The 60948-nt window shown below is 43.1% G+C and overlaps 1 protein-coding gene across 1 annotated transcript; it reads right to left on the reverse strand.

Annotated features, from left to right (window-relative positions):
* Positions 1 to 8120: 8120 nt before the first annotated feature.
* TNFAIP8L3 (TNF alpha induced protein 8 like 3) lies at positions 8121 to 59331 on the reverse strand. The gene is made up of 2 exons (XM_027466912.3): positions 58986 to 59331; positions 8121 to 11165 (listed from the first exon to the last, which is right to left on the reverse strand). Exons 1-2 carry the CDS (start codon positions 59035 to 59037, stop codon positions 10603 to 10605), a joined length of 615 nt encoding a protein of 204 aa, XP_027322713.1. The 5' UTR covers positions 59038 to 59331; the 3' UTR covers positions 8121 to 10602.
* Positions 59332 to 60948: the final 1617 nt, after the last annotated feature.

Below are 60948 nucleotides of genomic sequence, written 5' to 3' on the forward strand. Positions count from 1 at the left end.
CAACCCAGGCTCCAACAGTGTACAAGCAGCTCCCAACTCCCCCCTCCCCCCCCCCAATTCAAAGATCAAAGCCGAAATTCCTTTAAGTGGTATATTCTTTATTGCAGCCCTGAATGCACGGGGGATCTCTCCACCTATTGTGCATACCCAAAGCAGAAAGCAGACTTGAATTTATACAATCAATCTATCAATATTCTACAAGCACCTATACATATGCATTACCTATCCCCGCCTTCCCTCGCTTCTCATGCTAATTAGCCTTTTGGCACCTTGCGCCTGCGTAGAGCCTCCCAAGAATTGTGGGCAGTGGTCTCTGGGACGTGGGCAGGGGTCTTTGGGAGGAAGACCCCGAGTCTTCCTCACAGTGTACTTTTCACCTTTGGTCAGGAATCTGCTGAATTGGTATGTTTCTTAATTGCAAGAGCTGGTTGTTGCTAATTCTTCCGTTTGTTGTATCTTTATAATGAATTCCAATGTCCAGTTTTGAGATTTATAGTCCTTACATTTGTTTCTCTGTCCGTCTGCCGCTTCCTTATCATGAGTTCCAGTGTCTTGTTTCGAGATATACAGTCCTTGTCTGGGGATTGTCCTTGCCTCCCCAATGCCTCCCCAATACCTCCTTAATCAATCCCCCCTTTTCTTTTCCCAGGCTCCAAAGGAATACAAAGAGCTCTCACCCCTCCTCCAGATGCAGGTCCCAGCCCCCCCCACCCCAGAAGCAGGCCCCGAAGGTGTACAGTCAGCTCCCAACCCCCTCAGTGCTGGCCCCAATGGTCTACAAGTAGCTCCTCCCTCGCCCCCAGACACTGGCCCCAACACCCCCCCCCCCAAGATGCAGACCCCAAAAGCCTAATCACAGGCCCTGAACTCTACAGGCAGGCTCCAAAACCCATGACAAAGCCCCAGTGTTTCGAGACAGGTCCCAAACGTTAAACATATGCCAAAAAAAGTATTAGTGCTGGTGCCAAATGTTACAGACAGGCCCAAAAGCCCAGGCAAAAGCCCGAGATGCTCAAGGCTGAGACGTAACTTGGCTTTCTGAATTACTGGAAAGCAGCTTTCATTCTCATACCCTTTTCATACACTTACCCTAACCATTATGCTTAACCTTACCCAAAACCTAACCCTTACGCTAACGGCGCAGGAACCGTCTGTCCCCACGCGCCCAAAGACAAGCTGGCGGAGAAGAAGATCAGCCTGGCTGAACAGAGAATTGTGTCTTGAGCTTAGGAGAAAAAAGAGGGTTTATAATCTTTGGAAAAGTGGACAGGCCACTAGGGAGAACTATAAGGATGTTGCGAGGCTGTGCAGGGACAAAATTAGCCAAAAGCTCATCTGGAGCTCAATCTGGCTACTGCCGTTAAAGATAACAAAAAATGTTTTTATAAATACATCAACACAAAAAGGAGGACTAAGGAGAATCTCCATCCTTTACTGAATGAGGGGGGAAACTTAGTTACAAGAGATGAGGAAAAGGCGGAGGTGCTCAATGCCTTCTTCGCCTCAGTCTTTAGCAGCAATACCGGTTGTTCTCTGGATACCCAGTACCCTGAGCTGGTGGAAGGAGATGGGGAGCAGGATGTGGCCCTCACTGTCCATGAAGAACTGGTTGGTGACCTGGTACAGCACTTGGATGTGCACAAGTCGATGGGGCCGGATGGGATCCACCCAAGGGTACTAAGAGAACTGGCAGAGGAGCTGGCCAAGCCGCTTACCATCATTTATCAACAGTCCTGGCTATCGGGGGAGGTCCCAGTTGACTGGCAGCTAGCAAACGTAACGCCTATCTACAAGAAGGGCCAGGGGGCAGACCCGGGAAACTACAGGCCTGTCAGTTTGACCTCAGTGCCAGGGAAGCTCATGGAGCAGATCCTCTCGAGAGTCATCACGCGGCACTTGCAGGGCAAGCAGGCGATCAGGCCCAGTCAGCATGGGTTTGAAAGGCAGGTCCTGCTTGACAAACCTGACCTCCTTCTATGACAAAGTGACGTGCTGGGTGGATGAGGGAAAGGATGTGGATGTAGTCTACCTTGACTTCAGCAAGGCTTTTGACACTGTCTCCCACAGCATTCTCAAGAAACTGGCTGCTCTTGGCTTGGACTGGTGCACGCTTCGTTGGGTTAGAAACTGGCTGGATAGCCGGGCCCAAAGAATCGTGGTGAATGGAGTCAAGTCCAGTTGGAGGCCAGTCACTAGTGGCGTTCCCCAGGGCTCGGTGCTGGGGCCGGTCCTCTTTAATATCTTCATCAATGATCTGGACGAGGGCATTGAGTGCACCCTCAGTAAGTTTGCAGATGACACCAAGCTAGGTGCATGTGTCGATCTGCTTGAGGGTAGGAGGATCTGGATAGGCTGCACCGATGGGCTGAGGTCAACTGCATGAAGTTCAACAAGGCCAAGTGCCGGGTCCTGCACCTGGGATGCAATAACCCCAAGCAGAGCTACAGGCTGGGAGATGAGTGGTTGGAGAGCTGCCAGGCAGAGAAGGACCTGGGAGTGATGGTGGACAGTCAGCTGAATATGAGCCAGCAGTGTGCTCAGGTGGCCAAGAAGGCCAACGGCATCCTGGCTTGTATCAGAAACAGTGTGACCAGCAGGGCTAGGGAGGTGATCGTACCCCGGTACTCGGCTCTGGTGAGGCCGCACCTCGAGTACTGTGTTCAGTTTTGGGCCCCTCGCTATAAGACGGACATGGAGGTGCTTGAGCGAGTCCAGAGAAAGGCGACGAAGCTGGTGAGGGGCCTGGAGAACAAGTCCTACGAGGAGCGGCTGAAGGAGCTGGGCTTGTTCAGCCTGGAGAAGAGGAGGCTCAGGGGCGACCTTATTGCTCTCTACAGGTACCTTAAAGGAGGCTGTAGTGAGGTGGGGGTTGGCCTGTTCTCCCACGTGACTGGTGACAGGACGAGGGGGAATGGACTTAAGTTGCACCAGGGGAGTTTTAGATTGGATCTTAGGATGAACTTCTTTACCGAAAGGGTTGTTAGACATTGGAACAGGCTGCCCAGGGAAGTGGTGGAGTCACCATCCCTGGAAGTCTTTAAAAGACATTTAGATGTAGAGCTTAGGGATATGGTTTAGTGGGGACTGTTAGCGTTAGGTCAGAGGTTGGACTCGATGATCTTGAGGTCTCTTCCAACCTAGAAATTCTGTGATTCTGTGTGATTCTGTGATGCTGTGATTCTGTGATTTTTAAGTAACAGCCTTCCCCACAGGGGCCAAACATTACGTTAACCAGCCCAGGACAATATTCATGCAATTTCATGCATGACGATAACAGGGAAGATGCTATATTTAATTTCTAAAGTGAGCAAAAGAAAACACTATTTTATTTTTTATTTTTTTTAAACAGTGCCGGGGTTGCTGCTTTCAAAGGCCTCTCTATCTTCTCTGATGAAGACATCTCTTATGTAATTATGGAATTATGGAATCTTATGTAATTATGTAATTATGGCTGTTTACACTGACAAGCTCTCCAAACCCTGGGTTGCCTAATCTGTGACGGCCATAATATCCAATTGTAGGTGACAGAATATTCTAGTTCTGCTCATTTCCTTTGAGGCCCAGAAAAGTTCATGACTAAAAGGACAAACAGGTGTTTGTGGTGGTTTTACCGTGCTGGGCAGCTAAACACCACAACCGCTCTCTCACTCCCCCTCCTTAGATGAGGAGAGGAAGAAGTAAAGCAAAGAACAACTCACGGGTTGACATAAGGATAATTTAATTAAAGGGAAATAATAATAATAATTAAAGAAATATTATTATGAACTAAACAATTTAACTAAAGGGAAAAAAAGGGAAAGGGAAGAAGGGAGGGGGAAAGGAAAAAAAAAGGAGGAAACAAATAAAACAAATGAAGGCTATGTGGAAGTGCAGAGGAAATAAATTACTTTCTACTTCCCACAAATGAGCCATGCTTGACCATGTCCTTGAATCAGGGCCTCAATGCACGTAGCTGGTGTTCAGGAGGAGGACCGACGTTTTCACAACGCGAGCCCAGCCCTCCCCTTTTCTTCCTATTTCCACCTCTTATTGCAGAGTGTGACATCACATGGTATGGAATATCCCTTTGGGTGGTTTAGGTCAGCTGCCCTGGTGATGTTTCTCTTCTCACTTTTTGCCCACCCCCTAGGAGGGTTAGAGAGAGTCCCGATCCTGTGCCAGCATTGCTCAGCAGTAGACACAACACTGGTGTGATAACACTGCTGTTCCAGCTACAAGTGCAGAGTACAGCACTGTATGGGCTGCTGCCGGGAAAGTTAACATCCCAGCCAGACCCAGTACAGCCCCCCGGGCCCTGGGGTGGCCGGCCTCCCCGATGCCACAGGCCAGACCGCTGGGCCCCAGGATGGCTGGCCCCATAGCCGCCCTAGGCTGGCCACCCGGAGCTCAGGAGGGCCAGCCCCCACTCCACCTGTGAGATATGTTCATCTGATTCGTGTCAGTATGGAACAATGCTAGGGCTGCATGGTATGATGAACGTGACCTTCTGTCTTACATACCCATGTATAATCACAAGTCTAAGAAAAACAGAGTGGTTAATGTATATAATTCTTGTATCTTGCAAAGGAATCTTTTAGCAATTTGTGTCAATAGAGAGCTTGAAGGGAAATGTATTTGTAGACTTTTCCTTGGAGTCTCTGATATCTGGGGGGGGTTCAGAATAACTGCTAACTATTATGACTATTGCATGGGACACTATGCAAGTCTCTGCTATCTGGCCAGGAGATTAAGGAGACGGGGAGAGCTGAAAAACAACGGAAAGACAAAGCTTGCAGGGGATGTTGCACAAGTCTCTGACATACAGCCAAGTTGGACAAAGGAGAAGGACAAGAGGGAGGAAGACTATGAGCCTTCAGCACGAGAGACCCCCAGAGGGACCACCGGAGACTGATACGCATGCTCCAGTAGGAGGGTTTGGATTCCGGAAACTAATTATAATAACCTTGTTTTTTTTTAGAAGTGATGAATATGTATCAGCCTAGGAGCATAAAAATCAGCTGCTTGATGTAACTTGTGTGCGTCTTGGTGGAGCAGAGACTCCCAGCGCTGTTTGATTACCTTTATTCCTTTAAGAAATTGTAAACTTTGATTATAGTCCTATTTTGAAGACTGAGCCATTTATTACACTCCCGAGGCCGGATGCCCGCACTCCGGGACCGCCGGTCCCCGAACTGCCCGACGCCAGCCCCCCGGTTCACGGCACGGCCGGCTTCGCACCACCCGAGGCCGGACCCCAGGGGCTCGGGCCGTCCGGCCGCCGCACCTCCTGAGGCCGACCCTCCTAGCTCAGGGATGGCCGGCCGGCCGCCGCGCCGCCCGAGGCTGGACCCCTGGACTCCGGGACTTCCGGCCCGCGTGCCTCCGGACGCCGGCCCCCCGGTACGGCCGGCCCCCATGCCGCTCGAGGCCGGCCCCTTGGTCCCCGAGTCATTACACACGAGCGCTGTCCAAGACCGGTCCCCCGGGCCCTGGGACCGCCGGCCTCCGCTCTGCCCGTGGCCGGCCCCCGGGATGCCTGGCTCCCGCGCCGCTTTAGTCCGGCCCCCGGGACAGCCGGCCCCTGCACCGCCCGAGTCCGGCCCCCGCGACGGCCGGCGTCCGCAACGCCCCAGGCCCGACCGCCGGGTTGCGGGACGGCCAGCCCCATAGCTGCCCAAGCCCGGCCCACCGGGCCCCGGGACGGCAGTGCCTGCGCCTACCGAGACCGGGCCCCGCGCCGCGGGACGGCCGGCATCCGCGGCGCCCGAGGGCGTCCCCACGGACCCGGGATGGCTGGCATCCGCGCCGCCCGAGGCCAGCATCTTGGGGTTCGGGACGGCCGGCACCCGCGCCGCCCTAGGCCGGACCCCTGGGGCTCCGGGACGGCCGACCCCCACGCCGGCCGAGGCCCGCTCCACGGACCCGGGCCGCCCGGCCACACGGGCCCCGGGACGACCGGCACCCGCGCCGCAAGCACCTAAATTAACAGCTGTATTAACACCTAAATGTATAGGTTTAGACAACGTCTGAGAGCAGTTCTTGGAAAAAATGCAGCCATGTGGAATCTTGTTTGCAGTTTTACTAAGTAGTGGGCTTTGGCCTTCACCTTCACCCCCTGTGCATGTCTTGGTAAAGCAGTGCTTCAGTCTACTTGTCTAGAATTTCTTGGATTGGGAGATGTGAAATAGGCAGGGAGTTTGTTTAAACTTTAAAAGGGAATATGTGTTTTAGATTCTTTTCTTTGTGACTTATTAGGTCTTGAAGGATTAACACATTTTCAGGGAAAATGAAATAAAATGTGTGGAAGTAGGCTAGAGAGAACAGAGCACATAATCCTGTTGGCATGAAGGATTTCTCTTTCAAGAAGGATCTAGAAGCTGTTCAGAGCCTACTGACCTTTCTGAAACGGCAGTTGAACAGTGTTTTGCATAAAAACCTAGGCAGCAGGAGACTCCACTGTTTTACTGCTGTGTGCCATGGGCAGCTTGGAGTTCAGACTGTTCTGGAGTCAACAGATAAATTATCATACTGGATCAGCATTTTACCTGTTTTATTGATTTCCTCATTTTCCCAAAGTATTTTCAAATATTTTTAATGAAACATTTTGGTCTGAAAATTGGTGAAGGTGCAGCAGGACAGTATGATGCAGTGCTTTTTCCTAAACGTATATCAACTCTCCCACTTCCACAGTACTTTCTGTTGGGTATTCCAAACCCCTTCTCATCACGTAAGGAGCTAAGAGCACAAACTTATGTAACATATAGCATTGTCTGGAGGTTCTATACTTGTGAGTAGCTGAGAAATGACACTGACTGATGATTCTAAATATTGGGAAGACGGTTATCTCATACTAATACTGTTTTTGTTTGTTTGTTTGTTTGTTTGTTTTTCTCCAGCATAAAACAGTATAAAAAGCTGTATTATCTTTTCTATGTGGTAAGAATCTGTATTGTCTTTTTCTGGTGTTGCTTGTATTGTAGCAGGTAAAAATGGATCTGCTGAAGTCATCCAGTTAAGACTTGCTTTTGCAATCCTGTTGCTGTGATAAGAGGTAATGGTGTTTTACCTTTTGGTTCTTTTCAGGGTCAGTACTTTATATGCCTTCCTATGAGAATGTTTTTCTAACTCAAGTGAGATTAGTTCAGTGCAATGTACTGCTCTGTGGTATGTGTAGAATTTCATTAGGATGCCAGAAGTGGTTACTCTTGAGAGTTTCTTGAATTCTCATGTTTTTATCTGTAATAAAGTTGACAGTGATGAAGCAGAGAGTATTGTGTCCTGCCATGGTATGATTAATAAAATTAACCTGAGAACAGTGTTTTAGCAGCAGTGGTACTTGAAGTACCACTTATTAAGGTCGCCTTAAACTTGCCTTTTAAGGTAGTTTGCATTTCTATTTGTTCTACTCTTTAATTGCTTCTGGTCTAATTGCCACGTGAGTTGTTTGCAAATCAGCTCGTTCAGCCAAAACTGTTTGCCTTTTCTGGGAATAAGGGCAGAGGAATATATGCTCGCTGCTGTTAAAACATTCTGGTAAATTCCAGTATCTACCTTGTTTAGGGTAGGGATTTGAAAGGTGCCAGGGATGTGTCTTCTAACTGAAGTCACAGCTGAACAGGACTAAATAAATAATGGAAAACTTGCAAGAAGGTGCTTGGTACAGAGCTAGATCAGGGTGTGTTACAACTGCTCTGGCCTTGACACAGACTGTGAGAGTATCTTGGCAATGCTCAGGCTGTGCCTGGGGACAGTCAGGGCCCTGGAGGCAGAAGCTTTCCTCCTGGGATTTGTGTGTGGGGGGGTCTGAACCCAAAACCCTTGACCATAGTGCAGAATACATGGAGGCAGCATCAGCCCTCAGGTCAACTGCTCAAGAACTTGGTGGAAAACAGCTTTCCTTTGTTGCTGATGCATGTTTGTGTTATGTGCATGTAATGCAACAGAAATGGGGGTTTCCAGTTTTCTTTTAAACATGTAAATTGTCTGCATACCTACCGCCTACTTTCACAAGACCTGCCCTTCAAAGACCTTTTAGGTTGAACAGTTGAAGGTAGCAAAAGTTAGATTACATCCATTCCTTCACCTTATTGTTTAATTTGAGTTCACATTGGATGGTAGAAAAATAAATCGAAAGCAAAAAGGACAGTAATCACACATCTTTAATCCACAAATATGATAATACATCATATACTTAAAGTGACCTGGACATTGCCCATTAGCAATGTCGTTACATACCAAACTACTAGTACAAAAGTAAACAATGAATATACCAGATAGGCAAATATGAGAAATGCTCAAAAACATTTTATTTCATTAAGGCTACTCAGATTTGTAAATGACAGATGTTCAGCTGGCCTAAAATATCAGATTTTGGATATTGATACTTGCACAAAAAGGAAGTCATATATAGGATATCTCTTTCCTTGTGGATATCTTCAATATTGAATAATCTCTTTGTCTGGCTTTAAAAACATCTTATATTTGTTTGCCACAAGAGAAACAAACACACAGAATCTGACATGTGCACTGGGGCAGGAATGTTGGATACAATAACTACTATTCAAAAGCATCAGTTGACAAGTACATGCTCTGAGAAAGAATGCAGCTAATGGTGCATGTAAATATGGCTCTGCAAATGTCTCAACTTGCAACCTTGGAAGGCAAATCTTAATAGACTTTCCATCCCAAAAGTTCATACACTATTACTGTGCTGTGCTGCAAAGGAACAGTTTACCTTCATTGCTACTAAATGTACTTTTATGGTTGAAGGAAACATGAGGGAAAATTACATCATTACAAACTGCCCTGGTAATGTCTTGTGCTGCCATTTTTAGTGTTCCTCCTGTGCTCCAAAATGCATTCTCCTGGGAACAGATAAAAAACGCTTCTTGTCCAAACCGTAGTGAATATGTGATCTGGGTATGTGTATTCTTACCTGTATGAAAGTCAGTAGAATGGTTAAAGTTGTTTTTGCAAGAGATGAGCTACAGTTTTTCTGGGATGAGGAAAGACAGAAGAATGAAAATAAAAATTTGGAAAGTTTTCTCCACCACCACATTATTTAAGAGTTTAAATGGGAAAATATAAATTTTTGTTATCTTGAAGTAATGGGTGATAACCCTTGGATGTTTTCTTTAGAGAGGAATGGCTTCTTGCATTTTGTCAATTTTAAAGTACGTTAAGCCTCTGCATTATAATATATGCAATATGAAAGGTGATATCTCCAGGTAATGGGATTGTCCGCTCTCTGTGTCATAGAAAAGGAGACGCTGTGTGACATTGAAGCCTTAGCAGACTGAGGCGAGTCTGTGGGATAAGACGCAGAAAGCAAGGAGAGAGGAGAGATTTCTGCCCATGCTCCCCCTACTTAGGGACAGGCAGCACCATCAGCTGAGCTGCGAGATCCAGCAAGCTGGAGTATCTGCTCTGCTCTGGTTCTCCCTTTATCCCAACAAAACTTCCAAGAAACTAGTATCTCTTTGAAATGTTTTTGGTTTAAAGACATAAGTATATTTCATTTAAAAACAAAACAAAAGCTTGTTTATGAAGCTTTCCAGAGTCATTGGAGTTAAGAGGGCTGTGGATATTCTGCATTAAGATGGCACTGCAAGCATAGCAGATGGAGCTCCTTTTTTTTGTCACAACTCTATTTTACTGTAGGCACAAATTCACATCATGGATATGGTAAACCATTTTACCTAGGCTGAATGTTATCTTTTGAGGATATGAGATATTAATGTTGCTTTATCCACTGATTTCTTCACAAGTGCAATTTCAAAATCTTTGCAGAGTGTTTTGGTCTGCTGGGCAAAACAGTAAGAGCACAAAGAGCAGCATAACCTTCAGCCTTAGCCTCAGCTATGTTACCAAATACCCAAAATCTGAGAGAGGGAGAACCAATGTTGTACTACTTTGTCTAATTTTCTAATTACCTTTAAGCTTGAAACACTGAGCTGCTTTTCAAAATTAAAGTGAAATCTTCTCTTATTAGAAGGTATAAACCAAAAATCTCTAATGAGAACATTGTTTCATGGAAAAGCTCTTTAAATTTTGTACCACTTCTACTCAATTTGTATTACTTGTTATCCCCTAGTAGACTTAAATACCATGTGAAATCAGAGATGCATTCTCACATTGATTCCTGATCCTTTTTAATCCATGAGAGCCTTACCTTCTGTCTAAGACTTTTCAATTAGTGTGGGAATAATAAAAACATACACACCAAGGGCAGCCTAGGGGTAAATTCCATGCATTGCTCTTTTTCCATCACCTATTTTTACATAGCCATGCATTGGAGCTTACTTTCTTTCATATGCTCAGCCTTGACCACAAAGCTAATAAGATCGTGATGTATAGCAATCTATTTCTGAACAATATACGTCAGCAGCCTTATTCACGCCACTCCTTGGAAAAGACTCAATTATCTGGAACAAAATATTAACACTGATAGCTTTCTGATGTAGGTGTTCCACTTCATCATGAGCCAAGTGAGCACCTTCAGGCTCCTGCTGGAGACTGTATCAAGAACGGTGCAAAGGAAGCTCGCATGCTCACCACGGCTCATGAAGGGTGGCCAGTTCTAGACAGAAGTTTTTGGTTGGTTTCTTGTTTCTGAGCGTACTTTCAGAGGATCTTCTCATCAAGTAGTTTGTTGATGCCATCGCAGATCTTTTTGAGGTATGGCCGACAATCCCCATCAAGACTGTACAGGGCAGTTAGAAATTCCACATCTGCAAAATGATTGAAAACGTGGTTGATACGCCCATGGGATCTCGGTGTCAGGTGTCGATCTACTAGTTCGTGCACAAGGTCTTTACACTCATTCAGAAGTTCTGCAAGAACATTCCTATCAAAAGTGTATTCTACCTCATAGAAACTGACAATTGTCATGGCAGTTTGGTTCAGCTTCTTCCTGAACTTGTCTATGATTTCCATTTCCTCTTGGTTGAACTGATTATTTCGATAGAGGATCCCGATTTTTATTGCCACTTTAATCAGGTCTTTCATAATTTTATGGGCTTCCTTTTTGTTTCTTGTGTGTTCCTTTGTTACCTTGTACAGCTCATCAAAGATTTCACTGCTTGTGTCATCAATTAGCATGTTAGCCATGGTTTTAGTGGCCATTTTGCTCAGGATCTTTTTCTGGGCTTGCAGTGCAAGATTCTTGGAACTGAAACAATCAGGACCTGTTTCAGAATAGCAGAGAAAAGAGAAAATGTTAATTTTATTTGGTGAATCATTTTCACAAACAGGTAGGAAAAGTAGTACCCATGTGTTTAACTGAGGTATTGCTTATTTAATTGATCGTTACATATGGTCATGATTTGCAGTAACAGGAACATTTGCAACACTGAATTCCCAAGTATATCCATGGGCTTTCAGACATCCATGTTTCAGGTCTCGTCACTGAGGATTTTTGTTTACAAGTGAAGAATAGGACGTTGTGGTGGGGGATACCTATGCCACCTCTTTTCTAGTCACTGGTTCAATAACAAAGTTTTTTCTATTCCGTAGTTCAATGTTAAATCTTTCTTGGCAGAAAAATCCGTTGAGATGTGTTTATGAAGGTAACTGAGCTATCACGGAGAAGCAAAAAGCACAATACTGGCAAACACGTACGTGAACCTGAAATAATTATTCTTTTGGCCACTAGGAGACACTGTTGCTCCGTGGTCAGGCAGCAGCGGCATAGACAGGCTAGTAAATCGGAGTAGGGCATTTCTTTTGCTTTCATCGCCACAGTTCCAGTTTGTTACCAATTTACAAAACCCTAGGCTATGATTTTTGCAAAACGTTGGTGCTTCAGTACATGCAGTTCCTGCCAGTTGAAAATACCTCAGCTACTTGCTGGACAGTTGTCAAATAAACGTAAATATCTTGGATTTTTCCCTCTCTTACCTATCTTTGCAGGTTCCACTCAGGATAGCATAGTTCTAGGATAGGATAGTTCCTTTGGAGCATGTGGCTACCGTTAATGAACTGGTAGAGCTTAATTTGACCTTCCTCTGCTTTTCATCTTAACGTTTTTTAACTGACCCTATGTGACCAAACTAAAGGAAACAGAAACATTTCATATGAAATAACCACCCAGTTTAGTACTGCAGCAGTGGAGTCCCTGTAGGAGCTAAGGGCATTTTGTCGTTGTACCAAAACAGTGATGAGTGTGTGTGTAGCTGGGGGAGCTCGGTCTGATGTGAGGAGAATGGAGAAATTGTGCCCTTTGCCAGCTGCTGGGGAAGTGGTCCACTAAGAGATTAAAAAAATATAAATAAAATCAAACCTTCCTGTGCTGATTTGATTTCGGAGCCTGAGTGGGTTTTTGGCTGAGGCTCCTTCCAGCCATCAGGGCATGAACGTGTGGCTGCAGCAGCCACGCTGCAGTTCAGTTGTGCAGCAGGGATTCATCACTGTTGTGGTAGGGCCTGGGGTATTGCACTCTACATGTGTGCTTGTATCACAGTACTCTATATGGCCTTTTCTCATGCTGCTGTGCTCTCACCCCAGCCTTCTTTCCCTCTTGGTGCTTCCTACGTTGTCGCATGAGGCAGCAGTAAGTAGCACCAAGAATTTAAAGTCCTCTGTTTAAAAACTGTTATCCGCATTTGCTAGTTAAAAGTTGTCATCATGTTAAAGTTGTCATCTTTCCATGTGTGCTACATCTGTATCTCTGAGCAACAGAAAAGAGTAGCATTTAATTTCAGCTGAACCACCACCTGGAAAAAATAATTCAACACATTTAAAAGAATTGCCAGTCCTTTGGAGAAAAAACTGTGGGCCTGATCTGCTGACTGGAGGAAATAGAAAAACTTGGATTTAATCTAAAAATGATAAAAACCAAGACAAAAGCTTTCTCTCACTTTGCAGTACAGGGGTATATAAATAGTATCTGTGATGAATAATTATGTGCATTAAACACAGTAAAATGGAAGGTTAGCATTAGTGTCTGTTTCTGTAGCAAGTGTTTGCTATTAATCAAGTGGATGTGGTTGTTCAGTATCTGTTTTGATCAGAACCTGCAAATAACTGCAGTAAGCTTTTAGAATATTAATTTGACTAGTATTCATGCCAATTCAGCCGCTGTGTCATATTCCCCAGTCGCCAACCTGGCTGGGTCCCTCTATGCTCGGACCTTGCAGCAGGAGTTGTGCATATGTGCTGCTGGGCCATGGCGTGAGGTGAAGCAAAGCCTGGGGGCCTGGCCAGGCCCCACACATGCACCCAGCCCCACTCACGGACACCAGGGTGTCCATGGGGGGAAAGGGAGCAGCAGTGGCCTGGCCACCAGTGGGCTCCCAAAGCCCACAGGCGGTTAGCCACACCATTAAGGTCTAGCTTCTGTGTGGACTGCACGTTTACAGTGGAAGACGTTTCTTCCTGCAGCACATTTCCCTTTAAACGTCATCACCTCCCACAGGCAGCACTTGTTTTCTGCTTTGTAGCAAAACAGATCACCAACAGCATTATAGATGCCATTAACTTTCAGGAACAGTACACCAAATCTGAAGAAGAAAATGCAGCCTCTGAGCATGCCACTTCACTGGGTAGTGGTTAGCCTCCGTTACAGAAATCCTGGCACCTGAGTTTTCACTAAAGCAGTGATGGGTTTTGCCTCCAGATCTGTACTCCTCTCTAAACCATCTGAAGTGTCGTCTATGATAAAATCTATTCCAAAAGCCCATGTGAAGGGATCAAGGGATCAATCCCACAGCAATCTCCCACCCTTCAGAAAACGCAGCTCCCCAGACCCGTATTTCCACAGCGGTGACAACAAACCCTGGCTGGCGCCAGGCTGAGGCAGCTGGGGTGCCAGAGGGCCTGGCGCACACAGTCAGCACTGTGCTCAACTCGACTGGCCGCAACCAGCTCCTGCACGCAATGCCGAGCGGGACAAGGACGCCTCCCATCCACTAACCTTAATGACAGGCTTGCCTAATAACAGGCTTGCCTAATAGCAAAAGTGTGGAAAGAGTTCAGTGACTCTACAGAGGGGATATCTGAGTTTTATAAGTATTTTCAGAGTTTTTGAAATTAAAAGGCAAGAGCATCTGTAATATTCTCAAAATGATGGCTGTGCCAAGTACAAATGGTTAGTACTAAATGCTCAGCGACTGTATTTTCATGTAAATAGCCATTCACCCAGTATATACATGACAGCAGAAACGGTACAAGCATGGGAGAGAGTGTGGCTGACTTTCTGGAAGCAATGATGTGGATGTGGAAACAACTACCCTGAACAGATGAATCCATTTCACTCTCACTTAGCTCCTTTAGCCAAAGCCTTAAAAAAGTCTTGCAGCCAGGCTATTTTCTCCCTGGCAAAAGGCTGAAAAATGCATTGCTGTGAGCTCTGGAGGGAGCGCTTGTTCACAGGTAAAAATCCACAGGGAAGGAGTTGATCTTCAGATTTGGTAGAGTTTGCCAACCACAGATTTTCTGCTAAGTGTATTAACAGGCTTGCTTTGAAGATAAGGAGATACGAAGCAATTTATCTGGTTTTGTCCCACCTGTGGAGTTAAGTTTGCTTGTCTGACACTGGGAGTTGTTACTACGGTGCCTGCTGCAGCTTGTGCCAGTTCATCAATCAGCTCAGCCACTGACTGCCTCAGCTAAAGCCAAATGACACTTGCAGCTGTGTGTTATTGCCCATTGAAACTGGGAGTATAATGCTGTGATGAGTTACACTGCCAGCCTGTGGCAGCTGATGGGGTGCTGTGCTTTTGGATCCATATTGAAGTGTGTGTTTGTGGAGCACCTGGTGAGCCTGCGTGTGTCCCACAGAGGTGAGGGGTGCTGAGGGCATTGAGGGGCTGGGGGAAGAAGAGGGTCAGGAAAGGTCCCTGCCTCTGTGCTGCAGCTGTCCTCTAAGTTAGCAAAGAGCTGCCCCTTGAACTGAACAGGAGGCATACTGTACATAAGAAAACAAAGATGATGAAGAGGCTGAATTATTTTTAATGTTCCTGAATCCTCAGTTTTCAAATGCAATGCAAAATCTGCAGCAAGAAGCAGGCTTCAAGGAGTCAGCAAAGCTACTGGAAATGTGGGCATCCATCCAGCTGCTAGCAGTGCTTGGGCCTGGGGGAGATGGACTAAGCCAAAGGACGGATATACCCTTTAAGTCTGCTCCTGTAAGAGAGATTGTGTTATGGAAACTGCTGTGGGAATGGGCACAACTGTGCACAAAAGGAATGTGCTGTGTTCATGACCTCAGTGATTCATGTGACACAGTTTGAATGCATCTGTGTGTCTTAAGATAGTGCTACACCTGCCCCAGAGCCTGGGGAGTGCAGGTGCTTATGAGAATGAAGGAGGCAGTGGTATTATTGTAGGCCATGGCACTGTATGGGCTGTATCATGAATTGTGGCACTGAGGGATGTGGCTTAATGATGGGACTTGTAGGTCAGGGTGGTGGCTGGACATTACGATCTTAAAGGCTTTCCCAACCTAGGTGATTCTATACCACTCCTACAGGGAGTTAAATGAGCAGTGGATAACTACATGGCTGATCAAATGTTGCTGTTGTTGCTGAGAGCTTGCTTAAGTATAGCCTGGTTGCCTGTAATGTCACTTTCTTGACACAAATAGTTTATAGAGCATAAATAACACTTGTGGAAAATAAATGAAGTTTTATTAGCTTGTTAAGTAAAATTATAAGCATAGGAACAAGTGAGTGCTATTTTAGAAAGAAGAATATGTAAAATAAATAACAGAAACCTCTTATTGCTCAGTGTGCAACCATCAGATAAAACATTTAGAAGTAGGAAGCAGAAAACTTGTGCATTGTACTTACCCTTCACGTATCACTTGTGCCATAAGATAGGTTAGAAAAAGCAAATGGTGGAACTTGGGATTTCAAAATAGCTCTAAGACCAGGCAGGGAAAGAAGTGTAGAAGTACTTCTCCCACAGTGTTTTAGTACAGCTTGCTGGCTGTAAGTGTGCGTATTGCTCTTGGACAGCTATGGGATCACTGCAGAAGAAACATTCAGTGTTTCCAGTAACTTTAAGCCAAGAAATCCAATAGACCAGATGGAATATATCGGCCTTTAGGGAGGGCCAATTTAAACATGTGTAAGCACAGGGAGCCTGGCATGCTCAAACTGTTAGCTCTTCTAAATGGTTACCATGAGTGTAAGAGGGCTGCTCCGTTCTGCAGGGGAATGGGAGGTTCAGGAGTGATAATTTCACAGCCCTGGGGCCAAATACCAGTATCCAAAATTCTGAAGTCAGGCTGAAATGGCAGCAACAGCCCCAAACAGAGGGAACGTGACTGAATGGAAGGTGGAGTGGGGGAAAGAACACTGCTCTCAGTGCTTCATGCAAGCAGCAATCACTCCCCCCAAAAAAAAACACTTTTTAGGGACCTCGGAACTGGAGATGCCTAGTGATAATCTTATTTTCAAAACACAAGCCAGCTGCTGAAATACTTTACTAATACAATGTTGGTGCATAATGGAGTGAGCCTTCCAGTGCCTGGCAGAGGAGCTGAGGAGCACTTTCAGCAATGAAAAGTCATGCAGATAGAGCAGCTGAGCTGCTGCCAGTGCCTCTGCCTGGCCTCCAGGCTGCAGCCAGGGAGGAGCAGCTTAGTTGTTGCTTCCACCTGATCCGCTGGGGCTGGCCAAGTGCTTTTCCTGCTGCCCCCCAGAAGCTGGATGCGAATCAGTCTGTGCTGCTGTGTCTAAAGGCAGGAGCTGGCAAAGGGAGTCTGGATAACAGTGTTGTCCCATGGCTGGAACTGGGCCTTGGTGTGGCAGCCTTCAGGAGCTGCCTGGGCTATGTGACAGCTGGTGTGGTGCTGTGACTGCTTCATCTCCAGACAAATCAGGTGTTTCGACCCAGTCATGTCCTGATAGCTTGTGAGGCAGGAGCCAATCCCTGACTAAAAGGGCTCAGTGAGGACCATTCTCATGTGCCATGTCCCAAGTGGAGGGATGCTGCAGTGACCATGCTGCTGCAGGGGTGTCTCTGGGGGCAGGCTGCAGAGGACAAGCAAGGCATGTGGGCAGCCAAGTCACAGCTCTGAGAATGGCTGCCAAACCCTTAATTTTACTAATCTGATAGCATATCAGAACCAAGATCTAAAGCAGGCTGCTAATGTCTAATTGCAGTGTTGGTATCTTTGAGGACTGATTTTCAAACACTTGGTTTAAGCTTTGCACTTCCTGTTTGGTGACACACAGGGATGCTATACCAAGGCAGCAAATATCTGGCTGACTTTTGGGAAGTGTAAACAATGCAGAGGTCTTGCGTGAGCCTCAGGGTGCTGCACAAAGACTATGAACAAGCTTTTTCTTATCTGGAAATGCATAGGTATTGCAGAGATGAGTAAGTCTTACTGCCACAAGTGCTAATAAAACACTGGTGTTTAAGCTTTGCTATACAACTGCAAGTTTTTGATGAATTAATCATTGTATCTTATAAACAGGTTTAAAGTCTTTCGATGTTACTCACGTTGATAGCAAGTGTAAAATACATCAAAGAGACTGAACATCCATACTCGACAAAGTTTAACTCTGGCTGATACTGCAAGACAAAACACTTGCACACTGACAGCAAGCTTCGATAAGGGGGATATTTGCAGCAGATGGAGCCATAACAAACCAAGACTTTGCTGGGGCTGAGCTTTAGGGAATGAGACTGCAGGGGGAAACTGCTCTTACTGGGAAACCCCAGCCCTGCATGTGAGTAGCTCAGGTCTGGCTGTGCAGGAGGACTGGCAATCATCAATTGCCATTGATCCTATTCTTATATTTTGAGATGGAAATAATTTATGGTTATAATGGCAATGTTTTTCTTTAAATGGTAACTTCAGCCGAAAACCTTTTAGAGAAGAGAAACATGCTGATGTATCCACAATGCAAGAACAGGTTCCTCAGTAGATATGGATAGCTTGGAAAGCAGCAGAGAGCTCTGTGCAGGCAGTAGAGGGCATCTAGAATTACTGGGGATTTTTTTCACCTTCAAATTGTGATTTTTTTAATATCCAGCAAATCCTGTACATCAACTCAGCATTTTTACTACAGTCTCTGAAATATTTTGTGCTTAATTGCATTTTCCCCACAATTAATCACATTTCCTGTGATTCCTACACTCTCTTCTTTTTAAAGATGATGTACTTTTTGTTAACCACAAAATTACCTTATTTTTTTAAAAGTCTAATTACACAAGTAATTATTGCTATAGAAAATTAAGTTTGTTTTAATTTTAGGACGTGACTTTCATAATAGGACAGTAGTAAGTTCCTTCTTACGTGCTAAGAAACTGTTTCCTGCTTAGACAGGACATGTTCTTTAGGAAAACATCTTATTTATAAGGAACAGTAAGACAACTCTCTTGTTAAGGGGAAAAAAACATGTCAGACTTGTGTGGAAAAATATGTTGGTCATATCCTTCTAAACATGTAATGATTAGCTAGAAAAGATCTTCTTGTGAAGGTACTATTTGCCACCGAGACTCTTATAATCCATGATAAAGCTTTCAAGATCTGTAACTACTCTGTTTTTACATAGATGCAACTATTGTGGCAACTACTTGTATATGACTGGCAGAACATGCTTGCAGTGCTACTTCATGATCAGTTTCCAGGCTGGCAGATTCCATTTTGTGCAAAAACTTGGGGAAAATTAAAATTGCAAGCACTGAAAAATAGAAAACCTCCCTGCATCATCCAAGCATGGGAGATGCAGGAACCAGAATCACCTCACCTAAAGCTGTTGAGGCTTTCTGTGTTCAATACGCAGTCATTCTTGCTGCTGGAGTGCAGGTACAACTCACCTCTTCAAAACAAACAGCCTGCACCTCCAAGAGGAGGAAAGAAGAAATGGCCCCAGGACTGACAGTGTTGAGCAGTGTGGCAGGTGCTTTATGCCTTTTGGGTCTGTGCTTTGAGCAGTTGCTTGCAGAGGCCCAGAAGCAAACCTCCTGAATCAATCTCTGGCTGCTTTCCTAATGTAGGTGAGGATTTGGAGCCTGGGAGCAGCTACACCCTGCTCTGATGTCTGAATGCTGTGGTGCTTGTAATGGGTCTTAAGGGAGCTCAGCCCAATTTCATGAATGACTTTAGGTTCTTTCCTGCATGTTCATTAATATCCTCCACTGGAGAGAAGATTAGGGCTATGGAGTTATTTGGGATCCTGTGGTGTTTGCATTCAGTCATTACCATGCTCATAACTCCTCGCTAACAGGACACGTAGGCTTTGCAGAGCATCTGTAGCTCAGATGATTTTTATTTCTTCCCCAGCAGTCTCTTTATCACATAGGAGCCCCTGATTCTCAGTAGGAATATAGTAATATGTTAGGAGAGCAAGGCTTGGCTATATCATCTCTAAATATTAAACGAGGCCTCCATGCAGTATATGTGATTCAACAGGCTATTGGTTTCTGTTTCACTGATTTTTTTTCTTTCCCCCATTTCTCATGTGCTCAGGAAGAAAACTGGGTTTATTTTTCAGCTTGAAGCTGTTTCTTGTTGCAGTAACTGCTCCTTCTTCAGAGATACAACCCCCTTGCCTTTTACATGGAATAATTCTATTTTTGACTCTGATATATTAAGAATGGCATGAAAAATAACTACATCTATGCTCTAGGGATGCACAGAATTCTGTGAGAAAGCAAGCAATCAGGACCCAAAGGACGGCTGGTCCAAGGATGCTGTGAAACTCAAAGATGGCATTGCTCTATAGTGTGGTATGAGGCTGCATGAAAATGGGGGAAAAAGTATGTCTGAACAAGGTCAAAGTGAATAACTGATTAAAACCCAATAGTCTGTGACTGCAGAAGGTGCCGAGCAGCTGCTGACCAAGCAGGCTCCCCAGGTAGAGGCGAGGGTGCGTTGATGGCACCATGTCCCTGTGGAACTGAAGCAGCTGCTCTGCACAGCATATGGTTCTCATCACCGTCCTCCATCATGCTGCTCAGAGACATCCAAAATAGCCCACCTTGTCCCACATAAGGGCAGCGATTGAAGGCAAAATGTATTTTCCTATTTTTAAACTGAAGATATGCATGCAGTCCTGTTTGCTTGAAATGTTTTGAGGACTTTGACACAGTGCAAACCCCAGATGGGCAGGAGGAACACTGAACATTGGTGCGTGCATAAATGGGAAGAGGCCAAGGGAAGCAGCAGGGGAAAGGCTGCTTCAGCTTGGGGTTGATTTTTGTGAATGGCATCAGCGTATCTGGAGAATGAGGAAGACATATTTGTGAACACCATATGCTGTTGTTTTACTTCCTTCATAACTGTTTGCTTGATAACTAGGTTTTGAATTAGGAAGGTGATGGACAAGAGGGAAAGTGAAGACCGCCGGTGAAGACCTAAGGGATGGTACGCTAGAATCAGAGGGGCTGTGTGCCAGTGAGGTCCTTCGGTTCGATCCACGAGGTGCTGAGTGTAAGGAGACGCACCTGAAATGCTTCTACACAAACGCACGCAGTATGAGGAATAAAATGGATGAGCTAGAAGTCCTGGCCCAGTCCCGCAACTACGACATCATCGGCATAAGCGAAACCTGGTGGGATGAGTCCTGTGACTGGGGTGTTGCGATAGACGGTTACAGGCTCTTCAGGAGGGACAGGCAGGGTAGGCGAGGTGGTGGGGTGGCGATGTATGTGAAGCAGGAGCTGGACTGTGTGGAACTTCAGGTCGGCGATGGCAAAGTTGAGAGCCTCTGGGTAAGGATCAAGGGACGAACGAATAAAGGGGATGTCGTTGTGGGAGTCTATTACAGACCGCCTGGCCAGGACGATAGCGCCGATAACTTATTCTTTACAGAACTAAGAGAGGCCTCGAGATTAACTCCCCTTGTCCTTATGGGGGACTTCAACTTGCCAGACGTTAACTGGGAGTGCCACACGGCTGACACGAGCAAGTCCAGGAGGTTCATGAAGCACCTAGATGATAACTTTTTGGTGCAGGTGCTAACGGAGCCAACTAGGAAAGGTGCCCTCCTAGACCTGTTGCTAGAAAACAGAGAGGGTCTGGTGGGAGATGTGGTGATTGGTGGCCGCCTCGGTCATAGCGACCATGAAGTGGTTGAGTTCAAAATTTACGGTGACAGAAGGAAAAGTGCCACCAAAACCTCATCCCTAGATATGGGGAAGGCGGACTTCAGGCTGCTCGGGGAACTAGTCAGCAAGGTCCCCTGGGAAGCTGCTCTTGAAGGCCTTGATGTCCACCAGTGCTGGTCACTCTTTAAGCGATGCCTCCTAGAAGCACAAGATCAGGCGATTCCTAAATATCGCAAGTCAGGCAGGCGGGGCAGGAGGCCGGCGTGGCTGACCAGGAACATTCTAATGGAGATTAGGCGGAAACAGAGAGTGTTTCGCTACTGGAAGGAGGGCCGGGTGACATGGAAAGAATACAGGGATGCTGCTCGTGTCTGTAGGAAGAAAATTCGTGTGGCTAAAGCACACCTAGAGTTGAAGCTGGCTGTGTCTGTGAGAGAAAATAAAAAGGGTTTTTTTAGATATGTGAATGGAAAAAGGAGAACTAAAGAATACATAGGGCCGCTCCTTGACAGGGAAGGTCTTCTCACAGACGATGACATAGGCAAAGCAGAGACGCTTAACGCCTTCTTTGCCTCTGTCTTCAATGCCGATGATGGGCTTCGGGACCCAGGGTGCCCCGAGCTGGAGGACCGGGACGGTGGGGATGACAAACTCCCGACCGACCCTGAACGTGTGCGGGATCTGCTACTCCACCTGGATCCCTACAAGTCCATGGGTCCGGATGGGATTCATCCCCGGGTGCTGAAGGAGCTGGCGGACGTCATCGCGGAACCTCTCTCAATTATTTTTCAACGATCCTGGGAGTCTGGAGAGGTCCCGGTAGACTGGAAGCTGGCAAATGTTGTGCCGATTTTCAAGAAGGGTCAGAAAGAAGACCCTAGCAATTACAGGCCTGTCAGTCTCACGTCAGTGCCTGGTAAAATCATGGAGAAGATGGTTCTCGAACGTATTGAGGCGCACCTGGGGGACAAAGCAGTCATTGGTCCCAGCCAGCATGGGTTTGTGAAGGGTAGGTCCTGCCTAACTAACCTGATTTCCTTTTATGATAAGATCACCCGTATGGTGGACCAAGGGAAACCAGCTGATGTGATTTTTTTGGACTTCAGCAAGGCTTTTGACACGGTTTCCCATAGGATCCTACTGGACAAAATGTCCAGCATACAGCTAAATAAAAACATCATACGATGGGTGAGCAATTGGCTAACGGGCAGGGCCCAAAGGGTTATGGTAAATGGGGCTGCGTCAGGCTGGCGGGCGGTCACCAGTGGGGTCCCTCAAGGCTCCATTTTAGGGCCGGTACTTTTCAATATTTTTATAAACGATCTGGATGTAGGAATAGAAGGCATTTTGAGCAAGTTTGCTGATGACACCAAACTTGGAGGAGTTGTGGACTCAAATGAGGGTGGAAAGGCCTTGCAGAGGGATCTGGATAGGTTGGAGAGCTGGGCGATCGCCAACCGCATGAAGTTCAATAAGAGCAAGTGCCGGGTCCTGCACCTGGGACGGGGAAACCCTGGCTGCACGTACAGACTGGGCGATGAGACGCTGGAGAGCAGCCTAGAAGAGAGGGATCTGGGGGTCGTGGTAGACAGCAAGTTGAATATGAGCCAGCAGTGTGCCCTGGCAGCCAGGAGGGCCAACCGTGTCCTGGGGTGCATCAAGCACGGCATCGCTAGTAGGTCGAGGGAGGTGATTGTCCCGCTCTACTCTGCGCTGGTGCGGCCTCACCTCGAGTACTGTGTGCAGTTCTGGGCACCACAGTATAAAAAGGACATGAAACTGTTGGAGAGTGTCCAGAGGAGGGCTACGAAGATGGTGAAAGGCCTGGAGGGGAAGATGTACGAGGAACGGCTGAGGGCACTGGGCCTGTTCAGCCTGGAGAAGAGGAGGCTGAGGGGAGACCTCATCGCAGTCTACAACTTCCTCGTAAGGGGGTGTCGAGAGGCAGGAGACCTTTTCTCCATTAACACCAGCGACAGGACCCGCGGGAATGGGGTTAAGCTGAGGCAGGGGAAGTTTAGGCTGGACATCAGGAAGGGGTTCTTCACAGAGAGAGTGGTTGCACACTGGAACAGGCTCCCCAGGGAAGTGGTCACTGCACCGAGCCTGACTGAATTTAAGAAGAGATTGGACTGTGCACTTAGTCACATGGTCTGAACTTGGGTAGACCTGTGCGGTGTCAAGAGTTGGACTTGATGATCCTTAAGGGTCCCTTCCAACTCAGGATATTCTATGATTCTATGATTCTATGAAATTAGATAATGGCATAGATGTAGTATATCTGGGGAGAAAATACTGTGGCTCTCTAAATAAAACAATTAAACTGTTGATTTTTTTTTTTCCACAATTAACTCCAGATGTGCTTCCAAACTCAGCTTAAACTAAAAGTCAAATGAGGGGAAGATATCAGGCAACTTTCCTAAGATAGGAACGGACACTCCAGGCTGATCATAATGTATTTAGAATTGTTGAGTCATACAGCTGGAACAGACATCTCATGATGAGACCTATCATTAAAGAAAACAAAGGATACTAAATCTGCTGCAAGTGTTAAGGCTTGCTAGGGGTATGAAGGAGCTTGAAGTCAAGTTTTTCTTGTGGCTTTTTATTTAAGAAAATAAATAGCTTTGTTAGAAGAGACTCAGCAGGTGTGTAAGTCAATTAAGAAAGAAATATTCTTTTGAACCTATATCTTGAGTCATGCTTAGTGATAGTATTTTGTATGTCTCATAAGGTATGTGGGTGCTGCCTATGTCTGTGTATTTATAAAATCTTTTCCTTCCAAGAATGTGAAGGCCTAGCTTTGCAAAGACACTTAATGTATTAATAAGTGTAGTCAAAAATCTTAATTCCTAGTCTGGGAATATTCAGGGAGAGAAAAGGACTTCTTAAAAAAAAAAAAAAAAAAGCTGGAGAAGTTATTGTAACTACATGATTTTTTTTTCAGGGTGAACAAGTGCTCCAAGATAATCAGCTGCCTGCTGTTGTAGTGACCCTCCTGGCTGCAGAACCTCTCTTGGTTTTTGCCCAGTTTCCCTCTCAGTGCCTGCAGGATGGGGTGCTTTGCCTTGATTACTCTAACCTATGCTTTAAACCCTTGTACTACCTTTACCATAATAGGCTACAAGACATCAGCCCATGCTCTGCCCTTGTAAACTGCAGGGAGAAATTTCATTGCTATTTGAACCAGAAAGTTTTATTTTGCTCAGCAGCAATTAGCTGATGTTCTGTGCTGGAGCTTCATAACGAAGGTGCAATACCAGATGGGAATGTTGCTATTGCAAGTCCGTGAGACCTGAGGGCATCCTCCCTCTCTGAGTAAGAACTGATAATATCAGTGCTTGACTGGTGCCCAGTCTGCTTTCTTTTAACTCATTTTAAGTGTTTTTTTCCCTGTACTGAAAGTTTGAAGATTCACTTAGAAGTCTACCCTGTGCTGAAACAAAACCTGCTTGCTATGTCATTACATTACTCAGGATTGATAGCATAAAGTTCATCTTTAATGAGACAGTTCAGTGGTATAGTGACAAATGAGCCAATAGTATTGCAATTTAAAAAAAAATAAAATCCTTCTTATCCTGGCTGAGAAGCCTATGAGTAAATTCCTTTTCCTTTTAGTTCATTTTTTTCCTTCAGTTGAGACCAGATTAAGCACATTATACTGAAATAGCTGCCCACACACAAACATGGGCACTATGCATACCTTTAAAAGTAAGATCTAAACTAAATCTTTCAATACTGTCAGCTCAGGGATAAATCAATGTCTTGTTTTTAGACTGAAACTTTTAGAAAATTATTTCTTAACAACAGCAGGGCTGAAATTGAAAAGTCAAAAGACATGAATGCTTAAAGAGAAGCTGCTATGACTCTTTACTCTCTTTCCCAAAAGGACAACAGAACTAGAAGTTTCTCCATTCACTTAGTGCTTAAAACAATACTCTACTGTTTGCCTGGTCATTTTTCTTTTTATTTAAAAGTATTTTTACTGTTACAGAATATTAGGCTTTGTGGAATCATTTACTTTTTTCTTTTTAAACTGTCTCTAGAGAAGACTAGCTGCTGGGGAGATGGCCAACCCAGATTCTGGATGGAAAACTTCTGCCTGAAGGAAAAATTAATACTGGTAAATGCAATGCAGCTGGGATTCATCACACTGCACTGGGTCTGGCTGGAATGTTAACTTTCCCGGCAGCAGCCCATACAGTGCCGTACTCTGTACTTGTAGCTGGAACAGCAGTGTTATCACACCAGTGTTGTGTCTACTGCCGAGCAGCAGTGGCACAGTATTGGGCCTTTCTCTAACCCTCCTAGGGGGTGGGCAAAAAGTGAGAAGAGAAACATCACTAGGGCAGCTGACCTAAACCAATCAAAGGGATATTCCATACCATGTGATGTCACACTCAGCAATAAAAGGTGGAAACAGGAAGAAGAGGGGAGGGGTGGGCTCTCGTTTGGAAGACATCGGTCCTCCTCTCGAACACCGGCTGCGTGCGTTGAGGCCTTGCTTCAAGGACGTGGTCAATCATCGCTCATTTGTGGGAAGTAGAGAGTAATTTCTTTCCTCTGCACTTCCATATAGCCTTCATTTATTTTGTTTGTTTGTTTTCCTCCCTTCTTTTTATTTTCCTTTTTTCCCCTCCCTTTCCCCTTTCCCTTTTTATTTCCCCTTAGTTAAATTGTTTAGTTCATGGTAGTCTTTATTTAATTATTATAATTATTTCCCTTTAATTAAATTATCCTTATCTCAACCTGTGAGTTGTTCTTTGCTTTACTTCTCCCCCTCCTCATCTAAAGGAGGGGGAGTGAGAGAGCGGTTGTGGGGTTTAGCTGCCCAGCACGGTAAAACCACCACACACACTCTCCATCTCTTACAAGTCTTTGTGCAAATGACTGGGGACTTACTGGTAGGAAGAAAGCCCACAGTGCTGTGTGCCTCAGATGTGATCTATAATCCTGTTCTCCTTTTAGATGAAGTCTGATCTGGACTTAAATGTGTCCTCTAGGTGATCTGCTCTGTGCTGCTCACCCACAGCATGGGTCAGGTGCCCAGTCAAGATGCACAAAGCACTGAAATGGAATAGGAGATGGCTTGTGGGGTGTGTGTAGAAATGTATGCTGTTACATATCTATCCGCATGAACTACACCACCTGCTAAATTCTCCTAATTGTTCTCTGAAATCCTGTTATAAAGAAGGACCAATTTTATCCAGCCTTTTCTTTAATGTAAAGGATGTGAATTGTTACACCATGAAAACCTTAGTACACCCAAATGAAAATAAAGCCAAATCTAACAATAAGAAGAGCAAAAGATTATTTTCTGTGGAAGGATACAAAGCTCAGAAAGGCGGATTTATGTTGTTTCTGTTCCTCCTTGGTTCAAAATCTGCATGAACAATATCTACCAAAAGCTAGTGTCTTTTCTTATTCTAATGAAGGAAAAATCCTGAGTCTGTACTGGAAAAAGTGAGAGGAGAAACTAGACTACAAATGATGGTTTTCTTGTTATGGCTTTAAACTGAAGTGATAAGTATGGTATTGATACTGTCACAGCTATGTAACTGGCCCAAGTAACATAAATAGTATCTTACAGTCAGAACTCCTTTAGAGGATAAATGCAATCTGTTTTCATGCTTTTAATTAGTTCATTGTCTATATGTTGTAAAACATCATGCCAAGAGGAACATCCCGGTAACAGGGACGCTTCTTCTCTCATCAAGGAGACTCTAATAACAGTTTAACAGCAGTAGCTGGTTGGAAAGCTGCCAGGTGGAGAAGGACCTGGGAGTATTGGTTGATAGTTGGCTAAATATGAGCCAGCAGTGTGCTCAGGTGGCCAAGAAGGCCAACAGCATCTTGGCTTGTATAAGAAGCAGTGTGGCCAGCAGGGCTAGAAAAGTGATTGTCCCTCTGTAATTGGCTCTGGTGAGGCTGCACCTCGAGTACTGTGTTCAGTTTTGGGCCCCTCGCTACAAGAAGGACATGGAGGTGCTTGAGCGAGTCCAGAGAAAGGCGATGAAGCTGGTGAGGGGCCTGGAGAACAAGTCCTACGAGGAGCGGCTGAGGGAGCTGGGCTTGTTCAGCCTGGAGAAAAGGAGGCTCAGGGGAGACCTTATCGCTCTTTACCTCAAAGGAGGCTATAGTGAGGTGGGGGTTGGTTCTCCCATGTGCCTGGTGACAGGATGAGGGGGAATGGGCTTAAGTTGTGCCGGGGTGTTTTAGGTTAGATGTTAGGAAGAACTTCTTTACTGAGAGGGTTGTGAGGCATTGGAATGTGCTGCCCAGGGAAGTGGTGGAGTCACCATCCCTGGAGGTCTGTAAAAGACATTTAGATGTTGAACTTAGCGATATGGTTTAGTGGAGGATTTGTTAGTGTTAGGTCAAAGCTGCTGCCTCTGTATCTGGTCAGGAAGTAGAATAACATTTTATCAGTTCTGTTAAAGTGTTGGTGCTTACTCAATTCCAGCAAAACAACTGCTACCTCTGAAGGTGTTTGTTCTATTTTGCTGTTTCTAAACTCCAAAATTTTTAGATTCTCCAGTGCATGCTAAAGAAACCAAGTCTTTCTAAACAAACTAAAAAGCCAAGCACAAGCTGCTTTTCCTCCTGGGTGATTCTAAGTGTAGGCACCTACTTGAGTCTGACCTAGAAAGCTGCGGAGTATGTTTGACCTGCCTGGTCTCTCCTGGATTAGGTATGGCATTCAGGGTGGCCACCCAGTGTGGGGCTTGTTTAGACATCCCAGAAGTCATCTGAGGGAAATACTACTTGGTTTCTTCTGCTTTCATGACTTGGCGAATCCTTCTTTCCTAAAGACCTAAGCTGGCATTTCTCAGTTCTCTTAAGGCTCTGTTGCCTCCAGGGCTCATTCTGCCAGAAGTGGGGCAATGCCTGCTTCTTAGCTCTCACCCACCTGGTAGAAACAAACTGTGTTCTGCCCAATTTCATGTTTCACAATGAACTTTCTCTACAATGAAGAAAAATACTGCTCCCTTTCTTGAAGAGGGGATTTCATGGTTCTGCTCTGTACTGCCAAGTACAGGCACCCTGCCTGGGGGGACTCTGCCAGGTAAGAATATGCCAGACCATGTGGGCCCTAATTCTGACAAAAGGCCTGATGCTTTTTAGCAGGAGGGTCTACGGATCCATATGATTTGCCTGTCTAGAGAAAGAAGACTACCATGTTCATGTGCTTTTGTAGGTTTCAGCTTTTCCTGAAACAGCGTCTTTGTAGTTCCTGTGGTTGTAATAATGGGATCCAAGGCCATGCTAACCTAATTACATAAACAAGGAGCAGAAAGCAATCACCACCTGAGGAGCCTTCAATCAAATGATATATTTGTATGCTTTTAAATGGTGAATGGAACATTACAAAGGAATGGCCACATAGGTGTCATTCATCACTATGAATTCTCATACCAAAATCTCAAGAGTTTCTTATGTTTGCACCACCAGTCCTGGAAAATAATAATACAGCTCTTGTGCTCCACATATAAATATTTCTATAATGCTCATAGGGAATAAAATGTTAGCAGTAACATTTAAATAAACTATTGAGTAATCAGGTTGACTGATATTCTGTAATATAACAAATCACTTAAATAAATGACAATTGCTAGGAAAGTTCAAGAAACTTCCTAGGATGACACAGGCCAAAAAAGAAGCTTGCTGCCCTGCTCATACAGATATAGCACACTATATATTCAACATTATGAGTTTAATGTTGGTGTGTAATAGAAGCCATTTTGTTTTTTCTTCATTTTAATTATTGCTAATTTGTGCCGCTAGTGTGATTTTATTGTTCCCCACCCTGCAATAGACTTGAGGTTTCCCGTGGCAAAGTGCTAAGCAGAAATATATCTCGGCTCCACTAAGGTGAGGCCAGCTATATTTGCTGCTAAACTCAAGAGCTAGCATGCTTTATTTTTATCCTCCCCCCACCTTCCAAGTCTACTTAGATGATTTCTTTTTGCAGTAGTCTGTTCTCTTCCTCCAAGCCTGGTGGAGCTGCTGAGGATCTCTGCCTCTGGGGTGAGCTCACCTGCATTTTGGCTGCTGGAAGCATCGTGCCTTCCCCAGCTACAAGTGTCTCACGACTGGTTGGGGTGCTGCTGCCATGATGGTGCTCCCCCATCACCTGGGGGGGCTGTCTGGCCTTTCCTCAAGCCAAAAGCCTGCAATCGATTTACCATTACCTGCTTTTCCATGTCCTTTCCCCAGATGTTAAACACTCCATCTTACACAGAAAATGCATGCAATGCTCTCCATATTGCTTCACCTGTAACAACCTGCCCTTCTATAAGAAATAAGCTCATGATAAAGTGCACGTTTTCTTATGGCAAATGGGCACCCCCATGAGCCTCTCAGAGTAGCCTTCCACTACGTGAACTCTAATTAAGCACTGCCCAGTGGTGTTGGCATAATGTAGCATCAGTTGACGCTTACTTGACTTTAATATGTGTGGCAAAAAACTTGTGGCAAGTTTTTATCAGAGAAATAAAGCTCAGTGACAGAATGTGCTCTCTTATGTAGTGAGAGACTTACACAGTGAAATCCAAGCAGCGTGTTAGAGCTTGTGAGATTTCTGACAAATGGCATCAGTTGGGGTGAGGGTTAAAAAGAACCAAGTCAGTTGTCTTTGCTTAAGTTTTGGTCCATGTTTGTGCTCACAGTTGGCTGACGCCTTTTTTTTCCCCTGGAATTTGCAAACAGGATACAAATGGCCCTTCAGTTACTGTCTTGGGATGTACTTTTGGTTAACTGTAAATATCAGTGCTGTTTATAGCAAATCTATAAATGTGATACTCCAATAATTTAATTGGGGCAGCACTGATTTTCTTAATTTGGACAGCTGCATTAATTGCATTACTTTGTACACTGGACAAATGCAGGTTGATAAATCTTACTAACATTGTGATAAGTATGGTCAAGAAACTTCCAGCGCTGCTTGGCAATTCTATGGCTGCCTGCTTTAACACAGACTAAAACCAACAACAACAAAAAAAAAAACAACAGACCAAAGCCATAAAATAACTTGGCAAATTTCAATACTGGAAAAATATACATCTGAATGTTTAGATAGGCCTATAATGCATTCTTGTGTTATTAAATTACCCTATTTGCATTTACATGTAAAGGATGTTTATTTAAAAACAAAAACTCAACTCCCCAAGCATTATGTAATCCTATTTATTGACATAAGAATCAATGAAACTATATGCATCTGGAGGTAGCGCTCTCCTTCATTTTCTTTAAAGATAATTTTAGGAAAATGGAAATAAATGTCTAAGATGCAATAAGACAGTTATCTAGATATCTACTCAGATAAACAAAATGCTTAAAGAAAATATTTGTTCTTATTTTCTGTACAAAGGTTCCTTGTATATCATGCAGCACTTGCTGGATGAAATGCTTCTGAAATACCTGTAGATTCTACAGCTGCAAACTAACAAAGAGATTTAGAACATTGTTCCACCTCCTTTTGAATGGACCAGAACTGTTTTGCTGTATTCAGTCTTTCATGAAATAGTGCTTGCTTGTGTCAATGGTAATAGCCTAAGGTGGCTATGTAAAATTCTGATATATGATAATAGGGAGATTATTTTTCCAAGGATGCTTCCCTATTTTCCATGGTGTGCTCAGGCTTGACTCCAACCACTTTTCATCCATGACTGATTTAATACCCAGCAGGTGCTCTTCCCTAATTCTTTTAGAGGGAACTTGCTATTTAAAGGGGAGGCATTTCAACCAGTGTGTGGTTTATGTTTGTGATTCACTGCACCATATTTCTCAGACTATATCATCTCTACAAGATATTTGGTGTTCTCATTCTAATCTCCCACAGCTACCAGAGGGTAACCATGCATTGCACAGTGGCTTCTGCCTGAATTTATGTCCTGAATTCCAAAATCTTGTCTTTGGCATCTTTGGGTTATGATCCTCCAGACTGGGGACTGGATCAGTAAACACAGAGAAGGACTTTTTGGTTTCCTTCAGTTTACTTTTTACCATGGCAACTTCTCAAACAGAACAATCTTAAATTTTATGGTGCTTGTTCTTGTCTCATTCTTCTTGTTTTAATAAGATTATAATGCAATTAATCTGGAATACAGGACTATACATTACTTGTATCAGTAGCTGGATTAAGAGTGACTTTCAACGTTGTTGTCCTTCCTTTAGTTTTAAAGTCAAAGGGACAAAAGCCATGGGTGACCGACACAGCAGCAAATGAGAAAACTGCCTGAGAGATAAGAATGATGAAATGTCTGCAGTGGATGATTTAAAACAAAACCAAACTGAAAAAACAACCCCAACACCATAATAACAATTATAACAAATTAACAAAATAACATAAGGTAATTCCACCAAGCTCTCATGATTTACAAGATCTCTGGAACTCTTAGTTCTATGTAATTTCTTGGCTGTCATTCTTAACCCATATGTTAGTTAATATGTTTTGGTTAAATATGGGTGACTGTAATCACACTCTTCTTAAAGTCCTACTTGTGTAATCTTCTCCCCCTTTCTTTGTTGTAGAAAAAAATGGACTTTTTTTTTTACAAAAAAAAAAAAGTGCCAAAGCTAAGTTGAGACATCTTACAATGTCTTGCATGATCCAAATAATAAGGTTGTATTTCTATGAAATTCAGTATCTTGTAGGGAGTTGAATGTGATTTTTTTCTTCTATTTTCCTACTTGATTTTAGGACCACACAAATATTTGTTTGACCAAGAAAACCTTAAAAGCAAACAAACCGAAAACCATTCCTACTTGGATGAGGAAAGATTAGACAGTACTGAACAACACATAGTGCATTAGCTTGCTCTTTGTTGAATAGACATTTTGTATTGCATCAATAGAAGCATTTCTTGTTTTATTCATCCCCTTTGCAAAACATACCTGCTTTATTTTCTTTAGCTGCAAAGACGCAAGCTAAATGGATTTCTTCTTCCCATAGGCTTTCTACAAAATAATGTTCTTGTAGATTGCTTGTTTAATATTAATTATTCAGTATACACATAGTCCCCTGCTTCAGCTTTGATTCATCCCGCGATACCCGATACCTGAGCAGCAGTAGTGCAGAGGTGGAAACAGTTCCAAGGTGGGCTTACAACTCTGACACCACAGCTGCTGCTCTTCTGACCACAGGAATGGGCTGTGCTACCGCTCCAGGGGCCAAGGTCAATTCAAGTGGCCAGGGACTGCTTTTTGGTAATTGGCAGCTAAATACAGGGCAGTTTGAGGCTTGTCAATAAGGTATCTTTCATGAGGACCTCCTTATGCCATTTAAACACTAATACAAGATATGGAGACTGCACAGAATTTAACAAATGGGGCTCTCAGTACACTTGTACCTTGATCACTGACACAGCAAGGAAATGCTTTGTTTTACTGGTAAGGAACTTGTACGGAAATGTTGGCATGGGAAACAGCAGATTCATAGATGCACCTTCCATCCTCGGGTTAACAAGGAAGTACAGCTCTCAATTCAGAAGGGTCATCACTTCCCTCTAACAACTGCATCTTTCTTCTCATGCAACACAGAGTGTGTGGTTTTCCCCTCAAAAGTGTTTGTAATTATAACAATTCCCAGAGTGTCTATCTATTACCTCTAGTTGCTATCTTTTGCTGTATTTTTGGAGTTACAGGTAAGATAGCCACCGCTGCCTGAATGTTTCAGACTTGATGTTTACTTGGGGGAAGTGACAATGCTCAACTCAGTTTTATGGCAAGATATGTCTGCATGGAGCCTTTAAAATGATCAGTGGAAAAAAAAATTCCTCTGATTCATTGCAGAGTTTGCAACATTTGGGAGCAGCATGCTGTTAACGACCAAGTTCTGCAGAGTAAAGCTGTTTGGTGTGCTTTCCCTAATTGAGATGTACAGAACTGAATGGAATGAGCCGAGCGTTAGCGGGGCAAACCAAGGAGTGATGCTTATGCAGGCATGACTAACTGCAAGAGGTTAGTAACACCAGCAAAGCCACCTGCATGTGGAAATATAAAATCCTTCTCCTCCAAACAGGTACAATAATGAATGTATTGTACTCCGTTAGTCCTGACTAACACCCCTGAAGCGGGAAGAAAATGAATGAAAAGCCATTTATTTCTCCAGTGCCAGAGAACAGCTCTTAAAACCCTGCTTTGCAGCAGTGCCCTGACTGGAAAGACTGGCGGCTCAGGGGACTCTGGGTTGCCAGCCTTGGCACCTCGCTGATTTTCGGTAGTATTTGTTTCCTTTTTTAAACTGAAAGTTGAAACTAATCAAAACATACTGCTTTAACAGCCAGTGACTTCACAGCCAAGCCCTGCTTAAACTTACTCATGTAAATAGCTTTGTCATTTATAGGTTACTCTGAATGAAATGAGTAGGATTTAGTGTAAAATAGAATTTGAAAAAAAAAAAAAAAAAGATTTTTGTTCCCCCCATATCTTCCAAATGTGTCTTAATTTTTTGCCTGCACAAAGGTAACTCTTCATGCAAGCTAATGTTTAATTGTCATATTGACTAATATCCTGAAGATGAGTCAGAGCATTGCTGAAATTTGCACTGAAGTCGTAGGAAAACATAAACCCTGAATCAAAATGCATTTGCAGTTTTTCTTTTTTCTCCTGCCACAAGGTGCAGTCCCAGTCTCTGAAATTGTTGTTTGCTCTTCCTAAAATATGAAGCCAAGTCCTCTGGTATAAACTGGCATGCTTGCATCTGTGCTGATAAACCACTACAGTTGTATAGCAAGGGAGGGAGCACTGCCCTCATCAGACTTTTAATTGATTCACTGAAGAATGGTAATTACTCTGGACCTAAAAGGACTTGAAACTGGACATACATTATGGCTGTAACTACTTATTCAATTCAGCAGAAGGAAATCCATAAATTACAGGCTACCTTTAACTTTAATATAAACAGGGAACTTTCTTATTAAACTACTTTGAAAATGTGGAAGGGTTGACATATTGTTGGAAATGCATGTCTTTTGGACAGAATTCCATAGAATTTCTTGACATTCTCCCAGGCTGTCAGACAGCCCTTTCTTCCTGTGCCTATTGTTTGCATTAGCTTTGCTGCATAGATTTTGGCTGAAAAAGTGAGTTCATGTTGTGCAATTGGGAATCCAGCTCTTTGCTCCTCTTCAAACTAATAGAGCTGAAGAGCTGATATTGACCTTGGTTTGAGGACTCAGTGCCCTTTTGGCACACACACAAAGCTGTGCATGTGTACGTACATATATATACATACACATTTTATTTTGAATACATATGTATTTTAAATTTTCTCAGGAAACTTTCCATTCTGAATCAGAATGTGGTAGCATTAGATTTTGCTACTTTTCAGCAGTGTAAAGACTTTGCCTGTTAACTGTGTCTAATCTTGCAAACACTTCTGTAGATTTCCATAATCATATAATAACTTCATCTCTGTGCCACCACAGGACTGACAGTAGTAATTGCTTCAGCATTTATTATCCACTGTCCAAAGCCTTTGTCACCTCATAGGATACCAAATGCATTTATTGGGTTATCCTACTTCTAAAATAAACAATGGATAAATTATTGTTGTCATAAAATGTTCTAAATGGCAGAAGCACTAAATGTAAATTCTATTTCTCAAGTACTGCAGGATTAAATCACATATTTTGGAAGAATTGTTGCTTATTAAGAAATTACTTATGAGTTGAATTATATCATTTCTAAATATATAAAGAGTTGGGATGGCTTCCAACTATTACTAAAGAAGCCAGCCAAGTGATGCTTTCCAATTAAATTGGACTGACTTTTCCTTATTAACTTCTCAGTGTTCGGTGTTCATTCTTCTGTTGTTCATGATTCAAGCAGACAATGCATTAACCTTGTACAACAGAAGTCTCACGCATCTCCTCTTTGGTATTCTTTCATGCAGTGGCGATCAGTAGCAGTCTCTGTAGGTGCTCTCTACATGAAAGGTTTCTTTCTTGTCCATATAACTGCTGCTGGTGATGCTTAAGTTCTTGCTTTTAGTTAGGACCAGTTATACAGAGCTTCAGAGCTTATAACTTCTGATGGCTCATTTATATCTGCATTGTTCAGCCTTTGATAATGACTGTGTTCAAAAAACTGCAGAACACAGAGCAGTGCGGAGGTGCTACCTCTGTGGTAGTACCTACACTGTTTAAGTTATGGAAGGAAATAGGTGTAACTCCATGACCTAATTTATTAGCAGGGGAATAAAGACTAATTAATTAAAAACAAAAGTGTCAAACACTAAAAAAGGAAATCCATTAAACCACAAAGCACTTCACAGAATCACAGAATCACTTCATTCCCACTTGTATTGGATGAAGTTCAGATGTTTACAGAGAGGTTTTATATCACCTATGCACCACAGCTCATGTGCTGTGTAACACTTGTACCAACTCCCTACAGAGTAAAAAATAATAAAAAAAAAATAATAAAAAAAATCATAACTCTCTACAGAGGTTTGGGTTTCAGTAAAGACTATTATAGAAAGTTACTTACCTAGGTAGAGTCCTAGACTGTAGACCTGAGTGGACATACCCAGACTAGAGCAGCTCGTGAACCTTTTCAAAGGTGTCTGTGAAAAAGGTGACTAAGAAATCCTAGCCAATTATTGGCTTAGTTTTACTATGTAAATGCTCTCAGCTGAAGAAAAGTTAAGTAATCTGCAAAAATGAAACAAAACATTGAAAATCACTGCAGTAGAGAACTGGGATGTTAGTGTTTACTCCTTGGCAGATCAGTCTTCCCATAGCTGGCTATAGTCATTGCTGCTATAGGGATCTTTGTTCTAGCTGAAGGAGTTTGTCTCCTCTGGGGTACATAAGGCCTGTCTTTATTGCTGGGTTTAGCCTATTTTAAGTTTGCCCCTCAGAGAACTATCTCCCTTTTCCAGCACTTTGGAGTAGATAGCAGGCTTGCATGGGTATCTGGCACAATTACTTAGCTGCATTACTGGTTCATCTAGACAATTGTTTTCAAGACTTAAAGGTTTCTCCTCCATTTAGCTGGAAAATGAAAACAGACTATGTTACTTGGAAAAATGACTTAAAATGATGGAAACAATTTTTGTACAAGAATGACAGAAATAACCCACCACAAGTGTATTTCTCAGTTGTCCACTGAATCAGCAGCTTATTTTGTGCTTTGCTTTTCACTGACTCGTTTCTGGGGTTTTTCTCTAAAAAGAATCTGCAGTTGGTGGGTCTGAACTGCTGTTTTCTGTCTGGAAACCAAATGGCTATTCCATAGCCTGTTTTCCAAAAGCTCCTTTTGAAAGCTGAAACACTGGACCACAGAGACCTGCCAGAAAATGCCACTGGGAATGCAGGAATGTGGTCCTTGCCTAGTGTCTGTATGTCCTGCCAGCTCCTCCCTTTCTGCTATGACAATTCATCTGCTGTAACAGCGGCTATCATTGCTTGCACCATACGTAGGAGTTTTAGCCAGTGGATTCAGGAAGCCAAATCCATTTGTCATGCATCCACATCTCCACCAGCCATTACGAGAACTTCCCTGAAATAATGTTCAACAGTACTTGGACATGCAGGCAGCGCACAGGTTTACTCAAACTGCAGTTCCTACTGACTGGAATTATCCCCTCCAGCTGTTCTGTGGGACCACATATTACGGGGTTGGAACTCACTGAACAATCTACTGTTTTCAGCATGTGCTTTTTAGGTTGGTTTCAGAACCTCAGGATTTCTGAGCACAGAACTACCACCTGAACTGATGCTTACATAAAAATGCAACTATTTCCATATGGAGATTGTAAATTGATAGGCCTTGCAGAGACTGATGGAATTATGCTTGTGAAGGATGCACCCTGAGCAGGGGCATGGATCCTGATCATGTGCAGAGCATCTCTACTTTTCCCTTATATTGCATGTGGATAGCAAAAACTGTGGCTGTTCCCCCACGAATGTAGTTCTTACCCTAAAAGAGCCTAGGAGCAAGCCAGAAGACAGGCGGTCTGTCAGGTATCACCAATTAGCACGAAGTCAATGGATGAGCCTGTAATTATTGCAGCTGAGCTACTCTGACTCATAGTTAGTTTTGTTCACAGATCAGTCTCACAAAAGATATGTTAAAGCCACTACGTTAGGCTCGGTTAGGGCTGTCAGTCCCTTAGGTAACATTCCTTACAATTAAGTGATGCACAGATTTGGGGATCAGCAGCAAAACTCACCATTCCATTGAATTGCACTACACCTCACTACATCTCCACAATGACATTCACAGGGCAATGACATCAACATGCATCTCTATGTACTTTACAGACATGCCCTTAAGTGGAACACCCATTGTGCTTTTTCCAACTGCGGTCTCACAAGCCAGCAAGTTTCCATAAAACTCTTACCAACCAAGATCAACCAGAAACAGTCATTTATAAATAGAATTGAAGGTGGTTTGTTTGTTTGTTTTGTTTGTTTGTTTGTTTTTTCACTTTTTATTTTTAATACTGTATTATCTGGCAGTAATGGAACATGTAGAGAAGCCCTGCAAAACTTCAAATTGCTTAAGGCCAACTTAAGCCCTTACTAGTATACGGACCTTAGGTCCTCACTGAAGCATGTCTAACAGAGAACCTTTTTTACCCCTATGAATTTCATGGTCACAGCTGGGACAAGATAGAGGAAGGAGTGGGAGAAGGGAAACCCTTATCCCCCTCTCACCCCAGTTCTGCTCAATTCACTCATTTCATTATGTGCTGGGCCTGTGCAATGTATCTTCCTCTGCTACCTTTAGGGCTGCAGCCATCCCATTGATTGTATGGTTTTACCTTCCTCTGCTGCTTTGACAACAGCTAGTTTTTCAGCTCACTTCCAAAATAGCACTCAACTCCAAAAATTATCATAGCTTCTTTTTGGGTCACTGCCAATGTGGCCTCTGTCGAACTGTTTATTTACAATATATACTAAAAGTCCTTTGACATCCCAATCAGTAGTAAAATGAAATAATCATTGATTTCTTACAAGATGCATCAATCTTTGTACCTTTATGGAGAGGAAACAAAACAGAGGCTTGACTGATAATGAATGATAACTTTTGAATAAGGATTTAAAACATTTTCTGCATTTTTATAATTTGAAAGCTCTCAAAGCATACTGCCCACAGATAGCTTTCATTTCTGGTTGCAGAATGCATCCTGCTTAATAAGCTGTCACCACACAGCATGTTAGCTCTAGTAGATAGCCACTAAAATGAAGGCTATCTAACAGAGTGGAGACCTAGCCAGCTATTAATGTTAACAACTAGCACCTAGATGATCTGAGTCTCTGCTCAGTGAGAACTGAGAAGTCCACTGCATTTGTGTTAGAAATGTCGTTCCGTACTAGCCCCATTAGGAAAAGAAAAATGAAACATAAACAAGTGACCTCCCTCCTGCCCCAAGCAGAAGTTATGAAAATCGTACACAGCAGGATTTCTTGTTTGATATTGTAGCTGTAATCAGAGCTACCTGCCTCTTCTACATTCTAATTTCTCAAACATTGGAAAGGTGATGTCCTAATTAAAACATTTCCTATAGGATTGTACTTAGATAACATCCAAGATGAAGTGATTCTGACCTGTATTTTGGATTTCGCCCACAATCACTTTAGAAAATAAGTTACCTATCTTTACAAGCATTCATGTACAACGCAATTTTTCTCATTTGGTAATCTCTCTGGACAGTAGCAGTCTTGACACTTTATCACTCTTTTTAGATGCCATTAGAGACACCCAAGAAGTCCTTTGTGGTTGCTGCAGGCAGAAATCTGTCTGGCCCACAAGCAGCTACTCACTTTGCAGGATCTCATTAGACAAGTTTCAGTATTTTTTTGCAGTATTACAGTTATAGAGCCTAAAGTCTGATTCACTGTATATGTCTTCTTAATGGTTATCTTTAAAGGCAACTGGTTTCTGAGGTATTTAAAATTCCCTTACTTGACTTAGTATAAAAGTAGTACTGCTGCTGCCACAAGTTTTTTAGAAAGATAATGAGAAGTCTGTCCTGAGCCTTAAATAGGGGCACTTGTTCATTCTTCTTTCACAATGAAATACAAAGTTTTCCCTCATGCTTGGAAATCAAATGATAAAATCCTTTATTTACAACTATGTATAACAAAAGCACTAGAGGAAAATTTCCTAGCAAATGAAAAAGCTAAGCTTCTGTTCAATACCATGGTGTTTACGTTTATTCAAACAAATCAGAAATGCAGATGACAAGGATAAACAGGTATATTTATGTAACCTAAACATTTGTCTCCCCGCATAATTTGTACCAGATTCTTTATTTCCATACAAAAACTATACCTTCAAATTTTCTTAAAAAAAATACCAGCAGCATCTTTTACTTCTCTTAAGCTGTAAACCTCTTTATGCTTAAGCTGTAAACCTCTTTATGCTATATCTGCTATCCATCTCAGAGAACAACCCCCCATTATTTTTTAATTTAACCAGCCACATCATCTTTGTCTTTGTAGCCACTGGATTTCACGCTCAAGCTGAGAATTTTCATTAAGGTTTGCAAAATGACAGATTTTGGGACACAGCTAATCACAATTCCTTTGTCAGACACAAGTATTATATTCTGGTAAACGTGAACTTTCCAAAGCTTTACACCATTTGAACGTTTTACTTAGCACAAACCCTCAGTTCTCTAGTTGTTTTCTGTATGTAAACACAAAGTTTTTCTCTCATGCTCGGAAGCCAGCTTTGCACAGAGGCCTATTAACCACCCCTGAGAATGGAGGAGGACTGATTGCTGTGCCGGCACACTGCTGTTTCTTAGCAACCAGAAAAGATGTGGTGAAAGATGTGCAAGAGAGACCCAAACAGCATCATTTCTACATTGAGAACTTCCACCTAGATTACCTGCTAATGTGGCAGTAATTTAAGACTTCCATTTTCCTACTCCACTGCTATGTCCCTTGCAGGCTCCAACAGCGTGATTTGTATGATCCGAGATAGCACTTTCTTAAGAATTTAATTTCCACTGAGATGGTATCTGCTAGCTACTCGTGACTCCAGAAAACTTGTAAAATTTCATTAGAAAAATATTTTTCTGCTTTCTTCTCAGATAATGACTTGTCTATCACTAATTGCTCACTTGATGGGAATTTTACCAAAGTAAAACTGCAAGGTCAGGCCCTGTTCCAGTACCACACAAGAAAAATATAATTATTAATAGCAAAATTAGTAATTATGTCTTTCCTCATGATGTTAATAAAGTATTTTGAGGACTTAAATTATTTTACTGTATTTTGAAGGTACTTATTTTATATATTAAGTAATTTTACACTGCAAGACAAACAATGGTGTGACTAGTTTTCAAAAATATTAACAGAATTCAAAAAACAGTCTGACAGCTGGAACTCCGATTTCATGGAGTTTCTGCCACAGAAGGAGGGAAGAACAGTGAGACCAGTATGTAGTGTGGGCATTTATATTCCATAGGACTTTATTTCTGCACTGGGGCCATCCTGGGATGATGTCTGGGCCAAAGGGGATTGCTGCCAACCATAGTACAAGGTGCTGCCCATCAGCACAACAAGGGCATCACTGAACAGCTGCACTTGGTGCTTGAAATAGAAAAGGTGGGTGGGCGGAGAGAGGAGAAGGTGGCTATGGAAGATTTGCACTTGGGATGCACAACTTGTGAGCTGGGAGTGTGGGTCCTTAGTGCTACTGGTGTGGGGCTAAGCTGGGAGGTTTTGGGGCTTTTAGTTGTTGGAGGCTGTGTGTTTCTGTGCAGGAAGCATGCATGATGTTCTTGGGGTTCTTTCTGTCCTCATGTTTGGTGCTGGGTCGGAGGGGGCCCTGGTCTGACTTGGTGTGTGTTCTGTGCAGCCCAGAATGGCTACTGGGGCCTGCCCTGAAAATGTTTGTGACAGAGTGACCTTGCAGAGCTATGGAAAGTAGTGCATGTGTATAGAGTTTCTATGGTCTGGCTATGTTGTTCTGGCTTTTGGATCACAATAAATGTTTGTTCATTGTCTTTTGTATTGTAAAAACAAGGAGTTCTGTTTGAGGAGCGGGAGTTGCAAAAGCTTCCTGCTGAAGTAAGGAGCTTGGCTAGATACTATGAAAATTCTTTTTCTTAATGTAACAAAAAAGAGAACTCCCTCCCATTCTCTCCTTCTGCATCTCAGTTGCCTCTTTTGTTCAAAGACCCTTCTGCAAAGCTCACGTAACCATCTCTTGATAAGTTGCTCAACTAGTGTATCAACATCCTGCCTTCCTGTCTCACGCTGGGCCAACATGACCAAATAAAAAAAAGAAGTTGAACCACAATGCTGAGGAAGACTACGGCTTTCATCTTCACGACCACCAGAGGAACAGAGACGACCCCCTAGCAACAGTGCACGCAGTCGCAGAATATACCAGGATGTGCTGCGTAATCCTGGAATTACCAAGATATAAAAAGGGACCCTGGCGGGGGTGAGGTGCGTGCCGTTGGCGGAGCTGAGACTCCCCAGCTGCCCAGCACTGTTTTGCTTGCTGTTGCTTACTCAATAAATTCCTTTCTATTCTTAATGCAATGCTCTCTGAAAATTAATTAAGGGGGCAAATTATAACAAAAAGAAGAAGCCAAGTGGTACAGGTGGAGCTAGTGTTTCGGTGGCCAGTATAGCTCTGTTTCATTATCTCATGGTACTGCAAATGGTTCTGATCGACTATGTAAGCTGTTGCTTTTGCTGAAAGAAGCCAACCTAAACATACAAAAATCTCAAGCTGTAACTCTTTAGTCACAAACTGATAGCAGCATCCAGAAGGGCATTCTGCAAAGTCCTGCATGAACCAAGGAGTGACCTCTGGAGACATTATGTGTCTCACACATCCACTAAGCTTTTTGATTACGTATTTGAAAAGGAGTATTGCTATGTATTATTCATAAGCTCTAACATTTTTTTTTGTTGTTGTTGAAAATCAGATTTCTATGATAGATTAAACAGACCATCCATCTTGAGTCACTTTAGGAACAACTCTGTTTTGTAAGACTTTTTCCTACCATATATGGTTTTGTTGTAACAAGATGAAAATAATAATAATAATAATCAAAAGACAAAACAGATGTTTAATGTACAAAATGACACACTCAGGTTTGCCAGAAAGTGTATCTGCTCCTCAGCAACTGCACTTGGTATTAATTTGCCTCTTGGCCTCACAGTAGTGTTATGCTGTAAAACAACATGTAATCAGTCTCTAGGCTTGGAATAGATGGCGTATATCTAATTGAGCAGAAAAACACACTTCTCTTTTAAAGGTGTAATTCACACCCACAAAGTGCCTCTAGGCACTGAGCAACTTTCACTTACAGCTACCTATAGAAAGATAGGCTTCTCTTATTTAAAAGTGTGTGCATATTCATCTAGCTGTCAATAATGTCTCTTATGCTCAAGGCTACATAATATGCAAATAGAAGATATTATTGACAGACTTCCAGGTATAGTTTGCTGATGACTTAGACGAGCTCCTTTTCTGCTTTCAAAGCCAGCTGGCACAGAAGGTGGCTGCACCTGGCTTTCTGAAGGAACATTAGCTTCTGGACAGGTGAAGGCAGTCTATAGCTATATAGACTATATGCTATATATAATATATAATTATATATATAATTATGCCTAATATATAGGCATATATAATGCCTATATGCTATAGGCATTGCCCTATAGGGCAGTGTATCAGTTAAGAACCAGTAATACCTGCGGTGGTGTTGGGAGTGAGAAGGGGGAACAATCTCAGTTGAATCTAGTGAGGTCAGAATGGATTATGTATTTAAAAACTCATATGAATGTGACCTGATAGCATAAGATACAAGGGATGCACACTTGATTTCATAATTTAACACAATCTATAGTTTTCAAGCTAGCTGCAGAGGAGGAGAGAAATCTCTGGGTTGGTTTAGGGGAAAAGAAGAATCAAGTGGTTTTCCTTAATCTTTTTTTTTTTTTAGCTGTGTCTTGATAAGCCTATGCACATAACCTGTCTGTATTTATGTTTTGGAAATCAATGTTTGTGTTAAAATCACCTGCAATTTGGTGATTTAGGCAACTGATCAATCAACAAGGTTCAGAAGCTCTGAAGTTAAAGCCAGCAAGAGTTGCTTGGCCGTTGTCAGGACTGGTGGGCTGTCTGCATAGATACTAACTGGAGTAGTGAGCTTTTTTCAAAAAGACTGGAGCTTGTCGCTAACATGCTGCCAGTTTTGAAAATGAGGTGTTTAGGACATTTTTGGTGAAAGTTATTGCCTGCTCATATAAAAAGTAAAGTGAGGATAACAATTTGGTTTGGTGTAGAAAATCTTTGTTTCCAATGCTGATCTAGGCTTTGAATCGCTGTGTATAGTTTCAGTATCTATTTTACAGAGAAACGTGAGCTTGAAAGAAGTTATCAATCATATAATGCATTCATTTCTCTGAGATAAAACCAGCAGGCCAGATCAGAAGGTGTTTTCATCTTTTTTATGCTGTAGGTGGACTTTGGGTTTTATATGAGAAGTCCACTCAAACTGTGGTAGAACACTGTGAGGAACTCAGGTTATGAAAATAGAGTGAATCTAGGTGCTCTGGGAAACACTTCTTGCTCTGACTTAGAGTGTTTTTTTTGGGGAAGCTACAGACTTAGACCATGGTGTGTGCATCACACTCATGGAAGAAAGCCTACATCCTACCACTGATGATTGTGATCTCATTTTTTGTGCTTGATCCCACCCTGTATTTTGAAAGAATTATACTGGAAATTATGCCAGCAGTCATGAGCACATTAATTTTGGCAGACTTCTTTTGTTCTGGTAAACTCTCCTTAGGTGAAAGACTTTCTTCATTTCAGTAAGAGGCTCGTGTATTAGGAGGGGGAGGAGAAACACTACTACTCAACAGAACCCACAATTTGGAGCTATTTTTATTCTACACATGCTTTCACTGCCAGAGAGCTAGATGGTCTAAATAGGAAGCAATGGAAAGCTGAGAAAGAACGTGTTTTCTCTCTAGCTAACTTGCTAAAAATGTAGTAAGATTTTTTCTACTTTGGTTTGTAACATTCCTCTACTGTTTCATGACATGCCATAGCATTAGTTCAAAAAAGAAAAGTAAAATTGCAGTCATCTGCTTAACGTAACAAAGTCAAGTGTGGTTAAATTAATTATCAAACTGCAGCCTCTTATAAAACATTTCTAAAAGACAGTGTCAAATGCATTGTCGAATGTATTTTTCATATTCAAGTTGTCAGCTTCAATGGTGTTCTTATGGGCTGAAGCTTTCTCATTAGATACCTGTAAATGTACTTGCAGTGAGCATGAACTGCATTGGTATTAGTTTTTACTAGCTTTTAATAAACCATTGGGATCCTTGATGCACAGACTCATAACAAAAAATATTTCTGTCCTAAAAAGGACAAAGGTAAATGGATGAAGCAGACCAGAAACAGGAGGAGACAGACGCAACTGAAATACTTCCCTAAGGGTGTGATTAAGACCTTGCTGTCAGTCCAGTAATTTATCATCTGTATGCACAACCTCCCATATGATATCCTTTCAAAGGGAAATTAGACTGATATCTTTGCAGTATGTTAATACATGTCTTTAAATTTCAAATCCTTTTCACTTTGAAATTTAGGAAAGTGTTACTTAGAAAACTAAAGCAGCAAATCTTGTTTTAGAAGACATACAGATGAGTTATCTCCACCAATGCATAAAATTGGTAGCCAAACAGTTAATATCTTTTTGAAGTCCAGGCTTAATGTGAGTGTAGTATCACTAGTACACACTTTTACTGGGATATTACATGACGAAAGGAATCCTGCCACAATTTTAATGATGAAAAAACAAAAAAAAATATTTGGCCATAAATATTTTCTTCTCTTTCCAAATGAAAGACAGTGGAGTTTCTTTAATATTTGCCTTTTTTCCTGTTACTCATGCATATATCAATGTGTACTCTTATAGAACAACTCTAAATTATGTATACCCCAAATTAGCATCCCAACTGTTGAGATGTGACATCTGCATGTATCCTGGGAGTATCTCACCTACGGCCTTTAACTGTAGCCATCTAACGCTTCATCTGTGATGTCTCTGTATGTATCTGACTGTGGTATTGCAGAACTGGCCACTTCTATGGTATTTCAAATACCTATATTACATGTTTTCATGTGTATAAATACTCATCTGCTAAAAACAAAACAATGCCACCAAAACAAAACAAAACAAACAACAACAAAAAACAAACTCACCTCTAGAATTTACTTTAACTCCTGGCAGAATTCAGACTCTCAAGGCCTGAGAAATAGTTGCAAAGTGTCAAGGTGCAGGACTTCCATGGCATAGCAGCAGTGTTGTGTGTAATTCTGTTCCCCCCAGGAACGCAGCTTCCCAGCCATAAGGCTCCTCAGAGGCCAGAGTGGGGAGGCAGAGATTAATCCCCACCAGCAGGGTGCAATTTTGATGGCAGAAAAATGGTCTGTAACATTCTCTTCTTCCCCAGAGCTGTTATTCCAATTGTACCTCTTGAGAGATGAAGAACCTACCCCTAAGTTAGGTCTAATGACTTCTTAAAAAGTACTTAAACTTTGTCTTAAACATCTGATTTACCTATGTGCATCTCCCAGGGTACGCTCATTATTAGAGTAAAAAATTGTGAATCAACAGGAGAATGGCTTCCATTTTGCAGAGCACTGTTCTCTTTAATTACTAAGCTGCTTCTGATGCTGTATGTGTTTTTATGAAGGAGATTGCTTTTATATTGTTTACTGTATTCCTCTCTAGACTTTAACATGAAAAGCAAAATAAAGAAATATTGAAACCCATGACTTGGAATTACTTAGTTTTTCTTCTACATATAGCATTTTAGTAGTTGAAGAAATCTCTTTTGCTCACTCTAGGGGAGGCAAAAATAAAAGGCCTACCTATACTCTGTCACATGCTGTCCATAAAAAATATTTTTAGCCTCAAAAATTTTTAGACCACGCCAAGTTTCAAACCAAATGAATCAAAGCAGATAGTTATAAAGCTTTCAACAACCAAATTTGTGAGTCTTTAAGTTCTGTGCTGTCATGTGTATTTTTATGACTTTCACGGTAAAGAATCACAGAATCACAGAATCACAGAATTTCTAGGTTGGAAGAGACCTCAAGATCATCGAGTCCAACCTCTGACCTAACACTAACAGTCCCCACTAAACCATATCCCTAAGCTCTACATCTAAATGTCTTTTAAAGACTTCCAGGGATGGTGACTCCACCACCTCCCTGGGCAGCCTGTTCCAGTGTCTAACAACCCTTTCAGTAAAGAAGTTCTTCCTAACATCTAACCTAAAACTCCCCTGGCGCAACTTTAGCCCATTCCCCCTCGTCCTGTCACCAGTCACGTGGGAGAACAGACCAACCCCCACCTCACTACAGCCTCCTTTGAGGTATCTGTAGACAGCAATAAGGTCGCCCCTGAGCCTCCTCTTCTCCAGGCTGAACAAGCCCAGCTCCTTCAGCCGCTCCTCGTAGGACTTGTTCTCCAGGCCCCTCACCAGCTTCGTCGCCCTTCTCTGGACTCGCTTAAGCACCTTCTTGTAGCGAGGGGCCCAAAACTGAACACAGTACTCGAGGTGCGGCCTCACCAGAGCCGAGTACAGGGGGACGATCACCTCCCTAGCCCTGCTGGTCACACTGTTTCTGATACAAGCCAGGATGCCGTTGGCCTTCTTGGCCACCTGAGCACACTGCTGGCTCATATTCAGCCAACTGTCCACCATCACTCCCAGGTCCTTCTCTGCCTGGCAGCTCTCCAACCACTCATCTCCCAGCCTGTAGCTCTGCTTGGGGTTATTGCGCCCCAGGTGCAGGACCTGGCACTTGGCCTTGTTGAACTTCATGCAGTTGACCTCAGCCCATCGGTGCAGCCTATCCAGATCCTCCTGCAGAGCTTTCCTACCCTCAAGCAGATCGACACACGCACCTAACTTGATGTCATCTGCAAAAGAAGCAGTATTGCTTTAAAAGAAAGCTAAGTACTTATTTAAAGATTCACTTTCAACCTCTTTAATAACATATGAACAAACAGAATTGTCCTTTGGTCACTGATAAACTGACTAGGAGGTGTCAGCTGTCCCTAAATTATAAACCCTATTAGGAAACATTACTGCTTTATCTTCTGTAGAAGTGAGGGAAGACATGAAACATTCCACAACTAGTGTTTAATATAACTGCACATATGCTATCTGAATTTCCTTCAAATGTGGCTATGAGGAAAAAGGAAATCAATAAATGTAGAAAAGCTGTTTCAGTGATGAGTATATAATCAAAAACCCTCCTATAGTTGTGGCTGCCTGCACTGGTTATTTGGTACGTCTAGTCAAACTTCATGGTGCAAAACCAGAGGTGTTTCATGTGTAGCTTTTTACTTCCTTGTCACTGACTACAGTAACTTCAAGGAATTAAGGAATTAAATCAAGGAACTCTATTCGATATTTTTCACATTTTCATAGAACAGTGGTTTCCCAATTACCCTAAACTCCCTTCCTGCACATTGCTGTCTTAGTATTGCTCAGCTGTTGCTAAGGCAATATTTTTCTAGAGAAGAACCAAAAGGTGATTACACAGAGCTCTAAGCAAGGCAGAGCAACTGTTACTTGTCTTCTGTGTATGGATGGGAAAGCATGGACATGGTTTCTTGTGGTTCTTGTGGGGATTTCAAAGCTGCACAGATCTGAAGATATGAACATGATATGATTTTACAACCTTTCTGTTGTGCTGGGACATGTAAATGGGGAAGAGGGCTGCCCCAGGGCAGAGCTGTGCTCTTCCTTCCTGCTGGGTAGGACCAGGTATCCTCCTCTGTGCTGGCAGGTCACTTGCAAGATGCTCCTGACTGGGGACAAACGAGGGTGGGTCTGGCATTTGAGGTACATGATCCAGCAAGATACCCTGGTGCAAGGTAAGGACCCTGTTTCCAATCACCCTTGTGTTGGACGAGTGGGAGACAGAGAGTAGCTTCTTTGGTCTCGGTGCTTGACAATGCTATACGTGCATGCTAAACTTTGCTAACCTGTCAGGAGTCACGTCTACTCCAAACTCAGTCTCAGGCAAAGAAAAACCACAAAGATAAGGCAGTCTCCAAAGTAAGAGTGAGTGACTCCTCTCTGCTGAAGGCAAAGACTAGTTGTCAGGGTGGCTGCTGGCCCTACAAGGGGCAGATTCAGCTGATACTTGTTTGGTTCAGCTCATCCAGGTCAGTGGTAGAGAGGAAAAGTGGATGCAGCTGCTATGCTGGTGTTCTGGTGAACCTGCTCCTCGACAACTTCCCTGCTTCACCACCTTTCCTTAGTACATCCCTTGTGTCTGTCTTTACTCTCCTCATCTTGATGACAAAAGAATTTTGCTTCCATAAGCATCTCTTGCCTGCACTGCTTCTTAGCAGCTGCTGAAAGTTTCTGCTTGCTTCCTGGAGGCAACTTCTGAATCCTCTCACGATATCTATTCAGTCAAACTTTTTCATTAAAACACTTAAGAATATGTTGGTAAACGTGGGAGTGGTTCTGCTCTGCTTTTCTTTATTCCTTGTAATTAACCTATGTCACTAGAAAGCAGTGTCCTCCTTTGACCTCATTTGATCAGTGACAGCCACAGGCTGCTGTCTGCAGAGAAATGTAATTCTGCCCCTGGACCTTCTGTTCGAGCCCAGTGATCTGATCTTATGGGGTAAGAGTGTGCTGTTTCTTCAAGTAGGTGTTCAGGAATGCATTCTGGAAGTAAGAGCAAAGCTGCTGTTTTCTGTGGAGGTATTATTGTATTCTCATTTTCTAGCAAACATCTTATTTATCTGCTCCAATATTTCAAGATCAAACTTTCCTTTACTTGACATGCCTTGTTAATCAGGATGATGCCTATCTCATTTGCAAGCCCACTGTCTGGGTTGGTTGTTTGCCACAGGAGGCAGGTTAGTTCTGGCACAGCAGATCTGTTTCTAATACCTCTAATTAAGACAAGACGATATCCTACTCCCATCAGTTTTCCCTTTCATAGAGGGAACAGTATTTATCCTATTTCATAGTGGCAGAACTCATAAATCCAAGAATTTTTGAAAATAAATTAGTTAAACATGAGGAATCGGGTTGAGATTGGAGGAACTGAGGTTTGTGAAAGTAGTGTATTGGCTGATGTACATGTACAAGGGAAATCACAGAATCACAGAATTGAAGGGGTTGGAAGGGACCTCGAAAGATCATTGGGTCCAACACCCCTGCCAAAGCAGGTTCCTTACAGCAGGCTGCCCAGGTAGGCGTCCAGATGGGCCTTAAATATCTCCAGAGAAGGAGACTCCACAACCTCCCTGGGCAGCCTGTTCCAGTGCCCCGTCACCTTCACCGTGAAGAAGTTCTTTCTCATGTTGGTATGGAACTTCCTGTGCTCTATCTTGTGGCCATGACTCCTTGTCCTGTCCCTGCAAACCACTGAAAAGAGGTTGGCCAAATCCCTCTGTCTCCCACACCTCAGGTATGTATACACATTGATGAGATCCCCTCTCAGTCTTCTTTTCTCCAGGCTGAACAGACCCAGGTCTCTCGGCCTTTCCTCATAGGAAAGATGCTTCAGGCCCTGTATCGTCTTTGTGGCCCTCCGCTGGACTCTTTCCAGGAGATCCCTGTCTTTTTTGTACCAGGGAGCCCAGAACTGAACACAGTACTCCACGTGAGGCCTGAATGCGATCAAATGAGATCAGTAAGGCTAGAAAGTTGTGGATATTTGGAGAAGGAACACAAAATGTTAGCTCAAGAGGCAAGGATGGGCAAAAAACGAAAAGCAAAAAAGATTCCAGAGGTCGGAAGTTAGAGAAAATATCCAAAAAGTTGTTTTTCCATTTGTACAAAGGACTTAACCTCTTCAGTAGCATGTGGCAGTCAAAGGGAGGGTGTAAGGTGGCTTTTGACCTTCCTTCCCTTCTGCGTGCATTAGCAGGCTGCATGTGCTGAGCTTTATTTCAAGCCCTGTGTATCCTCCCAGGGAGCAGTTCCATTCACTGTTGTTTGTGTAGTCAAAACATCCCCTTTTACTGGTACAAGCTATTGCAGGTAGCAATTTTAACATTGAAAGCATTTACTTTCTAGCTGTTCTTTAATACATTTTTAAACACTTAGCACTGAGCAAAATCAGCAAAACTTTCTTGTAAGCTTGTTGGGCTAGATAACAACCCATTAAAAAGAAACCTAGTTCACAATCTGGAAATAGTCCGTTGGGCTGCAAGAGGTATCCTGGTCTGGAGTGTACTGGCTGATTAGCAACTGAGTGCTGGGACTGCTCTAAGCCCTTAGGAATCTGATTCAATCCAAAATTTAATGTTTGAATCATGGAATTATGCTGAACACTGGTATTCATCTGTCCTTAAAAAACATGATTTGTTCTTGGCTTTCCTTCAATTCTGTATGACTTCTGTAAAGGAAGTACTCTGTGGAGAAATACCAGCGGTGGCTGTTTTGGAAGAACATATTGGTCTCTTCTTGGAGAAAGCAGGGAGCTGGCAAGAGTGAAATCTCAGATATATCTGCTCTGAGGATACAAAGTGCTATGTCATTCCTTCTTATGCAGGATGATACCTGACATCAACCTTTAAGAACTGACATGAAAATACACTTTCACAAACAAATACAGGTGAGGAAAAAGCCTGAGCCTGGCTAGGAGTTCTCTCTGGCTAGATTTACATGATAGAAGCTGGCTTCTGATAGAGAACAACTGCTGAACAAACATTTCCTTTTTTACTGTTACAGCACCTGGTATATTTAAAGGGCACCAATTAGTCCAAGTTGGTAAGAAAGGGCATACTGGCACTCCACAGAGTTCATGGAAGTAGTCTTCACATATATTTAGGCTTGTGAACTTTTTATTCCATTCCTAAATCTGTAATCCAAGCTAATATTTTCCCCTCACTAATTCTTTATTTTCTAAGAAATCCAGTAGCTGCATGTCGTGACTGTGCTGGTTATTTTTGCATCTATGGTTAATAGTCTCCACTGTTAGGAGAAGCTTTTAAAGAAAAGATGCATCAAAATAGTAATGAGTATCAAAATAGTGAGACGCCAACTATAACTTGCTTTGAAGTGACCACAAAGATCATTCGTGATACCTCTTGCCTACTTCCCTCTGTTTTAAGAGTGAGGGAGAAGTAGTGCACAAACATACAAAGTTTAAAATTAAATGCAAGCAAACAAAAAGCATTGACATTTGTCTGACATAACACTGTGGTACAAAGTTTTTATTGGAAACATCCTCTGAAAGTTCGTCATCTTTAAATTAAATAACCTCCCGAAGAACCTCACTTTCAAAAGTCCAAGAAATGTGCAATTCTTTGATCTGCATTTGTCAGTGATTTCACCACATAAATTAAATGCTGTAGAAATTAAGGAAAACTATTTGGAGAGAAAACAGTGACACAGTAATAGTGTTAATATATGTCTTCAAAGAGAGGATTTTTTTTTTCTCTGTAACACAAGCTGCTTGGATAAACAAAATTAATGCCAGAAATAAAATGTTTGTTGGTGGTAATTAGGTGTTCTGCTAATTTATACTGTTTGTGTTTCAGAAGATTACATTTCATATTAAACAGCACCAGTAAGAAGACCAAAGGAATGTCTTTATGGCAAAATATCATAGGTTGAAATAATATTCCATCTGTTATTATGCTGATGAATGTTAGTCAAACCTAGGCTAGGGAGGCTAGACAGCATACCAAACTTTGACAGACAGCAGAATCTCTACCAAGGAGGAATTAATGTCCACTGGAAAGGACAGAGAAGTAACTTTTACTCTTTGCAGTCTATTTCATTTAAGATGGCTGCCTTTAAGAGTAGAAAATCATTGGCTACCAGGCAGGGCCTGAGCTCAGCTTGGCTTCTCAAGAGAAAGTTTTATACCACAGACCCAAATCATAATTACCGCAGCAACTTTGTCCCAGCTTTCCATAGGTCTCCCTGAACTAAACTTCTGTCAGCTTATAAGATGCTGACAGAAGCTAACTGGCAAAGAGATTTCTGCGGGGAAATGGCAAATAACTGAACTCTGACGCGGCAAGGCTTCAAACCCTGGTTGTAGCCCAAGGCAGCTGCTCTGAGAGAGGCCCACAAGCAACCCACCAGCCTGGACCAAGCGGTGCACCAGAAGTCACTGCCATGGCAAAGGCTGCAGCCTGCTCTGACCACTGGGTCTACATCCGTAAGTAAACCGGGACAGAACCTGTAGTACACACTAGAGTACGGCCATCTGGATGCAAGCTGAATTCTTTCCCACACTGCAAATGTTGTTTAATTCATACTGGCCACTGTTATCTTCCATCTCATGCCAGGACATTTTGTGGGAGGCTATCTGGCATGGGCTGGAACAGTGACAAAATATATATTAATAGATGAACAGTTTAGTGTACCACTGATTGGGCCCACAGCCAGGCCTCGCTTAGCTTATCAGAAAAGACAGTAAGTGCTTTTAGGAAGTTAGAGGGTTCACCTACTTTCCTGGGACCTGACCGGGCCTGTCACCCCAAGTGATACCAAGTAAAATGAAAACAGCAAAATGGCTTTTCAGGAAGGCCAGGTCTTTAGAACTCCCTCCCACCTAGGCTGATGTACTTGTGAATCCACCTGGCCTACCATCTTCCTTTTTACCTAGGGCTTATAGCTTTGTTCTTTTTTCTTTCTTTACCAAAAAAAAAAAAAAAAAAAAAAAAAGTGACCTACTCTTCCTGCCATGACTTTTTAGACTTTGGTGTAGATGCAAAGAAAGATGAAAGACACATCTCTTCAAAGTATGAGTTATTTTTGAGGAGACATGTATATAGCTTTATACAGCACATATGCTATTGCCAAAATGTCCTATGAAATGAAACCCACTGTCATTCCAGGCTTTTGGCAGGGCAGACAGGAATAACCACTGACTTCTGTGACAGGGTACAGCTTCATAATCCCATCTATGAACTGGTGTCAAATGTTTGCTCCAAGGTTTGTCCATATCCACTTTATTTATTTTATTTTATTTTATTTTATTTTATTTTATTTTATTTTATTTTATTTTATTTTATTTTATTTTATTTTATTTTATTTTATTTTATTTTATTTTTTAAAGTAGAGACTTTCTGTTCAGACTGCTAGAAACATATATTTAGGTGTGAACACCTCAGTTTAGGGCCCTTCATACATGTACATTCATCTAAGTGTAAAGTCTATTTCTGTGCCTGAGAAACACGAGCTCTCTGATTTGGTGAAGTCATGGCTGGCTTTTGTCTGCCATTTGTGTGTCTGTTTGGCACTAGCATGCTCTGTCTTGAAAGTAAGTAATTCTTATGAAGAATCTCAAATATTTATTCAGTAAGATAACATGAGATCCTTCATGTGCCTGTTCTCACTGCCCGAGAGTCAGTCTGCTTCATGGTGACTGGTCCTTCTGAGACCGCATGGTTCGATATGCCATCCTGCCAAATGTAGGAGGAAAATCTTGAAGATCTTTGTTTTTCATTTTTGTTAAGTGCAGGAAGGATGAGTTTTTCTTAAGGTACAAATTCCATACTGGAGCACATCAAAGCTACTGAAAAAGGGTATTATTTCATATGCTATCCACTGCTGCTGCTTAGCAGTCTGGTCCACAGATGCTCAAGCAGGTGACCTTTGGTTTCAGTGAAGTGTTTCATGAAGTTCGTATTTCCACTTGATTTAAAAAAACAGAAGCCTGAACAGGTTGACCTACTCAACCATATTGTCTATTCATCTTAACAAAAATAGGATTATTTGTGGTTTGTACTAATGTACTAACAACACAGCATGAGTGGATTCTTGCCTTTTGAAGGTGTTTTTTTGTTTGTTTGTTTGTTTGTATTCCCAGTTTGATAAGGCACCCAGTCTGACAGTCATTTTGCTAAGGAGGGGTCTGTACGTAAATCCCAGAAAGCACATGTCTTTCCTGGAGGGAAGAGTAGAATGGTTCGAGAAAACTTACCCAGTCAGGCTCTCAGGTCATGCGCCTGCCCTGGCTGCTCCTCTTTCATGGGAATTGCCTTATGACCCTGAGGTGTCTCTTGCCTGCTCTATCTTGTATCTGAGTGTCTCTGCTATGCTTGCCTTAGTTGGCAGTTTTATCTAAGCTCTTAAGAGGGTTTAGGGTATGGGACCCTCAGACATGCTAGTTCTTCTCTGTCCATCTCTTTTCAACTAGCTTTTTTTCTTTTTCAGCAGAAGGGAAGGGAGAGAGAGTCCTTTGTTAGCTGGTAGAAAGCACTTAATTCAGAAACATTCAGTAGTCTGCAGCTTCTACTAAAAATAGTGGGTTTTTTTTGTTTGTTTGTTTTTTTCCTAGCTTCAAAACTTACAACATGCTGCTATCTACCACTTCTGCTTGCTTGTCTAAAGTCCAGTAAATTTTTTTGCATATGTGACTTGGACCTTTTACATAAAAAGTGAAACATTTTCTTAAAATTGTCCCTATTCAAAGACACAGGCATTTCCTCAGGCAAAGGATACTTTGTCATGATTTAAATGTAAAATAAAATCAAATGACCAGCAAGATACTGTGAAGAGAATTACAAAATGCCTACTTGCACTTATGCAATGTCTTCAACAGTTTTTGCATAGTGCCACATATCTTATGGAACTCTCTAATTAATCTTCTGTTTACAAGGGTATATATTATATTAACACTTCAATGGCACTTAGCTGTGTAAAATGGTGTTAAAATATGCAAAAGGCTCAAAAGATTAATATCACAAATGTACAGACAGTTTACATACCATGATAAATTATTTCCAGAAAGCATTATTTTCTAAGCATTGTGAATCAAATAATATCACAGGTCCAAAAACATTATTCACGTCTGTCGTGGCTGTTTTACAGCATTAAGTAATGTTTAAATCTGTTGTTGTTTTTACTAAGAGCATATTTATTCATCAGGGTAGAGTTCAGATAATTTATCAAATTTAAAATGTGTTAATCTTTTTGCGCTGGGAGTCACAGGGTAAGATCTTGGCCCTGCTGAAGAATATAAAACTCCCACTTTCTTTATGGATGCCAGGCTGGTGATAAGGTTGTTTTCATCTTGTTCTCCCCGGCATCGCACAAACCTGTAGGCTCCACAGTGTTAATGTTCCAAAAAAAATCCTATCACCGCTTTAGAGCTCTACTTGGAGCACAAGTTGCTCTTTTTCCTAGGACAAATTTCTCTTGACTTCAGTGGGAAAGAAGGCACTGGCAACAGTTGATTCTCTGGGATATGGTAAATTTATTAAAAATAAATAAAATATATTGGTTCAGAGACAATACAGGTACTTAAGCATCTAGATATCATATGCTAGTGTAGCATAATAGTTCATTAAATAAGCATGGAAACCTATGTTCTGACCTAGTAGCTTGTAGAAAGGCTTAAAGCAATATTGCATTAGAACTATATGGCAGAATTCCTGCCTGCTTTAGCTGAGGAAGCTAGGACAATGCACTCCAAATGAAGGTCTGTTGCCTTTCACTTGCATGGAGAATCCTCAAAGCCACTGCTAAATCATTGCTGCTGGAGATGACCTGGATTTTTGTGAAATGTTAGTTTAAAAGATTGCACAGAGAATCATACTTTCATGTGGCAGGGTGCCTGTGAAAGAACTATAAAAAAAATCCACTGCTCTTCTGAAGAACTTTTTTTAAAAACAACAACAACAACAAAAAACAAACAAAAAAACCACCTCTGAATAGGTGGACATAAAATGTGAACAATGTTCTGTTCTAGGATTACTCATTCATATTCTGAAAGCTTATATTTAGGACAAGAAACACTACTGTCACAGAATAAAATTTGAGAAACTTCACCAAAGGTAGTGCTAGTAAGCATATATATATTTTTTTCTTATTTTTCATTACAAGGTACAGATTCTGGAAAGAAAAAAAAATCATGAAGATCTGTTTATTATTTATTTATTTATTTATTTATTTTTAACTGGGGGTCAACTCATGAGTAAATTTTCGAGGGGGAAAAATGTAATCTTTGACTATACAGCCAAGTCAATACAAAGCAGTAATGGATGGGTGAGGAGTCTGGTCTGATGGAAGCCAAGGTTGTGGAGCTGGATGTTCTTGTGTGCTGAGGTGTGGGGTTTTTGGTTTTGTGGTGTTTTTAAGTACAGCTAGTATTTTAAGATACTCACATATAAGGAACATTTTGCTTGCACCAAAGAAATATAAAGATGCTATCATGACAACAGATTCAGAAGACATGAAAAAATACTTCTGCTTCCTTGGAGACTCAGCTTTAAGTGGGCTATTAAAGGAAATGAGGCTGCTGGGATCTCAGAGCAAGACTCCAGCTGGCTCTTGGAAGTCAAGCACGTGTGGCAGATGGTGGGGGTGCGCAAGGAACCTTGCTGTCCTGTCCTGTTCACACTGCCCATGTCCCAGCAATGGTAGAGGGGCTGTTCCAGCAGGACAGAGCAGAAAGCTCAGTATGTACTGTAGGAGGAACGCAAGCCCTTAAGTGGGATGGATGTGCTTTTAAACATCTGTATTGCATTAGCATCGTGAAGCCCTAGAGAGAAATTACTGTACTGGGTTTGAGCAGTTGGACAACTTGAAAAGTGGGCAGTGGCCATAACAGGCTTATAGTTGTGCAAGGTGAAGTCATTGCTTTATGTACTTTAGGTGTGGAGGCTGGTTAAAGGAGAATAAGCTAGACGTTCAAGTTGACGTGTCACTTCCAGTACAAAACCCTAGCTGTTCCATACTCACTGCCCACAATCAGACCATTACTAGGACTTCATCCTGAATATTTATCCAAGGCTCTCTGCTTGCCCTATTAATCTGCAGGCAGAATGCCCCTGGTCACTAGGTCTGTGGGGTATGACAGTTCCCTGAGCAAGGTGGTGACTGAAACCCATGCTGTAGCCCCTCTGTTTCTGTGACTGCAGCAGTAACTGACAGCAGGATGCCTGAACACCCACGGCCAGAGAGATACAGCACTGCACATATGTCAGAGTACAGAAAAGGGACCAAATGAAATCTAAAAAAAATAAATCAGAAGGGGATGATGGGGGATACAAACAGCATGTAATAATTCTTTAGTTTAGGAAAGACTGATTGCAACCTGTTAAGACAAAACCACTAAGTTCTCACTCTGTTCCAGTTTTATTCTACTGCATTGGCACGTGCCATGTATGGCCAAAATACCAAATTTTTCTTCTTTTAGTACAAGGAAGGAAAAGGTGTAGAGGAGAACAATGAACATCAGCTCTTGGCAGCTAGCAAGTGATGACATAAAAAGCACTTATGGCAATCTATAGGTATTTTAAATTTATTTAAAAGGAAAATCTATTTGCAACAGGAGCAAGTTGTTGGCAAGAGCTATATCACATTAATTTCTCTATAAATGTAATGCTTGTAATTTACACTCCGTGCACTGCTTTGTATATTTGGATGAAAAGTGCAACTGTTGGTGGTCTTTGCTAGTACTTTCAGCATAACCGAGCTCTGTGACCATAAGAAGTTGTACAACCTCTTAATAGTCTTATTTCTTTAGATTTTGAGTAAGAAAATAAAAAACAAAATGTCAAGAACAAACACCGTTAGTAGTTAAAACTGGATTGGTCTGAAGCGTATGTTAGGCTAGACAAGATGACACCTATTTATTTTATCACAGAATCGTAGGGGCTGGAAGGGCCCTATGGAGATCGAGTCCACTCCTCTTGCTGAAAGCAGGTTCCCTTTATGATTTCCTTCAGTTGTTCATCACTTCTGCATTAATAGGACAGTTAAAAGATTTCACAGATTATTTGGCACTTTTTTTTTAATGGGTTAAAATGTTTGGTGTAGAAACCTTTTTTTTTTTTTTGAAGGGGATGAGGAAGAGGAGGAGGAGATGACAGCTGGGATAAAATGACATTTTCACCACGATCTGTCTAGCTTAGATTTTTCTCAAAGATGATCTCATGATGCAGCGCAGTAACTTTCTATCTGTGTTTACGATGATCTCTATGACAGCTCCTGACACTATTCCAGTTGCGCTTGCTTGTCTCCTGCCAGTTAAACACCTTCAGAGAAGGTACCCGTGACTTCCCCCGTGGGAAGCTGGCGTCACACGTGTCCCTCCCGCTCCTCGTGCCCGTCCTCACCCAGTGCCTGTCGTGGGCCAGCCACGTGTGACAGCACCGCAGCCCCGACGGTGGTAATGCCGCTGACTGAAAGTATGTGTGGAAGGGCACGGGGTGGCCCTGAGCTGGTTGCCAGTGCTGGTAGCACAAATCTACTTCTATACATACAGGGCTTGAGGCAAGTTTGGCCCCATTTACTGCTTACACGGGACACCCTTTGATTACAGCACATCAGCAACGGTTTGCTGCTGCTTTGCGTAGGACTTAGGAATGTGGAAATTTGGAAATGCAAGAAAGATGTTTGTTTTTATTTTCTCCTTCTGTCTCATCTAAGAACTATGCAGGCTGCAGCAGAACAGCAGCATTTTTATGTTGTTTTTTTGGGGGACAAGTTAGGACTCTTGAAACCAGAAACTGAGCGGCCTGGGGGCCCGGCATGCCTGGTCTCTGAGGAGCAGTCCTCCCCTCCTGCACACAGGCTAACTGTAGTGGCAGCAAGAAACTAGCCAAACCCGGAGAACTTTGCAGCCTCTGGACATAAGGCACAATGGATCGGATTTATGCCAGCGCTGCTAATTCAACCGCCCGGCACGACATGCCTGAACTGCACGAGCTGCAGGGCAGCTCTCTTCCCTAGTCGGGGCAGGAGGCAAGGAGGAGCCGGGCCGGACCCCTCCTGAGTGGGGCAGCGGGAGGCTGCTAGCCTCTGCCCGGTGCCTACCCTCCCGAGAGGCCGGGCGGCTGGCGGGGCTGGTGCCGGGCGGCAGCCGCCCGCTCGCCACAGCGGCACCGTCCCCGCGCGCAGCCCCTCGGCCCGGCACGGCCGCTGCCGTGCGAAGTGCTCCGAGGCGGCGGCGGCGGGGCGGTGAACCCCTTCCCTCAGTCATCCCCGGGCTCGCCGGGGGCCGGCCGGCAGCGGTCCCGCAGGCAGCATCTCCCCCCTTACCTGCAGGTGAGACCAGCTCGCCTTCGCTGAGCTCCCCGGAGTCCGAGTCCATGCTGCGGGTACCGGCGGGGCGGAGGGACCGAGGCTGGCCGCCGCTGTCAGGAGAGCCCGGAGCGGGGGACCGGCAGCGAGAGACCAGCGGCGCCTGCTGCCTCCTCCTCTCCTCCCAGCCCGGGCGCTGGGTCGGCGCCACCACATGCAGCCACCTCGCTCAGTGCCATTGGCTGCCAAGGGGGCGCGGAGACGGGCGGGCTCCGGCGAGGGGAGGAGGCAGCGGGGGCGCGGCGGAGAGCCGGGCTCCTCTTGCAGCCTGTTACGCAACTTCGGAGCCGCCCATGCCTCCCTGGCCTCGCCGCTGTGGCCGCGGCCTCGGGCCCGCTGCAGCCTCAGGGACGTGGAGTGGGGCTGCCCCGAGGCATCCCGGCGGCTGTGGCCTCCCCTTTGTGGGCTCGGGGTCGGCCCCAGAGGCAGAGCTACGAAGTGACGGTCCTTCACACGGGCCGTCTTTGCTTGTGGGCATAGCCCCGACCTTCAGTCATTGCTTTCTCTCTTCACAGCTCCCTTCCCTTAATCTGTTTTCTTTACAATCTGTCATTAGAGCGGTGGAGGCCAGCAGATACATAGCACTCAGCAAGTGCTCGGGGGAATATCGAAGTGAATTTTGGAGCTGCCAGTTCGCTGTTGCTTGCTGGCAACGTTTGGTAAAGGCTATGTTGGGAGATCATTTTGAACTCTGAGTCTGAAAACTTTATAGTTTAGACCACATTGCACACTTTGCACATGTCCCGCAGGCTACTACAGCCCTAAGCCATCTCCTAATTCAGGTGGTTGAGGCCACTTGATCAGTGCTGACAAGCTTGGGTAGGTCTCTGTCCCTTGCTGCATTTCTTTCTACTTTTTTTTTTTCCTACTTGTTTTCTACCTTAATTCTAATGCAAAAGTCCCAGGAAAGTAGCAAGACAACTTTTCTATCTGGGAACCAAATATCAGCCTAAAACAGGCCTCATAGATTTATCTGAGCCTTGGGTATGTCATGTCATGAGAGCCAGCCAGTGCCCTGTCTGTAGACTACCACAGTCTCCAGCCCAGGGGCTTATTCCTGTAGTAGTAGACCAGTAGACCACAGACCAGTACCTCCCTCCCTCCCTCCCTCCCTCCCTTCCTTCCTTCCTTCCTTCCTTCCTTCCTTCCTTCCTTCCTTCCTTCCTTCCTTCCTTCCTTCCTCCCTCCCTCCCTCCCTCCCTCCCTCCCTCCCTCACAAAATAATACCTGGACATTGCTTTGAAGCTGCGTATATGTAGTTATCTATTGTCATCAGACTATGTATGTCTAACATTCTTAATAAAGACTTTCTCTGTTACTGTGTACTGTGACAAAAATAAACAAACAAAAAAAGCAACAACAAAACACACCTGCAACTTTCAACACCGGGATGTCAAAAGCTCTAGAATAACTCTAAAATGGTTATAGAATGGCTCTAGAATATGCCCTGGTATCTTGAATTTAGGCAGTTATCTTGAATTTAGGCAGTTTTCAAGATTTAACTTGGTATAAAAGACTTAGTTTCCATTTGCTTATTTTCTTATTTAGCAAATTTTGACAAAAATCTTCAATGTCTAGAGTGGAAAGTAGATGTAAAACTATTTGGCAAGTTGCTGTCAGATACTGGGTCTCTAGTATTAAGAGAGTGCCTTTGTTTTCAGTTCCATGGAAACAAACTTTGACTTTTGTTTGCAATTGCTTTCATTAAATTTTCAATGGCATTACTGCTGATTACAATCCAATAAGTTAGTATGAGAAATAACATTTAAATTTTAGTGAATCTGTGATTCCATTGTGAGGAAGAACAAATGCAAAATCTGAATTGTTGTGCACAATGTATTGATTACAGGGAATCTGCACGCATGATACAAATGACATAGCAGCAGGAAAACACCTGCTGCTTAACAGTTTAACAGTCACA

The sequence above is a fragment of the Anas platyrhynchos genome, chromosome 11, assembly GCF_047663525.1.
Source record: "Anas platyrhynchos isolate ZD024472 breed Pekin duck chromosome 11, IASCAAS_PekinDuck_T2T, whole genome shotgun sequence".
NCBI lineage: Eukaryota > Metazoa > Chordata > Aves > Anseriformes > Anatidae > Anas > Anas platyrhynchos.

Coding starts and splice junctions, on each gene's coding strand:
- TNFAIP8L3 (XM_027466912.3), bottom strand. CDS start 59,037: ATGGACTCGGACTCCGGGGAGCTCAGCGAAGGCGAGCTGGTCTCACCT. Junction 11,166..58,985: donor CGAGCTGGTCTCACCTGCAG/GTAAGGGGGGAG, acceptor ATTCTGAAACAG/GTCCTGATTGTTTCAGTTCC.